Source organism: Chenopodium quinoa, unplaced genomic scaffold (assembly GCF_001683475.1).
Source record: "Chenopodium quinoa cultivar QQ74 unplaced genomic scaffold, ASM168347v1, whole genome shotgun sequence".
NCBI lineage: Eukaryota > Viridiplantae > Streptophyta > Magnoliopsida > Caryophyllales > Amaranthaceae > Chenopodium > Chenopodium quinoa.
The window spans coordinates 689123-757665 of record NW_018742899.1 but is presented as its reverse complement, the minus strand read 5'-3'; the positions used below and the strand labels follow the sequence as shown (position 1 = coordinate 757665).

Here is a 68543-nt window from a genome sequence, read left to right as displayed (position 1 = left end):
TTATGTGGATGATCTTATCATTTATGGGAATGATTCCGCTGCACTAAAGGTTTTCAAGGCCTATCTTAGTGATTGTTTAAGATGAAAGATCTAGGAACTCTTAAATATTTTCTAGGGATAGAGGTTGCTCGTAGTTCCTTAGGGTTATTTTTATGTCAACGAAAATATACTCTAGATATTATTTCTGAAGCAGGTTTACTAGGTGCAAAACCTAGTGGGTTTCCCGTCGAGCAGAATCATAAGCTCACCCTTGCAACTGGCGAGTTGATGCCGGATCCCGAGCCATATCGGCGCCTAGTTGGGCGCCTCATCTACCTTGCAGTGACTAGGCCGAATCTAGCTTATTCGGTACACATTTTATCTCAGTTCATGCAAGCACCGCGCGCAGAGCATTGGGAAGCAGCTTTGCGGGTAGTTCGTTACTTGAAGGGGACTCCCGGTCAAGGCATATACTTCGATCGGATAGCGACCTTACATTGGAAGGTTGGTGTGATTCGGATTGGGCGGCTTGTCCCCTCACTCGTCGCTCTCCACAGGTTGGTTAGTATTTTTGGGCAAATTGCCGATTTCTTGGAAAACAAAAAAGCAGGATACAGTTTCTAAATCCTCTGCAGAGGCAGAGTACAGGTCCATGTCAGGGGTCACTTGTGAGTTAAAGTGGCTTAAGGCATTATTATTGAGTCTAGGAGTGCAACATCCTAAGGCTATTAAGCTTTTTTGTGACAGTCAATCAACTTTGCATATTGCAAAGAACCCAATTTTTCATGAGCGAACTAAACACATAGAAGTCGACTGTCATTTTGTTCGAGATGCAATAACCGAGGGTTTAATTTCTCCACAATATGTGACAACTACTTCTCAATTGGCAGATATCTTCACAAAACCGCTCGGGAAAGCACAGTTTGATAATCTTCTTTCCAAGTTGGGCATTTTTGACTGTCATGCTCCAACTTGAGGGGGGTATTAAGATAATATTAGGATATTAAAATAATATTTAGGTATTTGGATAATATTAGGAATTATATTCCTAGTTAAACTAGTCTTTCCTAGAGTTTGAGATAGATTAAGAATCTCGTGATTGTATTATAAATAGTTTGATTGTGATTAATGAAAAGCCAAGCCAAAGTTTATTGGTAATTAATATTTCTACAAATACCCTCATACAAAAACCATTCAAAAGTCCCAAATTATTAATCTTCGGCTTCAGTTGTAATATTTTGCATTGATAGTAATGATATTCTGCAATTGCTAAACTCCTCAACATGCTTAATTGTTGTTTCACTCTTGTTTACGCCTTGTTAATCAGTTGTTCTACTAATGAAGACAAAAATGAAGACCCCAAATTTATTCTTTTTAATAGTGGGTGGTAAATTTTGTGGATGATTTTGACATCAGCTAATTAAATTAAAGCAAAGTAAGTTTGAATTGTCCCGTAAAAAAAAAAAGTAAGTTTGAATTATTATTATTATTTTTATTATTATCATTTTAAAAACAGATAAAGTCATACAACCTACAACAAATTAGTGGGAAGCCAGATACAATCTGGGCCCCCACTCCTCTGGCTATTCCAAAGCCTACCCTAGTGAAGATATGAGCTGCAGCACGAGCCCCAATGTCTTGCGTCGCCGAGAACTTCTGAACCCGCTTCAGCAACGCAATAGCCTCCTTCTCTAATTTCCCAAGCGAAGAAAAGGAGAAGGGAATGAAACCATATCCAATCAGCCGACAACTACCTTCATACTTCATTCGCTTTCGATGAGTCGCATCAACCACAACCCGTCCAGGAACAAAATCAGATAGCCCTGTATGTGTCAAAGAAGAAGACCCTGTTAAGTCCACACATACATCGCGACCACGATCCCAAGAATAAAGTAACACATCTGCAGGTCTAAGGGGCTCGTCATTTCCTCCAAACAACCCTATGTCAACCTCCTTTCTTGCCGAAATCCCAGACCTGTAGCAAATATCAACAAGGGTATCCCGAACAACATTATGCCGATGTTTAATACTCACAATACCAACACACGATACCGCGTGATCACCGAAAATATCCCCTGTAAAAACCTGAGAACAAGCAGACCACGGCGCCGAGATAGAGAACAATGGAACACCCATCCGGTAGCACAACACACATCGGTAGGTCTTTGCGTTCATCGTCTGACCTAACCCTGAAATAGGGACCGCCCGAAGCCAAGAGGAGGAGTGATCTCCTTGCTGCGATTTCCACAATGTCGATTGCCGAGGAGACAAAGAAAAGGTGGATTCTGCAGAAGCGGTAACCTTTGTGAAATATATATCTGTCAGTTTCTTCATAAGTTTAGGGCAGTGACCTCACTAGGATTACACATAAAGTCAGACTCCACCGTTCTATTGAACAAGCTCAACGCATCCTCAAAGGCTTGACCAAGGCCAACAACGCCAGCATGCCGTAGAAGCCGTGTCTGCAACCCAGCAGACTGTAACCGGGAAGCAAGAAAGCATAATGACGAACATCACATGTGGAATAAACACCAAGCCCGCCATACGCAAAAGGCAAGGTGGCAAGCCGCCACTGCCAATTGCCAAACCCAGGCCCGAAGCAGTAGCAATACGCTCCAAGGAAGATCTAAAAGCCCCATCGAATGTGCGCTGAGCTATCTCAAAAATAATAGGAGGACAAGTACGCAATGCAAAGTAGAGCTTAGAAACTCCGGTACAAGCCCTAAGCAACAACAGCTCGCACTGAAGATCATCAAGCTTAACAACCCTATCCATAAGCGCAATGGTCTGGTCACCCTCTGCATCACAAGTTCTCCTCCAAAATTGGAATCGGAACTAGCGAGACCACCAAGCAACTTAACACCACGCAAGGGTCGAGCAATGTTAGGTGGAAAGACACCCACAAGCCTGCTTCGAGGGTCTTCTGTAGGCCAAAAAACTAGTTTTTTCCACATTAAGATGTAACCCTAAACGAGGCCCTTCCTCCATAATCAACTGCAGAACCTTTCCCACCACCAACGTGTCACTAATAACAGTACCATCATCCAAATACCAAGCCTGAAGACATACATTAAAAGTGTCTCTAATTTTACACACCGGGGGCTGCAAAACCAAAGCAAAAAGCAGGGTACCAAGGGGATCACGCTGCTGCACCCCCTAAGACGACCATAAGATGTGATCCCCCTAATAAAATCTAGCTGTATTGAAGTAGCAAAATTCAACCCATCGCGAAAGGCCCGGATAACGACGACGAACTTCATGTAGCATGACCGCACAGTCAACTAGATTGAAGGCATTTTGAAAATCCACCAATAACATAGAAAGACCAACATCGTAACCACAATCCTCAATCAACCAATTCACAGCATGAAGAATCGCCTCACCTCCCGAAGAAACTCCAACACCAAATTGGATACCATCAAAGTAGCATCCTAAACACTGATCAACCATAACAGCACCGACCTTTGAAACCAGACGCCGCCAAACAGTACCCACAGCTATAGGACGAATACCACCACCAGGCTTGACAAGTGGTGTAAGAGGAGCATTAGCAATATACCCTCCTAGCTCCATAGGACACTTTCCAGCTAGAAAGAGATTAACCACCCCAGAAATATAGTCAACTAACTCATCTGATATAGCCACAGTAGCACCACTCAAGCAATCCATAAGGTGCTGAGCACGTAAATCGTACCTACCACATGATGTGCCACGTGGAAAACTCTTAATCCGATCTAAAACAACATTAGAAGTAGTAACGAGATGAAGGCCATCAACCGGTATATCAGGCACGGATGGAGCTGGAGAAGTAGGGTGTTTAGACTGTAAATCCGCGTGAGTGGCGTCATTATAAGGAGGAACACCCTGAAGAAGAAAGAACACAAACTGCAGCAGTGTAATGGCCGTCACAAATCTTACTACGACATTGCTTGATATTACGCTCCTCCAAATCAAGGTCCTCATTACCAATTACTGATAAAGTAGGAGAATCCTCTGCCAAAGTATCCCTCACAAGCTCCAAATTACCACCTTGTGCACTGCAAGAACAAATAGCACGGGAAATACTCTCTTCTTGATGCCGATGTTTTACTAAAGACCTAGACTTAGAGCTGCTCCGCAGACGAAAGGTTCTAAGGGTGCAAAGAGGTAACACAAACAAAGAGACCCAACTAGAAATGTCATCAGGCCTAGAGATCACCTTATCAAGGGCACCTTTCAGAACCCGAGAAAACCCCAAACGACACTTGGGAGGTATAAATTTCACAGTACGAAACCCCTTGGAGAACAAACAATCAAGGAGAACCACATCAAAACCACAATGTTGATCTTGCACCAAACTACCTATGCGTCCAAGCTGAGCCGGGGAAGAGGGAGCTTGGGCTTGGAGAAACCATGAAGCACAAAACAAACAATACCATCACCTGCATCCAGGGGTGACACAATCTCACTCAGACTATGACGACACTTAGTACGATGCGTATGCGTTTTGTAGCAAACCCTACATAACCAAATCCCCATACGCGAAAAAGTAACTTCAGCCTCAGTATAAACGCCTAAATTTGAAGAAAGAGAATGCCGTGTGATATCCAGCACACAAGTACAAAAATGACGATCACACAGATGCTTGATAAGAGAACTTTTAGTAAGACCATTGCCACTTCCATCTTGACAACCACTAAGACCCACAAAGGGGCAACGAAACTTCACCCGAGTAGCCAACATAGCTACACACAACCACCACCAAAAACCACTAGCGAAAACACCTTGAAACACCAACAAAAACCAATACAAAGCAACCCAAAATAGCAAGCAACAAATCACCCAAAACAACAAGCAACAAAGCACCCAAAACAACCCTTCAATAACGCCAAAACAACACCAAAACCAACCCCATAAACTGCAACAAAGCCGCCTGTAATTACACCCAAAAAACGGCAGAAATCCGCTGGTGTAACGGTAGAGAACAAAGGTCGTCGCCGGACCAAATAGCGTTGGAAAATCAGCCTGCAAGCTGCCACAAGAACGCCCAAAAACAGCCCCCTAACGTCGCTTGCAATGCGACCGGAAAAAGCCTGGAAATTGACCAGAAAACCGGTTGAAATGGTGGCTGAAAACAGCCTGCAAACAGCCGGAAAACGACCACAAAACGCCTGTAAAACAGCCCAAAACACGAACACAAAACACGTCCACAAAACGCCTGCAAATAGCCACAAAACATGACCACAAAACGCCTGCAAACAGTCGATAAAACGAAGGCAATCTGACCGTACAAACAGTCACCAGGAAACCATTGGAAAGTCGCCTGAAAACCGCCGATAAAAGCCTTAAAAACGCCCTTCAATACTAGACCTAAATGCACAACCACCGAGGTCTTGATCTCGCCGGAAAAGCACCCCTAATCGCCTAAAAATTAACGTCGTGGAACCCAACCCAACCCTACCCTAGTCGCCTAAACGAGAGGTATTATTATTATTATTATTATTATTATTATTATTATTATTATTATTATTATTATTATTATTATTATTATTATTATTTTATTATTATTATTTTTATTATTATAATATTATTATTATTATTATTTTATTATTATTATTATTATTATTATTATTATTATTATTATTATTATTATTATTATAGAAAAATAACAAAAACCTAAAAAGGTCAATAGAATTATAAGTAATTAGTGGGGAGCCGAGATACAATCTGGACCCCCACCCCTCTAGCTATAGCGAACCCGATCCTGTTGAAGATATGAGCAGTTGCACTAGCACCAATATCTTGAGTCCTCGCAAACGCCTGAACCCGCTTCAGCAACGCAACAACATCCTTCTCTAATTCCCCCAATGAAGAAAAGGAGAAAGGAATAAAACCATAGCCAATTGCCCTGCAACGCTCTCCATACTTGTCCCGCTTCCGTTGAGCTGCAGCCGACACAACACGACCAGGAACAAAGTCAGACAACCCAGATTGAGTCAAAGGAGAAGACCCCGTCAAGTCAACGCAGACATCAAGACCTCTATCCCAGGAATAAAGCAACACATCTACTGGTCGAAGAGCCCCATCGTTCCCTCCAGTCAACCCAACGTTAACCTACTTCCTTGCAGAAATCCCAGAGCGGAAACAAATGTCCACAAGAGTATCACGAACAACGTTGTGCCGATGTTTAATACCCACCATCCCAGCACAAGACACTGCATGATCCCCATATATATCCCCATCAAAAACCCTAGAGCAAGCAATTATTATTATTATTATTATTATTTATTTATTTATTTTTATTATTATTATTTTTATTATTATTATCTCAAAAACAGATAAAGTCATATAACCTACAATAAATTAGTGGGAAGCCGAGATACAATCTGGGCCCCCACTCCTCTGGCTATTGCAAAGCCTACCCTAGTGAAGATGTGAGCTGCAACACGAGCCCCAATGTCTTGCGTCGCCGAGAATTTCTGAACCCGCTTTAGCAACGCAATAGCCTCCTTCTCTAATTCCCCAAGCGAAGAAAAGGAGGAGGGAATGAAACCATATCCAATCAGCCGACAACTAGCTTCATACTTCATCCGCTTTCGACGAGTCGCATCAACCACAACCCGTACAAGAACAAAATTAGATAGCCCTGTCTGTGTCATTGGAGAAGACCCTGTTAAGTCCACACATACATCGCGACCACGATCCCAGGAATAAAGTAACACATCTGCAGGTTTGAGGGGCTCTTCATTTCCTCCATACAACCCTATGTCAACCTCCTTTCTTGCCGAAATCCCAGATCTGTAGCAAATATAAACAAGGGTATCCTGGACAACATTATGCCGATGTTTAATACCCACAATACCAGCACACGACACTGCGTGATCACAAAAAATATTACCAGTAAAAACCCGAGAATAAGCAGACCACGGCGCCGAGATAGAGAACAATGGAACACCCATCCGGTAGCACAACACACATCGGTAGGTCTTTGCGTTCATCGTCTGACCCAACCCAGAAATAGGGACTGCCTGAAGCCAAGCAGAGGTGTGATGTCCCTGCTACGATTTCCACAATGCTGATTGCCGAGGAGACAAAGAATAGGCGGATTCTGCAGAAGCGGTAACCTTTGTGAAATATATATCTGCCAATATCTTCATGAGTTTAGGGGCAGCAACCTCACTAGGATTACTCATAATGTCAGACCCCACTATTCCATTAAACAGACTCAACGCATCTTCAAAGGCTCGTCAAAGACCAACAATGCCAGCATGTCGTAAACGCTGTGTTTGCAACCTATCATACTGTAACCGAGAAGCAAGAAAAGCATAATGACGAACATCACATGCGGAATATACCCCAAGCCCTTCAAACGCTAATGGTAAGATAGTAATCCACCATTGCCAATCGCCAAACCCAGGCCCCAAAGCAGTAACAATACGCTCCAAGGAAGATCGAATAGCCCTGTCGAATGTACGCTCAGCCGTCTCAAAAGTAATAGGGGGACAAGTACGCAATGCAAAGTAGAGTTTAGAAACTCCGCTACAAGCCCTAAGAAACAATAGCTCACACTGAGAATCATCAAGCATGACAACCTTATTGATAGGGTCATAAAAGTATGATATTACATTTATTAAGCTCTTGATATTATAATTAAAATTTCATTGTTTAAGGGTGTTTTATTTAATATTCTTCCATAGACACGAGTTACTACTATTTTATTTAGTTGTTTATAGGAAAGAGAATTTTGACATCAAAATGGATTCAATTGCTGCTCGGGATTCAAGGAAACGAAACCCCACAAATTGGGATTACTCATATTTGTATCAAGCCCAAAGTTAATGATGTAAGTGAAGCCCATCAAGAGAGACTTGATGTCCAGCAGCCCTAAAAGAAGCAGAGAAACCCCAAAAGAGGAAAACACGTTCATCTTCTCTAGGAAGCTGCTATAGGAAATCTTGACCGATTCTCGCGGGTAACAGATCATCAAAAAATAGATGATAGGGATGAAATCAGTTAATTATGGGGGCGAAAAATTCGGATAGGTGGTTTTTTTGGGGGGTCTAAGTTTTGTGGGTGGCAGTACATCAGAGGAGACAACCAGTACCTACTGCAATTGAAGGACTGAAACAAGGGTGAAGAACAATTAATAGCACTAAATTTGTTCTCTTCGTGGAATTAGCTAAGTGAATCTAATTGTCACTTTGTCAGTACCTTGTCTACTTTTAGTGGTATTACAATTTTGCTTATTACTATTTATATGCACTAGTTTTGTAGTTGGTATTGGAGTTTGGATAATTAGTTTTGTTTGATAAGTTTCATTATTGATTAAGCTTTGTTAATTAGCTATATTATGTATTTCATGATTTCTCCTTTTCTATTCTATACTATTAGTATGTCAGGCTAGATTAAATAAGGGTAGGGAGATAAATTATGCATTGGATTATTGTATTGTGAGAATAGAATTGTTATAATTATTGGGTATTATGTTTATGTCTTGATTGAATTGATAATTTGGTTTATTGATATGAACTAGTCGAATTATATTTTAGACCGGCCATCTTTAGTATAATTTGTTAGTTTAATTGCTAGAGTACTACCGTGTGATACGTAATTGTCCGGGTTAGTATTCCTTAGTAGCACTTAGGTATTTGATAGGTGACTGAAACTTGTCCGATATCTAAGATTATCAACCCTTTGAGTTGCACAAGTCCGAGCTTGTGAGACTCGTGGCTTAAGTTAACTACTTCCTTGTTATTAATGCGGCTAATTAATCGAGTCTAGAGAGCTTGTTCTAGATTATTAGTTAGTTAGACAATATTCCGAGAGCTCGTTTGGTATATATGCAATTAAGGGAAGTTTTGAATGCTTGTTTGTGTTCCTTGGTTAACATTAAGATATAAATGTAATTCGTATAATTCGATGAGCAATAATTGATACTCCAATGCTATAATACATCTCCCGATTCCCTATTTCATTATTTTTGATTTTATCGTATTTTAATTTTTATTAGTTTACTTCTCCGTGCTTTATTTGTTATCTAGTTAGTAGTTTATTTATTAGATCATATCATTGTTTCTTCAAAACAGGGGTTTCTAACTTACACAAGTAATAATTTGATAATCCAATTCTCTGTGGGATCGACCCTAGCTTACCCTACTACATTTTAGGAAGTTTTAGTTAGGTTTATATTTGGTAGACACGCGACAGTCGTACCAAATTTTGGCGCCGTTGCCGGGGAATTGGCGCTTTATTTTATTATTTCTTGTGTTTTTCTAACTGTTCTTACTAACTTGTCACCTAGTTCCTTGTTCTTGTATGTGTGACAGAAATTTGAAACATCAAAGATTGAGAAATTTTGCGCCAAGGAACCAGGGACTTATAATTCATCCTTTTTCTACTCTTCCTGTAGCTAAAAGGACTCGTGCTCATATACTAGAGCAAGCTCGTCATATTCCGTTACCGCACAGTGAAAGTTCATCTTCGGACGAGGAGGGTGAATATATTTTTGAGATGGGTGATCAAACACTAAGCAGCTTGCAGCTCCAACGTTTGATCCAAATTTATTGTGCATAGTAGACGATGAGGCAGAAATTGAGATCAAGCCGGGGTTGATTAGAGCTCTTCCCACATTTTCAGGTTTCCGTAATACTAACTCCTTGGGTTCAGTTCACATGAATGAGGCTAGCAGATTTTTGAAGGAATTTCACATAGCATGTGCGGGGATGAAACCGGCTGGTGTCACCCTCGACCAGCTCAAGTTAAAGGCATTTCCTTTTGCCTTGTCTGATGCTGCCAAGGAGTGGTTATTTGAAGTACCTGCTGGAACCATCACAACATGGGATCAAATGCTAAAAGTATTCGCAGAAAGATATTTTCCAGCATCTTTGATAGCCAATATCAGGAAAGAAATATGTGGAATTCGACAAGACGATGCAGAGACACTTCATGAGTACTGGGAGCGTTTCAAGAAACTATGTGATAGTTGCCCAAACCATCAGATCAGTGAGCAATTATTAATACATTACTTTTACGAAGGACTCAGAGAGACAGACAGGAATCTAGTTGATGCAGCAAGTGGTGGAGCACTGGTTGACAAAACACCCGCAGAGGCAAAGAAACTGATTGCAAACATGGCTGCAAACTCTCAGTATCGAGGAGGTCGAAATATCACGTCCACCTCTATACGTCAAGTTAATGAAGTGGTGAGTTCTAACCTCGAGCAACAAGTAGCTAAACTCACTTCCTTAGTGGAGCGAGTAATGATCGAAAAAGGGCAAGAAAAAGTATGTGGCCTTTGTTCAATGGTAGGACACCCAACTGATATGTGTCCTACTCTGCAAGAAGAAGAAGTGAATTCGATTGGTGGTGGTCAGGGGCAGCAAAGACGTTATGATCCATTCTCTCAGACTTATAATCCGGGGTGGAGAGATCATACAAATCTGAGATATGGTAATGCTCAGTAGTAGGCAGTCAACTCTAACCTCAGACCACCAGCTTTCCAGCAACAGCAAGCTTCTAATCCTCCACCTGGGTTTCATCAGCAACCACAATATCAGCCGCGACCTCAAAATCAACAAGTTTCCCAGCCACAATCTGGTAGCATGTCTCTGGAAGATATTGTGAAGGCAATGGCTGACAACACTTTGCATTTCCAGCAAGAGACATGAAGTGGTCTAAAGAACTTGGAGAACCAAGTTTCTCAGTTAGCTAACACAGTGGGAAAGCTCCAAGCTCAGAACTCTAACAAGCTTCCGAGTCAGCCAGTGAGAAATCCAAAGGAGAATGCGAGTGCAATCTCCCTTAGAAGTGGCAAGCAATAAGAGGTTCCAGCGAAAAAGACTGAAAGGCTGGCAGCACACCAAGAGGAACAAGAGACTATTGTTCCAGAGCAAGATAAGCAGCCCACTAAGGTAAGAGATGTTATTTCTCCTAATACTGATCAGTTTAATTCTTCTGTTCCATTTCCTAGCAGGTTATCATCTAAGAATACGAAGAGAGAGCAAGAAAAGGAGAAAGAGACCCTGGACATTTTTCGCAAGGTTGAGGTAAACATACCTTTACTGGAAGCTATAAGACAAGTGTCGCGGTATGCAAAGTTTTTGAAGGAGTTATGCACTAACAAGAGGAGATTGAGTGGAGATGAAAAAGTCAGTGTAAGTGAGAATGTGTCTGCTGTTTTACAGAGGAAAGTTCCTCCAAAGTGCAAGGATCCAGGTATTTTTACTATACCATGTAAAATAGGTAACACGAGATACGATAAATACATGCTAGATTTAGGAGCTTCTATTAATGTCATGCCTTTATATATCTATAAAGCTCTGAACTTAGGACCTTTGAAAGACACTCGAGTGATTATTCATCTTGCTGACCGTTCTAATACATACCCTGTAGGAGTAGTTGAGGATGTTTTAGTGCAAGTGAATGAACTGGTATTTCCTGCTGATTTTTATGTTTTAGATATGCCAAATGATGAATCCCCTAGTGCAGCACCTATCTTATTAGGAAGACCTTTTCTGAAAACATCTAGAACTAAAATTGATGTTCACAGTGGGGTGTTGACCATGGAATTCGATGGGGAGGTTATCCGGTTTAATTTATTTGATGCCATGAGATATCCCTCTGATTGTGAATCTGTTTCTAGTATAGATGTCATTGATGCACTAACTGAGCAGGTATTCTTTCTCTCTGGTCATGATGGGTTAGATGTTGTTTTGACTGCGCCTATGGAAAAAGAAAAGTATACTGACTTGCAGGAACATTTTGAGCTTAAGGGGGAAGTTAAGGAAGCTTTTTCCTCTCTGGAAATACTTCCTGATAAGCAATTAAGGTATGACAAACGGTTTATGCAGTTACCTGTCACTTCTAACAGATTGTTACCTTCTATTGTACAAGCCCCTGAAGTGGAACTAAAGCCACTGCCAGACCATCTCAAGTATGCATTTTTGGGAGAAAATGACACTTTGCCAGTCATAATCGCGAGTAATCTAACTCCGAATCAAGAGCAAAAGCTGGTGCAAGTTCTGAAGGAACATAAAACAACTCTAGGGTGGACAGTTGCTGATATAAAAGGAATTAGCCCCTCTATGTGTCAGCATAGAATCTTATTAGAAGAGGGAGCTAAACCCGTGAGACAAGTGCAGCGACGACTTAATCCACCTATGATGGAAGTGGTGAAGAAAGAAGTAATGAAGCTTCTTGAAGTAGGGGTGATATACCCTATATCAGATAGCCCATGGGTCAGTCCCTTGCAAGTGGTCCCAAAAAAGTCAGGAGTCACAGTGGTGGAAAACGATAAGGGAGAAATGGTTCCCACCCGAGTACAGAATGGGTGGAGAGTTTGTGTAGATTACAGAAAACTCAATTCTTTGACTCGAAAAGATCATTTTCCCTTACCATTTATTGATCAAATGGTAGAACGTCTTGCTGGTCATGCTTATTACTGTTTTCTTGACGGTTTTTCAGGTTATGTGCAGGTCCCTATAACTCCGGAGGATGAAGAAAAAACGACGTTCACATGCCCGTACGGCACGTTTGCGTATCGTCGTATGCCATTTGGACTGTGCAATGCTCCAACGACTTTTCAGAGATGTATGGTAAGCATCTTTTCAGATTACTTTGAAAATTTCATAGAAGTTTTCATGGATGATTTCACTGTACATGGAGATTCTTTTGATAGATGCTTAGAACACCTCACTTTGGTCCTTAAACGTTGTCTTGAAACTAACCTTGTGCTTAATTCTGAAAAATGTCATTTCATGGTTCAACAAGGTATAGTTTTAGGCCATATTGTGTCGTCTGAAGGAATAAAGTTGATAAAGCTAAAATAGATCTTATTTCTTCTCTGCCTTACCCCACCTCTGTGCGGGAAGTTCGATCTTTTCTTGGCCATGCAGGGTTCTATCGCAGGTTTATCGAAGGATTCTCGAAGATTGCGCAACCACTATGCAAACTACTCCAAAAGGATGTGGAGTTCCACTTTGATGAGGCCTGTAAGCAGGCATTTGACAAGCTGAAAGACAAGTTGGTCACTGCCCCTGTTCTACAACCTCCTAACTGGGAGCTCCCATTCGAGCTGATGTGCGACGCTTCTAACTATGCTGTAGGGGCAGTGCTAGGCCAGCGAGTTGGAAAAGTTCCCCATGCCATCTACTATGCCTCAAGGACTTTGGATGCAGCTCAAGCTAATTATACTACAACCGAGAAAGAACTTTTAGCTGTAGTTTATGCTTTAGACAAATTCAGGTCTTATTTATTGGGTACTAAAATTATTGTGTTTACTGATCATGCAGCGCTGAAATATTTATGGTCAAAGGATGTATCCAAACCTAGGCTAATACGTTGGATTTTATTGCTTCAACAATTTAATGTTGAAATAAAAGATAAAAAAGGTTCTGACAATAGTGTTGCTGATCACTTGAGCAGGTTAGTTATTGAAGCTGATGAAGGTCACGCCCCAATCAATGAAGAGTTCCCCGATGAGCAACTTCATGCCTTGAACTCAGGAACTCCGTGGTATGCTGATTTGGTGAATTTTCTAGCATCTGGGAAGTTTCCAGCCAGCTACACCAAGGCACAAAAGGACCGGATGCGTAGTATAGCAAAATACTACATATGGGATGACCCATACCTCTGGAAATACTGTGCTGATCAACTAATCAGAAGGTGCGTACCCGATTCTTAAATTCTGTCTATACTAACTTTCTGCCATTCTTATGCATGTGGGGGACATTTTGGACCAAAGAGAACCGCACGCAAGGTTTTAGAGAGTGGATTCTACTGGCCATCCATATTTAAAGATGCATATGAAATCTGTAAGGCATGTGATAGTTGTCAAAGAACAGGTACACTAGGTCCTAGGAATGAAATGCCCCAAAATCCTATCTTAATATGTGAAATCTTCGACGTTTGGGGTATGGATTTTATGGGTCCCTTCCCCTCTTCTTTCGGTTTTCAATATATTTTGCTTGCTGCCGATTATGTCTCGAAATGGGTGGAAGATATAGCCACCCGTACTGATGATTCTAAAGTTGTTGCAGAATTTTTGAAATCAAATATTTTTGCTAGATACGGATTCCCAAGAGCCATCATCAATGACAAGGGGACACACTTTTGCAATAAGACAATAGGAGCTCTCTTGAAGAAGTATAATGTGTTTCATCGAGTGTCCACTGCATATCACCCACAAACAAATGGACAGGCAGAAGTCTCCAATCGAGAAATCAAGTCCATTCTAGAGAAGACTGTGAATCCAAACAGGAAAGATTGGAGTCTCCGCCTCAACGATGCTCTGTGGGCATACAGAACAGCGTATAAAACTCCGATCGGGATGTCTCCTTACAGGCTTGTGTTTGGTAAACCTTGCCATCTGCCAGTAGAATTGGAACACAAAGCCTTTTGGGCCGTGAAACAATGCAATATGGAAATGGATGCAGCGGGGGAGCACAGGAAACTTCAATTGCAAGAACTTGAGGAAATCCGAAATGATGCTTTCGAGAATGCGAGAATTTACAAGGAGAAGACCAAGGCATTCCATGATGAGCGCATAACACGAAAGACATTTACAGTGGGGCAGAAAGTTCTCTTGTACCATTCTCGGCTCAAACTATTTCCTGGTAAACTCCGTTCTCGATGGGTGGGACCATTTGTTGTCACAAAGGTGTATGAGCATGGTGCAGTGGAGATTCGCAGTGAAGATACGGGGAAGGAATTCAAGGTGAACGGCCATCGACTCAAGCCGTACTATGAGGGTCATCAGGTCCAAAACGTTGAAGTGATGGAGCTAGAAGTTCCAAATTATGACAACTAGGGCAATGTGTGACTTAAACTTGGGGGGGGGGGGAGTGAGTTATGTTTGGTATGGTATTGAGTCTGGCAGTCTGTGTCGACAGTGCTTTGCTTATGTTCTTAACAATATTCACTCTACTATGCTTAACTTTGGCTTATAGGCTTGTATATATGCAGATTTTTTTTTTTTTTTTTTTAAAAAAAAAAAAAACATGGCTCTTTGAACAATTACAAGCTGATGGAAGTCAACGTTGTAGTGTTGTAATAAGAATGAAATGATTTAGGCATAAAGGCATTTGCACCAAAATAGCCAAAAAGCTTACATGATCCACTAATCAAACAATTTGAGCCTTATTGACCTATTTTTCTGGTTATCTAATTCAAATACCATTGATCTGAAAAAATTAACCCAGATGTTTACCTTCTCTTGGATTAGTAGAGCAATGCATGTGTAAAGTGGATTATCAGTGTGGCAGTGTTTTATTCTAATTAATGTTTCATATTAAAGGCTCTGCGTACCAATGTATGGGATAAAAAAAAAAAAAGAAAAAAAAAAGATCAGAACCCATAAATGTACGTGTGGTGTTTAATGTATCGTAGTTGAGTAACTCGAGTTAGTAAATCAGTAGGGGTTTCTTCAAACCTAGTGCCTTGGGACAACTGGACCGGGAGTTATTGGTTGAAAGCTCGTTACATGGGTTTCTTGACAGATACATAGCATTTAGAGTCATGAAACAAAATAAAAGGAGGGAAAGTCATGAAGCTCCAAAAGTTATAAGAGGTGTGATTTTATAGTTTATGTATTAATTCTTGAGGCTCTACTAGTCATAGAGTTTTTTTTTTATCATCACATTCCTTAAAATATGACGCACCTTTATCTACCTTAACCCCTGCATCCTTTTATAAGTCCTAATAATCCTTCAAACTACTTCACCACATTGTTGATGCAAAGTAGGCTGTGATTGGTCTAAGAGCTGGTATTTGATTTCTAATCTCATAAATAAGTTTCCAGCAATATAGAGTACTTGTTACAACATGTTAGCCTGTTATATTATATATTGTTATATCAAGAGTTCTAACTCCTTTGTGATTTCATGTCTTTGCTTGAGGACAAGCAAAATTACTTATCCATAAGCGCAATGGTCTTGGTCACCCTATGCATCACAAGCTCACCACTAAAACCGGAATCGGAACTAGCAGGACCACCAAGCAACTTAACACCACTCAAAGGTCGAGCAATATTAGGTTGAAAGACACCCACAAGCTTGCTTCGAGGGTCTTCTGTAGCCTAGAAAACTTCAGTTTTTTCCACGTTAAGATGTAACCCAAAACGAGGTCCTTCCTCCATAAGCAACTACAGAACATTCCCCACCACCAACGTGTCATCAATAACAGTGCCGTCATCCAAATACCAGGCCTGAAGACATACATCAAAATTGTCCCTAATTTTACACACCAAGGGTTGTAAAACCAAAGCAAAAAGAAGAGGACCAAGGGGAACACCCTGCTGCACCCCCTGAGATGACCATAAGGTGTGGTCCCCATAATACAATCTAGCTGGATTAGAATAGCAGAATTCAACCCATCGCGAAAGGCCCAGAGAACGACGACGAACTTCACGTAACATGACCACACGATCAACTAGATTGAAGACATTTTGAAAATCCACCAACAACATAGAAAGACCAACATCCGAACCACGATCCTCAATGAACCGATTTACAGCATGAAGAATCGCCTCACCTCCCGAAGAAACCCCAACACCAAATTGGAGACCATCAAAGTAACTTCTTAAAGACTAGCTAACCATAACAGCACCGACCTTCGAAACCAGACGCTACCAAACAGTACCCACAACTATAGGACGAATACCACCACCAAGCTTGACCGGTGGAGTAAGAGGAGCACTAGCAATATACTCTCCTAGTTCCGGAGGACACTTTCTAGCTAGAAAGAGATTAACCACCCCGCAAATATAGTCAACTTACTCATCTAATACAGCCACAACAGCACCACTCAAACAATCTATAAGGTGCTGAGCACGTAAATCGTCCCTACCACAAGATGTGCAACGTGGAAAACTCTTAATCTGATCTAAAACAACATCAGAAGTAGGTAACGAGATGAAGGCCATCAACAGGTATATCAGGCACGGATGGAGCTGGAGAAGTAGGGTGTTTAGACTGTAAATCCGCGTGAGTGGCGTCATTATAAGGAGGAACACCCTGAAGAAGAAAGAACATGAACTGCAGTAGTAAAATGCCCTACACAAATCTTCCTAAGACACTGCTTGATATTACGCTCCTCCAAATCAAGGTCCTCATCACCAACCACTGATAAAGTAGGAGAATCCTCTGCCAAAGTATCCCTCACAAGCTCCAAATTACCACCTTGTGCACTGCAAGAACAAATAGCACGGGAAATACTCTCTTCTTGATGCCGATGTTTTACCGAAGACCTAGACTTAGAGCTGCTCCGCAAACGAAAGGTTCTAAGGGTGCAAAGAGGTAACACAAACAAAGAGACCCAACTATAAATGTCATCAAGCCTAGAGATCACCTTATCAAGGGCACCTTTCAGAACCCGAGAAAACCCCAAACGACACTTGGGAGGTATAAATTTCACAGTACGAAACCCCTTAGAGAACAAACAATCAAGGAGAACCACATCAAAACCACAATGTTGATCTTGCACCAAACTACCTATGCGTCCAAGCTGAGCCGGGGAAGAGGGAGCTTGGGCTTGGAGAAACCATGAAGCACAAAACAAACAATACCATCACCTGCATCCAGGGGTGACACAATCTCACTCAGACTATGACGACACTTAGTACGATGCGTATGCGTTTTGTAGCAAACCCTACATAACCAAATCCCCATACGCGAAAAAGTAACTTCAGCCTCAGTATAAACGCCTAAATTTGAAGAAAGAGAATGCCGTGTGATATCCAGCACACAAGTACAAAAATGACGATCACACAGATGCTTGATAAGAGAACTTTTAGTAAGACCATTGCCACTTCCATCTTGACAACCACTAAGACCCACAAAGGGGCAACGAAACTTCACCCGAGTAGCCAACATAGCTACACACAACCACCACCAAAAACCACTAGCAAAAACACCTTGAAACACCAACAAAAACCAATACAAAGCAACCCAAAATAGCAAGAAACAAATCACCCAAAACAACAAGCAACAAAGCACCCAAAACAACCGTTCAATAACGCCAAAACAACACCAAAACCAGCCCCATAAACTGCAACAAAGCCGCCTGTAATTACACCTAAAAAACGGCAGAAATCCGCTGGTGTAACGGTAGAGAACAAAGGTCGTCGCCGGACCAAATAGCGCTGGAAAATCAGCCTGCAAGCTGCCACAAGAACGCCCAAAAACAGCCCCCTAACGTCGCTTGCAATGCGACCTGAAAAAGCCTGGAAATTGACCAGAAAACCGGTTGAAACGGTGGCTAAAAACAGCCGGAAAACGACCACAAAACTCCTGTAAAACAGCCCAAAACACGAACACAGAACACGTCCACAAAACGCCTGCAAATAGCCACAAAACATGACCACAAAACGCCTACAAACAGTCGATAAAACGAAGGCAATATGACCGTACAAACAGTCACCAGGAAACCATTGGAAAGTCGCCTGAAAACCGCCGATAAAAGCCTTAAAAACGCCCTTCAATACTAGACCAAATAAGCCCGATTCCACTTGAATTTCGCTTAGAAATTGTACCTTAAAAATGCCGGACCTAAATGCATAACCACCGAGGTCTTGATCTCGCCGGAAAAGCACCCCTAATCGCCGGAAAAGGGAGCTTGCGGCTTAGAGAGACCATGAAGCATAAAACAAACAATACTATCTCCTTCATCTGGAGGTGACACAATCTCACTCGGGCTATGACGACACTTAGTACGATGCGTATGCGTTTTGTAGTAAACCCCACATAACCAAATCCCCATACGCGAAAAAGTAATTTCAGCCTCAGTATAAATAGCTAAATAAGAAGTAAGAGAATGCCGGGTGATATCTTGTGCACCAATACAAAAATGACGATCACAAAGATACTTGATAAGAGAACTTTTAGTAAGACCATTGCCACTTCCATCTTGACAACCACTAAGACCCATAAAGGGACAATGAAACTTCACCCGAGTAGCTGACATAACCACACACGTCAAATATACCACCTTAAATATTCCACCACACCAATCAAGCTGCCACCACACCAAACCAGAATAAGTAGCCAAAAACAAAACCAAAAATGAACCTTGAACCACACACGTCCAGACCCCACCTCAATTATGCTACCACACCAAACGCATTGCCACCACCAAAACGCCCAACCATCGCCTTAATAATGTCAGAAAACTGACCCAAACCGCCTGAAACCAGAAACACCGCCGGAACCTGCTGTAAACTGCCTCAAACCAGCAGTTAAACCTCCAACCGATCGCCTGCAAACAGCCCAAGTAAAGCCCGAAGAACGCAATACAAAAACCGTTGGATAACCACCTCGCCGAATTAAACGCTTGAAAATCGCCTAACTGCTATCTCAACACTAGATCCGACCAAACGCCGTTGAAAGACGCCCTAATTTATCTCGAAACCGCCAGAGAAAAACGTCCCAATAAAGCCTGAATTGAACCCCAAAAAATTTGATGATGCTGCCGGTAAATGGGTCGCTAGTCGTCGATAAAGCCGTTGGAAAATACGATGAAACTGCTGGAAAAGGGTCATGGTAACCACCATGCCGCCTAGCTCTAAACACCCCTATACGAGAGAAAAAACGACTATTATATTTAAAAAAAAACAAAGTTATAAAACTTATAGAAAATTAGTGGGAAGCCGAGACACAATCTGAGCCCTCACTCCTCTAGCTATAGTAAAGCCTATCCCAGTGAAAATAAGAGCAGCAGCACGTGCTCCAATGTCCTGAGTCGCTGAAATCTTCTGAACCCTCTTCAACAACACAACAACCTCCTTCTCTAATTCTCCAAGCGAAGAAAAAGAGAAGGGGAGGAAAACATATCCAATTGTCCGACAACTAGATTCGAACTTGACCCGCTTTCGATTAGCCGCATCATCCACAACCCGTCCAGGAACATAGTTAGATAGTCCAGTCTGTGTCAAGGATAAGACCCTGTCAACTCAACACGTACATCGCATCTATGGTCCTAGGAATAAAGCAACACATCTGCAGGTCTGAGAGCCCCGTCGTTTCCTCCAGACAACCCAATGTCAGCCTCCTTTCTAGCTGAAATCCCAGATCTATAGCAAACATCAACAAGGGTATCCTGAACAATATTATGCCGATTATAATACCCAATACCAGCACATGACACCGCGTGATCACCGACCCCAGGAAAAACCCTTGATAAACAGAACACGGCGTTGAGACAAAGAACAATGGAACACCCAACTGATAGCACAACACACATCGGTATGTCTTAGCGTTCATCGTCTGACTCAACCCCGAAGTAGGGACCACCCGAAGCCAAGTAGAGGTGTGATCTCTCTGCTGTGATTTCCACGATGCAGATTGCCCAGGAGATAAAGAATAAGTGGATTTTGCAGAAGCGGTAACCTTTGTGAATTATATACCTACCAATATATGAGTTTAGGGGCAACGACCACACTAGGATTACTCTAAAAGTCAGACTCCACCGTTCCATTAAACAAACTCAACGCATCTTCAAAGGCTCGTCCATGACCAACAATGCTAGTATGCCATAAAAGCTTTGTCTGCAACCTAGCAAACTGTAACCGAGAAGCAAGAAAAGCCTAATGACGAACATCACCTGCGGAATAATCACTAAGCCCTCCAAACGCAAATGGTAAGATGGCAAGCCGCCACTTCCAATCGCCATACCCAGACCGCGAAGCCGTAATGATACGCTCCAATGAAGATCGAAGAGCCCCGTCGAATGTGCGCTAAGCCGCCTCAAAAGTACTAGGAGGACAAGTACGCAATATAAAGTAGAGTTTATAAACTCCGATACATGCCCTAAGTAACAATAGCACACATTAAGGATCATTAAGCATAGCAACCTTATTCATAAGCGCAATGGTCTTGGTCACCTTCTGCATCACAAGCTCTCCACTAAAATCGGAATCAAAACTAGCGAGACCACCAAGCAACTTAACACCGTGCAAAGGTCGAGAAATATTGTGGGAAAAGACACCCACAAGCCTGCTTCGAGGGTCTTCTGTAGGCCAGAAAACTTCAGTTTTTTCCATGTTAAGATGTAACCCAAAATGAGTTCCTTCCTCCATAATCAACTGCAGAACCTTCCACCAATGTGTCACCAATAATAGTGTTGTCATCCTAATACCAAGCCTGAAGACATATATCAAAAGTGTCTCTGATTTTAAACATCAGGGGTTGTAAAACCAAAGCAAAAAGCAGAGGACCAAGAGGATCACCCTGCTGCACCCCTTGAGACGACCGTAAGGTGTGGTCCCCATAATACAATCTGGCTGGATTAGAGTAGCAGAATTCAACCCATCGCGAAATGTCCGGACAACGATGACGAACTTCACGTAACATGACCTCGCGATCAACTAGATTGAAGGCATTTTGAAAATCTACCAACAGCATTGAAAGACCAACATCAGAACCGCGATCCTCAATCAACCGATTCACATCATGAAGAATTGCCTCTCACCACCTGAAGAAACCCCAATATCAAATTGAAGACTATCAAAGTAATTTCCCAAAGACTGGCCAACCATAACTATAATACCCCGTATTTTTGAAAGGTATTTTAGTCTCGTATTTTGACGTATTTTTCTAAATTAATTATTTTTTTCTAAAGAGTATTTTAGTTTTGGAGCCAAAATGATATTTAAATTTTGGCGCCTAAATCATTTGTCTTATTATTTTACAAAACTAATTAAATTGGATAATCCAATAAATGAAACTATTTTATACTTATGTTATAAATAGTATTTTTTATTTCTCAAATTAAATAGCTAAACCGAAATTTTATCAATTCGGTAGATTAATTAAATTGTAGTTTCGATTTTCATAGAATAAAAATCTAAATTGTTTTAATATCTTTCCAAATTAATTATTTTCATGAAATATATATTTTAAATTTAATTTTCGGAATTTATATAATGAAAATTTGATTTAATAAATTATTATAAGTCAATATTTTCGGCCACCCCAATTATTTAATAAAAATCTGATTTTATTCTTTGAATTATTAATTTTCACAGAATAAATTTTATTGGATTATTAAAATTAGGCAAAAAATTATTTTACAAATCCATAAATTTAAAATAGAGGGACCGAAATTATTGAGCAATATTGAGCTCAATATTTTCGACCACTCATGAATTTTCTAAATGATTTAAATTTATTTTATTAAAAATAAAAATCCTTTAAAATTCCTTATTTCTACTCTTAAATCTAAAATTATTTGATCTTATTCTATACTTGCACTCCAAGCTCAAAACCTACTAAATAAAATTTCATGACCAAATAAAATCTAATATCCTTCCATACATTTAAAATCCTAATTTCTATTCTTTGAAATTTCCATAAATTATACAACCCTAAATTGCTATAAACCCATCACCTAAACACCTATAAATACCCCTCTTCCAAACACCCCAAGACACACATTAAAAAACCAAAAAATCTCTCTCTCCCTCACGGTTTTCCTTTTCTTTCTCCTCCCCATTTTCCGGCCACCACCATCACCGGCGACCACCCTCACCGGCGACCACCTGCTGCCGTCGGCGACCACAACAGCCACCACCTTACTGCCGGCCACCCTTGCTCCTCCCTTGCTTTGGTTCCACCACCATCCTTCAATTTCTCCTTTCTCCTAATCTTATTTTACATTACTAAACATTTTCATATATATTATTTCTTACATAAATTATAGTATAAAAACAGGAAAATTATTTAAATTATAAAAACAGAAAATTATTTTATTAAAATATAATGATACTTTATAATTAATTCATGCACATATGGGGTAGTTTGGTTAAGTTGTTGTGTTTATTTGATAGCCTTATATTAATTAAGGTTATAATAATGTGTAGGGTGTTCGTGATTAAGTGAAGTGATTGTGTGAATCGCTCGTGTTACGATCAAGATACGTTATGTGGTTTGATACCTTCGAAAGTTGACTATGAAATTATGTTTTAATATTAATACAACTCTTATGAAATTATGACTTGTTATGCTTCTTATTATGTTCCGTATGAAATTATATTTTAATATGTTCCGTATGAAATTATATCTTATTATGTTTCGTATGAAACTATATTTTATTATATTTCGTATGAAATTATATTTTATTATGTTCCGTATGAAATTATATTTTATTACGTTCCGTATAAAATTATACTTTATGTTCCGTATGAAATTATGATATCACGTTCCGTATGAAATTATGTTTTATGAAATTATGTTGTATGATGGATGTAAATTAATGATTTTGATTTAAAATAAAGGAGACTTTGAATCGTGATTGAAATTATTAAAAAGGATTGAACTAAAAACGATTTACAAGTTTATTGTTATTCAAGTGTAACGGATTTTAAAAGGTGCTTTTAAGCAAATCAATCGATATGTTATGAATCCCACTTAGGGAATTGATTAGTAGAGAAGGCTATGGACTTTGCATGACCTAGTCTTTCCTCAAGATTGGCCTTTGTTCATAAAGTAAACCACTTGGGGGGTGTGCACACTTAGTGAGGAATTGATTTTGAAATGTAATCGATTGAATTTTAAACTTGTCTTGAAGGAATTGAATTGGAAAAGCTTTTACTTGAGTATGGCATTGGAATTCTTATGAATTAAACTTAAACGATTTAAATTATGTTTTACTTATCTTACACATAATCTACTAAGCATAATTTGCTAATACGTGCTTTTGTTTTGGCTTTGCCCTGTTTACCATCTATGGTAAGCAGGTGAACTTTTCAGGTGGAAGTTAATTGATGCATACGGGAGTCCACGGGAATTTCGCCTAGCTTAGGAAAGTTTGGGTTGTTTTTGTGTCATAATTTATGAACAGTTTTATTGAAGTACTATTAATAATGAATAAAGATTTCCGCTGCAAAAGTATTTTGAAATATAAGCCTTGCGTTATTACGCGGCGATAATACGCCCAAGTCTATCTCTACGGTATTTATACGTATTTTCTACATATTCCGTAGAGGGAGATTTGGGGGTGTTACAATAACAACACCGACCTTCGAAACTAGACGCCGCCAAACAGTACAGTACCCACTGCTATAGGACGAATACCACCAATGGGCTTGACAAGTGGTGTGAGAGGAGCACTAGAAATATACTCTCCTAGTTCCATAGGACATCTTCCAGCTAAAAAGAGATTAACCACCTCAGTAATAGAGTCAACTAACACATTTGAGACAGCCACAGTAGCACCACTCAAGCAATCCATAAGGTGTTGAGCATGTAAACCATTCCTACCACATGATGTGGCATGTGGAAAACTCTTAATCCGATCTAAAACAATAGCAGAAGTAGCAATGAGATGAAGGTGATCAATAGGTGTATTGGGAAAGGATGGAAGTGGAGAAGAAGGGTGTATTGACTGTAAATCTGCAAGAGTGGCCTCATTATAAGGAGCTATGCTTAAAGAAGAAGAACCCGGACTGCAGCGGTGTAATGGCCATCACAAATCTTCCTACAACACTGCTTGATATTACGCTCTTCCAACTTAAGGTCCTCATCATCAAACCACCGACAAAGTAGGAGAATCCTCTACCAAAGTTTCCCTCACAAGTTGTAAACTACCACCTGGTGCACTCTAAGAACAGATAGCACGAGAAATACCCTCTTCTTGATGTTGATGCTTTACCGAAGACCTAGACTCATGACTACTCCGCGGGCGAAAGGTTTTAAGTGTGCAAAGAGGTAACACCAACAAAGAGACCCAACTAGAAATGTCATTAGGCTTAGAGATGACCTTCTTAAGAGCACCTTTCAGAACCCGAGAAAACCTCAAACGACACTTGGGAGGGATAGACATCAAAATTCGAAACCCCTTAGAGAACAAACAATCGAGGAGAGCCATATCAAAACCACAATGTTGATCTTGTATCAAACCACTCACGAGTCCAAGCTGAGCAGGAGAAGAAGGTGCTTGTGGCTTGAAGAAGTTTTGAAGCACAAAACGAATAATACCATCTCCTTCATCAAGGGGTGACACATCCTCACTCCTATCATGACGACACTTAGAACGAAGCATATGCGTTTTGTAGCAAACCCCACATAACCAAATCACCATACACGTAAAAGTAACTTCCGCGTCCATATAAACTTCCAAATTAAAAGTAAGTGTAATTATACATAATTATATACATATATAATTATAAGTATTTTATTTTCCTAATGCAAATACCTATGTTCATGATTAATATTTTATGACTAATATTTCCAGCTACTATATTTTAATCAACTCACGTTACTTCCTAGGTTCCTATATAATTGGTGATTTTAATTTGATTCCTTTAACAAATTTAAAAGTGATAGTCATCTTCATCTAATTCCTAGAGTAAACCGATTTTCCAAGAATTTTTGAAACCGACTCTATCCATCGCCATTGTCAATCTAAGTTCCTAAATTTTCGGATAACTAACTAGTCAAAACCTTAACTCATTATCTTCACTACCACCATGTACAAGACTAGATTCATGAGCTACCTCAATTTCGATTTTAAAATACTAACAACCGATCAAGATAAAGTTTATCTACTCTTTCAAATTCAAACTTCCGTCCTGTATTAACCAATTTGATCTATATATAACCTCATTGATACTCATTTTCAACACTTTACAAGCAATTCACACACTCTGCTAAACATCATCACACTCTACGCAAGAAAGTCGACCACCGAAACAATTCCAACCCAGTTTCGACATAGCAAAAGCACCCCTAAGTAGCACCAAAAACTACCACAAAACACACCATCTCGTAGCCCACATCATCCTCTTTACACTAAGCTTTAAAAATCTGATAACCGATCAATATCGAAGGTATACGGCTAACCTAAAGTCACTAATTCCCCTTAACTTCTTTCGTCATCTCACGGTGATGTTTTTTTAAAATGATTGATGATGATGATTTCAATTTAACTTATACGATTTTAATTTCTATTTTCCTTTATCATTTTATCAAGCCATCATTTTATTATTGTACAACTAGTTTTGATTTATATATTTGACCACTCACTTAAAGGGTTAGATTTTATATACAGGAATACGTAGATTTATATCCGTACACGTGTTAAGATAAATATTTATACGTACACTTATAATATAAACAGTTATTAATATATATTCGGTCTATTTTTATTTGTAGAGCACGTAGCGGAGGAAAGTAATTACTAGATAAAACCTTTGTGTCGTGTTTGAGCTTGATAAAGTAAGTTACTATGTTTATTACTTTTATAAACCCTGTGAAAACAAGGTTTTTTAATGTGACAACGTGTGTTTTTATTCATTATATGCTTCTGGGAATTTATTTAATTACGATCTTAATTGCTTTATTCATTAAAAAAAAAAGCTCATCTTTTATGACTGATTTAATACTTTATCATACGGTGATTAAATATTCGTATGTTCACAACTATGTAATTAATTTATTAATCACTTAAATTAAAGAATTCTTGGAAGGTGTGTTACAGATTGGTGTGTGGGTTGACCTAAACAATGTATCAAAATTTTAGGTCAGAGCTATATAGCACGACCCTAGGCTTAGTCTACTCCCTCGAGTTAAAAACACTCAATGAAGGGTGTGTACACTTAGGATTAAGACCTATTTGCTGGTTACACTCGTTTCGGGTGGTAGACTCGAATCTATAATTTGGTGGTGGCATTATATTATTGTATATTCCTTCCAAGAAATTAAATATTTGTACTTATTAATTAATATTGAAAATGTGCTTAGGTTGTTTGTGTACAAGTTCTTAAACAATATGTATTCTTCCATGATAAAGAAAGATTTATTTTAAAATATGTTACAGGGTGAAGTAATACTTACTCAGTTGTCACTGACTTTATTATTTCTTCCTTGTATATGTTTCTTGAATTTCAGGTTATGTGATTCAATGTGAGAGATCGATCAACCGAGACTATATGGGTCATATTAGTAATAATGTAATAGAATTGAGAGTTTATTTAATGATTAGCTTGAGACATTATTGTAGCTCCTTTAAAGGTTATGACTTAAATATGACAATTATTTAGTTTTGGAATAAATCTAGTTAAGTCATCGTTTAATTTGGCCTAATCAATCTCCTATTTTTATGTCTATACTAACGTTCTTAAAAGAGTTGGAAATTGGGGGTGTGCCGTGTGATATCCCGCGCATCAATACAATATTGACGATCACAAAGATACTTGATTAGGGAACTTCTAGTAAGGCTATTTCCACCCACATCTTGACAACCACTACACAAAGGGACAATGAAACCTCACTACGGTAGCCGACGTAACTACACACAGCCACCACCAAAAACTACGGCACAACCCACCTTAAACCACCAACAAAAACCGATACCAAAAACAACCAAAAACATCAAACAAACTGACGCTGCAAGTTACACCAAAAACTAACACCGAAAGAAAGAGTATCGTACTAGAAATTGCACCATAATCAGAAGACGCAAACACGCACCAGAACGTACCCAAAACCGCCTAGAAACTGCAGTAAAAAACGCACCGAAACGCAACTGAAACTGCAGCAAAATAGCCCTTCAATACTGCCTGAAAACAGCCCACAGAAAATGCCCAGAAGCCGCAACCGTAACTGCAGCAAAACAGCCCTTAAAACAGCCTGAAAAACTGCACCGAAAAATCCCTTAACACCGCCTGGAAAACTGCACCAAAACAGCCCAGAAAACGAAGCCAAATTGTCCAAGAAAAAGCCTGAAAACCGCTCTAAAACAGACCCAAAAAACAGTCGCCGAAAACCACCTTAAAGCTGCCTGAAAACCGTCTACAAGACTGCACCAAAGAAGCCCGATTCCACCTAATTTTCACCCAAAAACTGTACCAAAATAGCGATGAAAGGATCTGAATTTCGCTTGATGAGATTGCGCACCCACCAAGATGTTGAAGGCGTTGACTTCCCCTGCCCTAATTGCCCTAAACGAGAGAATTTGACGTGGAACTTTTTTTTTTTTTTTTTTTAATTTTTATTATTATTATTATTATTAATCAAAAACCTAAAAAAAAAAAAATTAGTGGGAAGCCGAGATATATACAATCTGGGCCCCCACTCCTCTAGGTATAGCAAATCCTATTCTAGTGAAGATATGAGGAGCAACACGTGCCCCAATGTCTCGAGTCTTTGAGGATTTCTGGACTCGCTTCAGTAACGCAATCACCTCCTTCTCTAATTCCCCAAGAGAAGATAAAGAGAAAGGAAGGAAACTGTACCCACCTGCAACTAGCTTCATAGTTGACCCGCTTACGATAAGCCGCATCAATCACAACTCGCCTAGGTACGAAGTCAGACAACCCAGTCTAAGTTAAAGGAGAAGACCCAGTCAAGTCAACACACACATCGCGACCTCGTTCCCAAGAGTAAAGCAACACGTCCGAGGTCCCCGACGTTCACTGAGACAATCCAATGTCAACCTCCTTTCTTGCTGAAATCCCAGACCGATAACATATATCAAGAAGGGTATTCCGAACAACATTATGGCGATTTTTAATACCCACCATACCAGCACATGACATCGCATGATCCCCAAACATATCCCCAACAAATACCCTAGAGCAAGTAGAGCACGGTGTCGAAATAAAAAACAAAGGAACACCCAATTGATAACATAGCACACATCGATAAGTCTTAGCGTTCATCGTCTGACTCAGCCTAGAAAAAGGGACCGCACGAAGCCAAGCCGAGGTGTGTTCTCCCTGCTGAGACTTCCACAAAGCAGACTAGCGAGGAGATAAAGAAAATGTGGATTTTGCGGAAGCAGTAACCTTTGTGAAATATATATCTGCTAATTCTTTCATAAGATTTGGGGCAGCGACCTCACTAGGATTACTAAAAATGTCACACTCCACAATTCTATTAAATAGACTCAACGCATCATCAAAGGCACGACCAGGACCAACAATACCAGCACGTCGTAGAAGCTGAGTCTGCAAGCTAGTAGACTGCAAACGAGAAGCGAGAAAAGCATAATGTCAAACATCACTCGTAGAATAAACACCAAGCCCTCAAAAAGCAAAAGGCAAGGTAGCAAGACGCCCCTACCAATCGCCAAATCCCGACCCCCAAGCAGTAACAATACACTCCAAAGAAGAATGAAGAGACCCATCAAAAGAGCGTTGATCCACCTCAAAAACACAAGGAGGACAAGTACGCAAAGCAAAGTAGAGCTTTGAAATGCCCGTACATGCCCCTAAGCAACAACAACTCATACTGAGGACCATCAAGCTTAGCAACCTTATCCATTAGCGCAATGATCTTGGTCACTCTCTGCATCACAATCTCCCCACTAAAAATAGAGACGGAACTAGCGGGAACCCCAAGAAATTGAACACCATGAAGAGGTCGAGCAATGCTAGACGAGGGATCTTCAATAGGCCAGAAAACCTCAGTTTTTCCTACGTTGAAGTGTAGGCCAAAACGAGGCCTCCTCCATAATTTACTCCAGTGGCTTTCCCACTACCAAAGTATCACCAATAATAGTGCCATCATCCAAATACCAAGCCTAAAGACGCACGTCAAAAGAGTCCCTGATTTTACAAACCAAGGGATGTAAAACCAAAGCAAAAAGCCTTAGGAGCTACCATCGATTTTTATAGATGGTAAGTCCCAAATTCTTCTTTAATTAATGTCTTTAGCCAATAAAAATCACCAACAATATGGTGATTACAGTAAGTCCCTCCATGTAGGGTTTAGTCGATTCCCTTATTGATATAACTATGGAAAGAGGGGAATATCAACTAACAACAACTATTCAAATGCAACAACACAAGATAAACCTATCTCAAAAAAATCACCAAGATCTATGAAATAGGAGTTCTTAATCTATCAAAGCCAACACCAAGTAAAACTAAAATTAAGGTGTAATCACAAAGATTACAAAATAGCAATCACAAAGATAGCAAATTATCACCAATTAAGATGAAGGAGAGAGAAAATCTCATTGATTTTAAAGTTAAGCAAAAGATCCTTCAAAACCACAAGTTTAACCCTATATATAGCCAATATAGGGCATTACAAACAACCTAAGTTCTTAAATTACAGTGCACCCCTAGGATTACAAGATGAAAGACCAAGATTAAACAATGAAAGTAAGAGGAAAAGTAAAGTAATCATCCGCGTGAATACAGGGCCTCTAGAGCGGCCGCTCCAAGGGGTAGGAGCGGGTGCTCCTTATTTCTACCAAGATAGCTAAAAAAAAAATGCTAATAACTTCTTTGTTTCTTGCTCAAATTGGAAATATAACCTGTCGCCGAAAAGCTCTTGAACTCTACTTTAATCTTCAACTTAAATCGCTTTAAAATTTCTTCTAGTGAAGAAGATATAGCTGATTGAATTTGAGCGAGTAATGCATTTTCGATCATGTAGTATACATACGTACAAGATGAAGCCTTTCTTTCTAATCCTTGTTTTCATTCTTACATCTTCAATTATCAATTGTGAAATCAAGAAACAAGGTTCAAATCACTCCTATTCACTTAACCATATTACAAGATAGCTAGGGTATTTATCCAAAAAGTAATTTGAGTCATAAATGCCACTAAAGGATCATATAGCCATACAATCCTTAGTTTCAAGGATGCTCCTACATCACTTATGGTGGGAATTTCACTACTATTGTTTGTTAGTTTATTTTGTTCATTAAATAAAAATAAATAAATAAAATGTTTGTATGAAGACTTGAACATAATACGTTTTACACAAACTCAATGCATTACCACTATGACAAAGATAATTTTATGTTATTTATGCATTAAAATCGTATTTAACCTATAAAACACCTTTACCTAAATCAAAAATGAAAAAAATATTTTTTGGTAGGGTCGGTGCCACCCAAGCCCCTTAATAGATCCACCCCTGTGTATAGGGATTTGTAAATTTGTGAAATTGCGTGTCTATTGGTATAGGGTTGTAGATCTTGAAGATTCGTCTTGCAAGTTTGTCGATCTTGATTGATGACCAATCAACTTTTATCACTTTTGCGACTATACATCAATGGAGCTCTGTAAGAATTATGTAAAGACATCTAAAAGTATTCAAGAGCAATTTAGAAGCAATGTCATTAGTTTCAGGGTGTTTAATTAATACTTGTATTGAGGATTTAGATCTCTTAAGGGATGATTGTAAGTGTCGAATGACTATTAATTATTATTTAATGAAATCACCCCTCCCTAATCCATTAAAGGGGGGGGGGGAAGATTATTCAATCAAGAATTACATGAATTAAATTAAAAAATTAAATAAATTACATATTTATTTATTGACTTGTACAATCAATAAATTAGTACACAACACTAAACTTTCAATCAATCAAATAATTTATGCAACCAAAATCATCTTCCATAAATTATTAACTTAATTTATGATTATATATTAATAAATTTGATATTGTTTTATACTCCACATTAGTATTTTTTGTTAGAATTGTAAAATTAATCAATTAATAAAAAGTCATACAATATCTGCAAAGGGGATTCGATTTTAACAAATACATATATTGAATCAAATAAAAATTCCCTTCATAAAAACAATGATTGTTGATTAGATCTTGCACTATATGGAAAATCACCTGCTTATATTGCTAGATAGTATAACCTCGTCGAAAAGGCAACCTAATGATCATTTGTAGTCGTGAGGATGTTCTCCATTTGATCATCGTATTGTATTCGAAAAGTGGATAACTTTTGCGATCTCGCATAATTTTTCACTAATAATAATAATAATTTGTAGAAAATTATAATAATAATTTGTGTAGTAAAAATATTTTATTAAATTCATTTTTTTTTTAAATATTGAGTTTTATTGAGTTTTGTGCTAAAATTTTCCTCAACTAAGGTTTTGGGAGTCATTTTGATCCTTTTGAATCCGATTTGAGGTCAAAATGACAAAAAAAAAAAAGGAAAATGTCTCATTTGTGCTTGTGTCACTCAAATTGAGATATTCGTAAAATAATTTTTTATTTTTGAATGAATTTTTATTCATAAATCATAAAATATATCCAAATTATTTCATTTTAAACATATGGCTATATAAGTAGTAACTGAACGGGCCAAACTTTCACAAATCTAATCTAATCTAATATATATAAATAAAGTAGGCATTTTGGAGAGCATTCGGAGCGCCACGTAAGAAATATACTTATTTCGACCAATAAGAAGAAAGATTTGTATTTTATTTTTGAATTATAAAATTACGTCGTCACCTAGATAAAAGTAACAAATTAGATTTGATATATCTAAAATTTTAATGTCACGAAGATTATAATCCACGGATTAAATTATTTTAATGAAAAAAATAAAGTAAAAATATAGGAAAAGATAAATTTATAAATTCAATACTACGAGTATAAGAAATCCAAAAAAATTATACTAAAAAATATTTAAATGATAAACGCTTATAATAAAGTTTGATACCTATCATTATAAGATAAATTTTGATAGTTTTTATGATAAGAAATACAAATTGTTCGTTAATTATAATTAAATTAAAATTTGTGATATGTATCATTATAAATTGGCACATCATACGACACAAACAAAATTTCGTATCAATAAAAAAAAAAAACCCCATTAAGCAAATTTTGTGTTAGTAATTTTGTGTTAATTTTTGGTCGTCAATGGCCAGGTAATTTTTAGCTTAATTTTTAAAATCCTATGTTTAAATTAGTATTTCTAATTATTACTTACATTGTATTTATTTGGGATATTCAACGATTATATGTTTATGTTTTATTTACTAAATGTTTTTTTACATGCAAATCTAACATATCATACGACACAAATAAATTTCGTATCAGTATAAAACCCATCAAGCGAATTTTGTGTTAGTAACTTTGTGTTAGTTTTAGGTCATCAATATTCGGGTAATTTTTAAAATCTTATGTTTAAATTTATATTTGTAATTATTAGTTACATAATATTTATTTAGGATACTTAACGATTATTTGTTTATGTAATGACATATGATTAGATGTTGTATACTTAATATATGGATGGCTTTGGTTATTTTTGGAGATGGTGAAAAAAATTTAATGCATAGATTTGATTTATATCGCAATACGGTTCAATTTATCCATTGATGTAGTAGTTGGTTGTGGACGAGGTTGGTGATTCTATCGAAATAAAAGATATGGTAAAACAATGAATAATGATTTAGGATTTAAATTATTAAAAATTTATCATTTAACATTAAAGATTTTATATAATGGAAAAAATATCATATTTACAATTTATTTATATTTAATAAATTCATTATAAATTATAGTTAAAAAAAATATTAAACTTTTGTAATTTTGTCTGAAATTATTAAATACAATAAATCAAATAATTAAAAATCTTAGATGAAAAAACCGTGCATTGCACGGGCTTCCATCTAGTATATATATATATAAAGGGGAGTTTTTTCTCAAGATTTTAGAGAGCCACCTAGGATTTTCAATTTTAAAAAATTATTAGATCGCCAAGTAGGATTAGTATTTTTAGAGCATTACGTATAAGATTATGCCACGTAGGATAGTTATTTTAAAGCGCCACGTAAGATTAAAATAAAAATTTAAATTTATTATAAAAATAAAATACTATCTTTTTAAATTGGAAATTTTATCTAAAAGAAAAGAAACAATTTGTTTTATTTTGTATATATAAAAAAATACTATTAAATTGAAAAAATGAAATTCACGTTCAATTGATATTTAAAAAAAAAAAATTGGATTAGATTAAAAAATAATGAAAATATGAAAGTGATTATAATAAAATATTTTATAAAAATATGCTAATAAAAAAATAAAATCACGTTCAAATATGTAAAGGGGATTTTTTTTTCCAAGATTTTAGAGAGCCACCTCGGATTTTAATTTTTTAAAAAAATTATTAGAGCGCCATGTAGGATTACAATTTTAAGAGCGTTATGTATAGGATTATTCCACGTGGATTGTTATTTTAAAGCGCTACGTAAGATTAAAATTAAAAATTTAAATTTATTATAAAAATAAAATGCAAAATTGAAAATTTTATCTAAGAGAAAAGAATTTAAAAATATATATATAAATATACTATTAAACTTACAAAAAAAAATAAAATTAATGTTCAACTGATATTTAAAAAAAAAAATTGGATTAGATAATAATAATAATAATAATAATAATAATAATAATAATAATAATAATAATAATAATAATAATAATAAATTGACAAGTGATTATAAAAATATAATTTATTCGTTTTAAAGACTAACTTCTGCGTTAACAAAATTTATCATATCTAATAATAAACTTTTGTTATGAATTGATTTCATCTTATAATTTGTTATTATTTTAAATAGGCATTAATTCCAATTAAATAAGATATTTGTAATTTCTTTTACACTTAAATAATTCAAATGTTATAAGTAAAATTGGCGAATGAGATTTTAAAGTTTAAATTAATTAAATATAAAATATTATCTTTTGATACAAGAAAATTCATCTTAATATTTAATGAATGGGAGAAAATTCACAAATTATTTTAAAATAAATAAAACAAAAATATTACCCCAATAGTAAAGAATTAAACTATCTTCCAAGTTTGAGGTTAAGGATCCAATTCTCTGTACTCGTATAAGGATTAGGAGTACTTCGAGCTTGGAGATATCCTTCCTCTCCCCATTTGATTCTCAAATTGTTTAACTTGTTACAGAGTAATTTACATTGAATCTACCCGTAGATTAACGGGAGTGAAATTGGAAAATATCCAAAGTATAAAGTGGACCTGGAAAATTCAATGTCTATCCAAAATTTAAAGTCATTGACTTAACATTATTTCAAAGAATAATAATTACCTGGTGTTGCAACCACATTTCCTTGAAATTTCCCAGGAAAATGACTAATAACTGCAATTAATTAGTACATTAACAAATATAGAAACTTAAAAACAAGTTGCTTCAGAATATTGTAACAATAGTGGAAAATTCGACAAAATAACATCATTGACTCCAATTTTAAAACTCGTTAAAAAAGTCACTAAGTTTTGCTGACAAGAAATATAAAAAGGGATTTAGTTTGGTGAATATCTTTGCGATTTCTCGGCCATTTTCGCCAAACAGCTATCTTCACTTTGTCTTCTTCTCCTTCATCTTTCTCTCTCAATATGTAAGAATTTTTTTTCTCAAAATTAATTTTCTTCATTCTTTCTTTATAATTTTGATTTTGTATCTTGATTAAATTATTCAATTTATCATATGATTGTTTTATGTTATGTAATACCTCTATTGGTGTTTTAAAAAGAAAATTTACGTAGTAGATGATTTTTTTTTTTTTATTATTATTATTTTTTTTTAATTCTACGAATTGTGAGATATTGTTTTAGGAAGGGTTGTATGTTTGTATCGCGTGAAAAATACTGACATACGAAAAACTTGGTCAACTCGACTAGTTGTCTAGTGGTAAGAAATCTTCCTTTTAGTCATAAGAGTAAACCCCACAAGGGGCTCTTGATGTATGGGTGAGGAATTTTTTTTTTTTTTTTTTTGGTCACATTTCCTTTGCACTCACAACAATGTTAATCTAGAAGTATTTTCTTACCCATAAAAAAGAAAAAGGTAATGCTATATGTAGCCCAAAGGGTTATATATAAGCGTTAAATACTCTCTTGTATAAAATTAGGAATTCATGATAAAAACACGCGTAAATCAATGTAATTAGTGTTTATATTTTTATGATTTCTTAACTTTACACGATTTTTTAGTTTGTATTTAATGCATATATGTAGTCCTAAGAGCTATGTATAGCATTTTCCAAAAAAAAAATTTAAAACAAAAACTTGTTCAAGCCATGATTTTGTGTATATTATTTTATGTATTTAATGTAAATTATTATTATTATTATTATTTATAAATGAGGTAGGAATGAGGTATATTATCATACAGTAATTACAAACATGGGTTTCAAAATACTTATAATAATCTAATGACACGAGAGAAAATGATTTTGAATACGCCAAAAAAAATTGATGTGTAAATAATTTAAATGGTTAATGATGGTTATAGTCAGTTGGAATCATCATTATTCACACCTAAGATGTTTTCAATCATGAAGAAATTTATCACCGGTATTTTAGAATTTTAAATTTGATAATCAAATTTATATTGAGCTAAATTTGGCTTGTGAAATTGTGTTGAATTGGCCAGAACTGAGTTTAACCTATCTAATTGGACTTTATATAATCTTAATTTGATAAAGCTGTTCTTGAACGTGCATAAGAGTTGTATTGTCCTAATTTTTCCTGGTGAAAAGCTGTTCCACTATGTTGTTCTTTTTATTATTGTGTTATTGAGTAATAATTTGTTAACCCCTTACATTGTTGAAATTTTCTTATGGTTATAACCTTTAGAAGAATTACATAGACCATAAAATGGGGAACTTGTTGTGCTGTGTTCAAGTTGACCAATCGACGGTTGCTATTAAGGAGAGCTTCGGAAAATATAATGATGTGCTCGAGCCAGGGTGCCATTGTGTTCCTTGGTTTATCGGTCAACAGATAGCAGGCAAGCTTAGTCTTCGTGTACAACAGTTGGATGTGCGCTGTGAGACCAAGACCAAGGTCAGTCTTCTTATATGTCCAGCTATGGTTCCTTTATTGCTTGTTGGTTTTGCCTTTCTGAATCGATTTGTTTTTTTGTTATGCAGGACAATGTGTTTGTCACTGTTGTTGCTTCCATTCAATACCGAGCCCTTTCTGACAAGGCAAATGATGCATTTTACAAGCTCACCAACACTCGATCCCAAATTCAGGCCTATGTTTTCGATGGTAAGTAAATATGACAAAGTTCTATATTTTGGCATTTTCAAACTTCAATAGCTGTAGAAGTCTGAATGTTTTTTATCCTTCTGATTTTATAGTGATCAGAGGCACTGTTCCAAGGCTAGATGTTGATAATGTGTTCGAGCAGAAGAGTGATATTGCCAAAGCAGTAGCAGATGAACTTGAAAAAGTAAGTTTATGCATGTAGCATGAATAATTCGAAAGTCCTGTATATATTTGATCAGATTCTGAAGCTCAAAATTGTTATTCTTTTCAGGCAATGTCTCATTATGGGTTTGAAATTGTTCAAACGCTCATTACTGATATTGAACCTGATGAACATGTCAAGCGCGCTATGAATGAAATCAATGCTGGTAAGACATTCATCAACCTCAATGTGTTGATACCTCTGGCGTCCCTAGGATTGGAAGTATTGTTTTTCATGTAAAAAATCAGACCGCGTTTTATTTGGTATGGAAGTAAGGAACATTAATTGTGTCTTTGGCACACATGGGAAATACTCTTCCTATAACATGCTATCAGAGAGTTTACATAAGAATTACATTGGATTATAATAATTTTGGTTAGAATTGTCTTTGAATCATCCATTACATTTCAAGAACTAAGTCTGACAATGGCTTTAACTTCTGTCAGCTTCAAGAATGAGGGTGGCAGCAAATGACAAAGCCGAGGCAGAGAAGATCATACAGATTAAAAAAGCTGAAGGAGAAGCAGAGTCAAAGTACCTTTCAGGACTGGGTATCGCTAGGCAGAGACAGGCAATCGTTGATGGTCTTAGAGACAGTGTACTAGGCTTTTCAGGCAACGTTCCTGGGACTAGTGCCAAGGATGTTATGGACATGATCCTTGTCACACAATACTTCGATACAATGAAAGAAATCGGTGCAGCCTCCAAGACATCAGCTGTGTTTATCCCTCATGGACCTGGTGCTGTACGTGACGTTGCAACACAAATCAGAGATGGACTGCTTCAAGGACAGGCATCATCATCTCACTAATAACCCCCACCACGTTGTGATGCAGATATGGTTATTTGGTTGTTAGGGAAACTTAATGATGATTGTTAATTTCATTCGACTTTAAATTCTGTGTTTGCTTGTGTGAAATCAAGATTTTCTTCCAGGAGTGTTTGTTTATTAGCTTTCAGGGTAAAACAAGTACAGATGTGTTTATGAATGTACTGTAATTTGCTTATTTATTTGGTGTGACTTAAATTCCTCGCCAATATAATTATGAACAAAATTGTATTTTGTGTTTGTATATAAAGTCGTTACCATGGTTATGCAAGTCTAATTAAAAACTCCTTAAAAGCTTAATTATATAGGCTAGATACAATTATGAAGCACAAACTGTTTGAGCTTTGAAACCTTCTTCTTCTGCTTGAACGCCTTAATCCCATAAATAGGGTTGGCTACATAAACCAACATAAGGACTTCCCAGGAGCTTTGCAACCTTGAACGTCACAATTTAGACGATGGATAGGACATAGGAGTGCATAGTGATTACAGTGCAACAAAAAATTCAAAACAAAACATTCTTGAATGTTGCTCTCATAAACATAAGTCAAGGTCAGCTATACAACATTAAGAAAATTCCCATTATATGAATTTATCTATACTAGTATACTATTAAAAAGTAAATTCCAAAATTATGAAACTATACTACGGAGTAATATACTTTTAATTTAAACTTTTAACCATCAAACCATGAAATTTTTGGATGTAAGATATTTTGACTCGGGACAAGGCCTAAAAACTAGTTAAAGGTCTTGATTGATCTAGAGATATAGACAACTTAAGCTGATGGTTAAAGCCCAAGATCGCTTTATATACTTTATCACGCCTTTTAAATGAGAGCCCAAGGAACTGATGGTTGAGGCTCATGGGCTTAAAGTGTAGATGCAGGATGGGCAGCACCATACCCAAGGCTTAATAAGGGGTGGATAAGATTCGAACGCATGACCGTTGTGTCACGTTAGCTCTGATACCATGACCAACTCAATTAAAAATTTAAGCTAATGGTTGAAGTTTAAGGTCAGTTTATATACTTTATCACCCAAATCAAAGAATGTTGAATATGTAGACAAGCTAGATGATAAACATGCTTGCCATTTTATGATTCATACATCTTTTTCATAATCTCTCAAGTATTGTGATCGTGTAAGCGTGTAAGACCCGTAAAATAATTGATTAGGACTCCATATAAAAATTAGTATAAAAAGAATAAGGATATTCAAAATAAATTATTGTAAAATAATATTAAACCTAGTACTTCATATGGTCAACAGTCAACTTTTGTGTGTTGTATTAATATTAAATTATTAATTAGTCTAATTTTAAAATAAATACTTGTAGTATATAGCTGGGTCATACTTCATACTTGTATAGGGTAAAATAATGTTGATCAAATAAATAAGGTTTGGACGTTTGGTTAGCGTAATTTCAATCATTGTTTAAAAAAAAAATGTAATTTCAATCATTTTCAGGTTGAGAATTTTCAACCTGTACATTATCGACACAAATTGTTCTAGGCAACATCTTCATATAGGAGACGGATTTACAATAACTTCTTTAGCGTTAATACTTGAAGCCTTGAAGGAGTCAAATAAAGATTAAGAACTTGTTGTAGAAGCTGAAAGGCAGTTATTATATATCAATAGATAAAAAGAAATCACTTTGTTGAGTATCCTAGCGATTGCTTGGTGCTTGGCCATTTTCACCAACAGCGACGCTCTCATTGATCTTCATCGCCAGCATTGTCACCACGTTCGTCCATCTTTCTATATGTAAGTAAATAAGTAATGTCCTCATATCGTATTTTCAATTCGTCTTTCGTTCATCATAAAGATTGTTGAAGAAAAGTATAAAGAAATTATTTATATCATTAGTTATGGTTATGTTAGCTTAACTTTTCTAGTGATGAATTTGCAAACTTTTTGCTTGTATTGTGTAGTACAAAAATAAAAGTAAAATGATTGGCTCTCAATACAAAGTGTTTTTTTAAAGGTTGAGGAGGTAAAGTAGAGGCATCGCTTTGCACATCATATCCTTGAGGTTTAGGGATCAAACCCTATGGGATAGGGATTTCCCTATCTCTCTTGTGAATCCTTAAGAAAAAAAATCAAGTAATAAATAATTATAATACAAAGTGAACTATTTCATGTTTTGGTAATGAGAAATAATCACTTAACCCTTTATATTGTGCAAGTTTTCCTGTGGTTGGGTGAATTACATAGACCACAACTATGGGGAATCTGTTCTGCTGTGTTCAAGTTGACCAATCCACTGTTGCTATTAAGGGGAACTTCGGTAAATTTGATGATGTATTGGGCCCAGGGTGCCACTGTGTCCCCTGGTTCATCGGTGATCAGATCGCAGGGAAGCTTAGTCTACGTGTACAACAGCTAGATGTACGCTGTGAGACCAAGACCAAGGTCAGTCTCTCTAGTCTCTATGTCTTACCATATGTGTTTCAGTATTTTATGTACTCAAATTAACTAAGCTGTCAGTTTTATTAATTTGGCCGATATGAGTTGCTTCACAGGGAAAAAAGCTTGATCATAACGAATTAGAATTAGAATTTTTATCATGAAGTATATTAATTTAGACTCTGCTCGATCTGTACCTTGCATAGGAATATTGAAGAATGAGTATAGAGTGATCTATGCAGGACAATGTGTTTGTCAATGTTATTGCATCTATTCAATATCGTGTCCTAGCTGAGAAGGCAAATGATGCATTTTACAAGCTCAGTGACTCTCGCTCTCAAATTCAAGCCTATGTTTTTGATGGTAAATTGAACACTGCAGTTTTTTTTTTTTTTTAATTGTAAAAGCTAACAGAAGAGTAATTTTCTCATAACCTTTCTGATTTTATAGTGATCAGAGCCAGTGTTCCAAGGTTAAATCTAGATGATGTGTTTGATCAGAAGAATGAAATAGCCAAAGCAGTTGCTGATGAACTCGAAAAAGTAAGTTTATACAAATATCATGCATCAGTAAGAAAGTAATCCTGTACATACAGAACCTGACTCTCAAAACTGAGGAATTTCTTCAGGCAATGTCTCATTAGGCTTTGAGATTGTTCAAACACTCATTATTGATATTGAACCTGATGAAGGTGTCAAGCGGGCAATGAATGAAATCAATGCTGGTAAGACATTCGTTGTCCTCTTTTTTTCGTTTCCTCTACCATCCTTTGCATTAATAGATTCGTTTCATGTGAAAATCCAGCCTTGTAACTATCAATGTATAAGCAATATAAAACGTCTGTACATCATGACTTAATGAAAATTGGTGTTTACATAAAATGGTATATTAAATGATGATAGCAGAACCATAAGATTTTTTGTTGAATTGTTTCATGAATCACCCATTTCATTTGTGTCTCACTCTGGTAAGGGTTTAACTTTGTCAGCTACAAGATTAAGAGTGGCAGCAAATGACAAAGCTGAGGCAGAGAAGATCTTACAGATAAAAGAGGCAGAAGGAGAGGCAGAATCCACGTACCTTTCAGGGCTGGGTATCGCCAGGCAACGACAGGCAATCGTTGATGGTCTTAGGGATAGTGTACTAGGCTTCTCTGCTAATGTTCCTGGGACAAGTGCTAAGGATGTTATAGACATGATCCTTGTCACTCAATACTTTGACACCATGAAGGATATCGGTGCAGCTTCCAAGACATCAGCTGTGTTTATCCCACACGGGCCTGGTGTTGTGCGTGATACTGCCACGCAGATTAGAGGTGGACTGCTTCCAGCATCATCATCTTAATCTAAATGCTAAACCCCTACCACATTTTAAAATTAATACCTTGTCTACCAGAAATCTTAATGCTTTTATTTCTCCTGTAATACTATGTAGTTTTTGTGGAAAAGACTTTTTGTCGTAATCACCTTTCATTCATGTATAATATTGTCACTTGTGTATGTTTGCCGTGTTGACTGACCTCAGCTCATTGCAGATAGGTAGTTGTGAATGAATCTGTTTCATGCGCTTCTGTACAATAATATTCAGATGAGAAGGAAGCAGTGTAAGCGTAAGAACGAATCTGTTTCATATGCTGCTATACAATGCAGGCCTCTTAGGACCTGTTGCTAAATATTACGAAGTACTCAGATGAGAAGACACAAGGAGACAGGAAAAGCGTATATAGCAGGAGTATGTGGCTTCCAATGTGTAGAGTTTAAGAATTAAGACTAAATTATAAATCATCAGTGTAATTGTGTAAAGAGCGCGTCATTGAATTCAGATAGGTTTCAACTAATATACATACAGTATTCAGATAGGTTTCAACTAATATACATAATAATACATAAATACAGTAACATAAAAGTGATTCGAGCAATATATACTCGTACAAATAGTGAATCACCTTACTGTACAGTGAAAATGACATTTCTGATGTACAAGTAGAATAGATTTCTTTATATTTGTAGAAGGAAATGTCATATATAAGTCAAACAAGGTTAATCTATGTGGGAAACTAGAGGTTGATGGAATGATGGAGATGATATCAATTGGAAGATTATTCAAACATATAAAAAGTACGTAGTAATGCAATCTTAAGTTATTTTTATGAAAACAATAACATCAACAATATAATTGCTGAATGAGGAGAAGAGTTGAAGCTGGTGGGGCGTTCTTGAATTTTAAGAATGCAGGGGGCTAGATTCGAATTTCACCTGTCTCATCACGGGGAATTCTTCTTTAATGAGTTTAATCTCCCTACAGTTGGTACAATGGTACCTAAGTCGAGTTTGGCAGGCCTGCAGCTTGACCAATAGGGCCACCCTTCATGCCGTGTCCTACCAAAGCACAGCTCACCGGAGGCCTCTACTAGCCCATGTTCAATTATGCCACAGGGCCTAAAGGACACCCATCGTGCACTTCGAAGGATGGCAAGAATGCAACACATTAAAACAGCTACAAAACCTCAGATGATAAATTGTTAGAAAATTTATCACAACAAAGTAATTAAGGAAACCAGCTATCTTTTCTGATGTTTACTGACTCTGACCCTGATTCTACTCCCAAAATAAGTTCAACCTGTTCTCTGGTACTAAGAAAGGGTAGTCTGCAAATAAATCATTTCACAATGAAAATGGTAATAAAGTGGATAAAATTAATCAACAAGAACACAGCATCAAACATTTCAACCCAAAGGAGATGAAAGGGGTTAAGAGACAGCACGAGTGACAAAACAGCATTCTTGATTGAAATAGCTTGCGATCAAAATCTGATTTGAGTAATCTGTCCTCTAATATTAAAAAAAAAAACTGTCACCCACCAACACAATGGACGGGAAATGAACATATAAGGAAAACTGACAAGTGAAGGCACAAGTTTGTGAATCTTATATTATTTTTTACAGACCAAAATCACCTAATCCACCTGAAATAATGTCAGCACCGCTAAGAACACAGAACATTGTAAGTATAACGACAGCTCATGGCTTAAGAGCCAATGCCAATCCAACCTTTGCGCTTTTCTCAATGGCTTTGGTGTCAACCTCAGCAGAGACGGAGATTGTTGACTTTGCACGCCACTCATGCTGGATAAGTGCACTAGCCTTGCAAGAGTTGTTGAAGCGTGCCTTCAAAGTTGTTAATGGGTCTATAGCATGTTGGGCACCAAGGGTGAGTGTGTTTTCATTGGTTGAGAGGCTACGAGTCACCTCGGCACCAACAGCTGTGTTGGTTAGGGGGGTAACATAGTGGTAGTAGGATGCATTTAGACTGTCACCCTTATCATTCCTGCATTAAAAAGTGATTCCATAGCAATTGTTAACATCTAAGTAAACAAAAAGGAATTGATTTACTTTCACAATATTCCACATATAATTATTAAAAATACAAGCTTTGCAAAAACAGCAACCACTTGTCAGCACCCCAAAAAAAAAAGGGAGAACAAACTTTGGTTGAGATGCTGCGAGTCACCTTGGCACCAACAAGTTCAAATACATGTTGCTTATGCTACCAAGTCATTGGCAGTATACACAAAACGAAACACTATTATGTTGTCAAGCCTATTCATTCTCAATTCCATGCTAAAGTTGTCAAACAGATCTACAAATGCTTCTACAAAAGCCCATCTCACAAAGTAAAATTTTATGCTTAACATGATACAAAGCAGGTTATTCTTTCTGTGTATTATTATCATCAGAATGCTTTTTTTCTAGTACAGTACTCCGTATATGGAAAGCTTGAACAAGTATAACATAGCAAACTGCATTACTAACTACAGATATCTGACAAGATGTATATTATTTTTCCTTGTCCAGAATTCCAGATATTATTCTCTATTTTCTGCTAAGTGCGAACTGAACTCGATAAAGACAAGAATTACCCTTTACTTCAAAAAAATATGTTAATAATGTTGCATTACTTGCATTAAGAGTAATAGAAGGAAGCCACTCACAAAGTAACTGCAGCAATCAGATCTGCATTGGTGAAGCTCAATCCAGCATTGCATTTGGTAAAATTTCCGGTTTTGGTATCAAATGAAACATCGGAACCCAAGGCCAGTGTATTTGTCCCAATCACACCAGAGAAATTCACAATCGGGTTTGCAGTCAAACCAACACTGGTGCATATCCCCACATATTCATGCAAGTATTGAAGCTCAATCTGTCCATAAGACAAATATTAGCTTTCAAACCTCAAAAAAATGCTACATGCTAATTTCATACACAACTGTTATCTAATCGTGTACCTTGCCAGATCTCTGATCAGGGACTCTGAAGCTCAAGATTGTTTTCAATCCAGGTGCAGCCTCATTAACAGTGATGGTAGTCAGCAACTGGCAAATACAGAATACATGAGTGAGATACAGAGGCATAAACAGTAAATGCTTCCATTCTCTTTCAATTCTCCTTTTCTATATCTTCGATTTTCCTTTGGAGGAGGTTATATACTCGTGAGGTTCAGTTTACTCAATTATCACATGTTGTGTTACACAAAGCTAAATATCCAGTATAAAAAAAAATTGCCCCCTCCGTCCTAAGATAAATCTTACAATCTGATTGGTCATCCTGATTCGACTACTTTTGAATTTCGGCACATTAAGCTACAGCATGCATGAATTACACAAAGCTAAAGTCAGTTCAAAAATAAACTAAATCTTCCTTCCTAACGACAATGACAACATATAAGACTTATCATGGATATACTTCTTAAGTAGTCTTTCTAAAGAAGCGTCTAAGTAACAATCATTCAGTCAAGACTTTGACGCTGACTTTCGAGCTAGTGATGTGACAACTCGATCTGGACGAAGAAACTAATTTATCACTATGACAACTCATTCATAATTATACTCTTCATAATACAGTATAATTAACAACAATAATTATACTCCAGGATAAAAAAAACCAAATTAATATAATCTCAAGTCAAAAAAGATAGATCCCAGCTTAGAGTACTTCATGAATCAAATCATCATATTTAACAAATTGCAGCATCATTGTGACTCACATTAGAGCTCGTGTCCACTTTGATATCAGCTGTGACATTGTTGTTTTTCACCTGAGTACTCACATCACCAAAAAATAGTTCACCTTTCTTTGTTCCACTTGAAGTAATAGCCTGCAAAAAACACATAAAACATCAAATTTAGTAATGAAATGTTGTATTTCACTCTCTGTGAATAATGCGATAACATGCAGCACCAGCAGCAGCATCACAATTACTAAACTATTAGCATTATAGCTAGCAAATTAATCACAAATTGATCAAATCGCAGCATTAATTTCGTATTAACCCGTCTTATATGCTATTGAATTAATCGCAAAGCACATTCAATTGCAGAAATATACACAATGCAAGCAATTAGGGGAAGCACATCGGAATATATCACCAATAGAACTCTAGAAACTAGCAAAATAATCACGAAACTAGCAAATTAATACGAAATTATCAAATCCGACTAATATGCTATAACAATATTTATAAGCTAATTCGAAAATTACACCACAATCACAAAATTAAGGAACATTATAGCTTAAAATTGAGCAGTAATGACAAATTTCAGACAAAAAATGAAAAAAATCCGATCTAATCAGATGAAAAAAATTACTAAATATAACTAAATTAACAAATAAATTGTACTAAAAATTTGAAAACTAAAAATGAAGAACACTTACAACACCAGTAGGAGAGATAGTAGTGATGCTGAACTTCTGATCGGAATGATAATCTTTGTAAAGAAGATCTAATTCATTTCAAAAAAAAAACAAACCAAATCACAAAATTAAAAAGCCTGAAAAATCCAGAAAAAAAAAAATCAGAAAAAATAAGAGGAGAGAGAAAATGAAGACCTCGAGCTCGCTTTCCAATGTCGCTGTATAGTCCAGGACCTTTCGCCATTGTTAATGGAGAAGAAGAAGAAGTTCAGAGGAGAGAGAAAAATGGAGATTGAAGAGAGAGAAAATGAGGGTTTTGAGAATTAATGGAAATGAGTTGAGGGTTTATATAAATATATAAAAATAATTAAATTAAACAGCACCCTAATTTTCGACGTTTAATTTTTTTTTTGAAGCGGTGGGTTTTTATCACTTTCATGGAAGATCAGGAGCGTTAATCAGTAGGAGATTTTGAGGTGGCTTGATTTCTGACCGTTGATTTCATTAATTTATTTTTAAATTTTTATAATTTTTATTTTTCAATTTTAAAATTTGTGTTTCTTGATGAAAAAGTTAGGATGACGAGAATTTTCCTTTGGGACATGGTTACGGTGGGAAATTGGTAGTTTCTTTACCGAAAAGAAATTGAAGGCATAAATTGTGTGACCAATTATTTTATTTATCCACAAGATTATCTGTTTTTTGACAAAAATTTGTTTTATTATTCAAAAATAAAAATTAGTACGGAGTAATACTCTTAAGATAATTGTAAAGTGTTCATTGTTTAAGAAATAGATAGATATTCCTTCAAAAAAAAAAAGAAATAGATAGATATTGTAAGGCGGAATTTTAGGACCAAATAATATTGTTTTCAAAATGAGGTTTTATAAAGTGATTGTTGGCAAATTTTCCTACATAATATTACACATTGAAAGATAAGAAAATAATCAATGAATCAATTATAAAGAAATGCATTAAAAAAAAGGAATGGGTGATGTAGTGGTTAATGGTGTCCTAAGATTACTTAAATATCCTTATAGAATAGAAATATACATAAATTATTTAAAAGACAAAACATGAATCAATGCTAAAATTAGCCTCAACCATACAACTATGGCTTAAATGCAATTAGCAATACCTTGCCGCCACCACCAATGAGTAGTAGCTAGAATAGCATCGACTTTTGCAATGGGTGCAGCGAGTGTCTTAAATGACATTCACAACTTTATAAATAATCATTCTCAGTGCTTTTTAGACTATTAGAAATAAAATTTATGAAATACATTGCCCCCATTGCAAGATTTGGTGGTGCTCATGCTACTACTTATAGGTGGTGCTACTCATTGACCATGTTAATATAGTTTGGAAGGAAACCATTGTGTAATTGATTTCACAAGTTTGAGTAATTTGTCATGTTTATAATGTTCAACTGTATCAATCAAAATATTGTCATATTTCATTACAATACTACTCAAAAATAAAAGGATAATGCACAACCAAGCAAATATAATATGGCCTTTTGGAAATAGGTAATTCATTTCAACCTCCTTACTAAACCCTCTTTACAACTTGGATTTGTAAATTACTTATTTTACCCTATCATTTCAAATTTCACCTTCACCTTTCATCCGCTTCCCCAATTCTCTCTTTCCTAGGGCTTGGTCTCTCCTCCATTGAAGCAGCTTTGGTGGTTTCGTTCCTCCATTGAAGCAGCTTTGTGGTTTCGTTCCTCCATTGAAGCAACTTTGTGGTTTCGTTCTCTAGAATCTCCATTAAAGTGACTTTGGAGCTTTCTCTCCTCCATTGTAGTGTACTCTGAATTCTTACTGAAGCATCTTTCTCGCCAATTCATCAATTTCAAACCCGACGACAATCATCTCACCGAAAGCAATTCACTTTGAAGTTGCAACAAATTCAAGATCTCATATCAATTTGGTTAATTTTTTAGTTTAGGGATGAATTAGTTTTAAGATAATTTGTAAATTACCACCCAAAATTGTACCTGTTTTAAAAATAACCTCCCGTTTAATTTTTATTTTTATTTTACCACCTCTTAAATTAAATAACCGTTCAAATTACCACCCATTTCAAAATTCCGGTGAAGTTTCCGACAGTGAGCCCCATTTTTTTTTTTTTTCCTTCCTTTTTTTTTCTTCTATTCTCTCAATTTCCCTCTCTCTCCCCTCGATTTTTTCTCTCTCCATGTTCCTACCTTCTTCATTGAATCAAACAATTTTCTGCTTCAAACTAGCTAATTCAAATCAATTACATACTTATTTTACAAAACAATCACACAAAATTGCAAAAATTTGTTTATTCAATGGTTCAATTTTGAACCCATTTGTAATTTTCCCCAGTTTGTTTTTTTTTTACGGAATCATTGCTGTAAAACCCAGCAACCTACAAAATCATCATCATCATCACCATAGTCAGCCACCTCCGCCGCAAACTCTACCTCCTCGTACCTCGTTGCCTCCACCCTCTCCTCCGTCCTCCCACCGCGCTGACCATGCCATTCCCATTTCTTCCTTCCATCTGGATGTTTTTCTGGCGAGGGTTCGGGTTTCGGATATTGCCCCATATGATGGGGCGTCTTGTGGGACTTACCTGAAGGCTGTGGAGGCCCTTTCTGGGTCCCTAATGAGGCATAATGCCGCGGTTCTTGAGCTCGGAACAACAATGCCCTAGTTTTGAAAGCTCTTTGTGGAGAAGCTAGTTGGATTGTTGAAGAAGATGGTACTACTTATCGCAAGGTCAAATCACTTTTTGTTTTTTAGATCTGATTTTGATTTTGGTTGTTGTTTGATTGATTTTTGGTTGTTTTTTTGATTGATTTTGATGGGGGGATGTTGAATCGTGGTGATTTTAATAACCCTAAGTTGGGATTAATTTGTTGCTTGATTTGACTTGGATTGATTAGGGGTTTTTGTTGTTGTTGCTTTGAAGTTGACGAAATGCCCAGATTTGTGCTTTTTTGTTAGATTTTGATCTTTTTACCTTTGACCCAAATTTTTTCAATGAATTTGGTATGAAGAATTAGATGTTTAATTTTTGATTCAATGTTTTCTGGGTATTGTTTGATTCAATGAAGAAGGTAGGAAGATGGAGGGAGAAAAAATCGGGGTGAGAGAGAGGGAAATCGAGATAATAGAAGGGAAAAAAAAGGGAAGGAAATAAAAAATAAAAAAATAAAAAAAAAGTAGGGCCCACTATTGGTAACTTCGCCGAAATTTTGAAATGGGCGGTAATCTAAACGGTTATTTAATTTAAGGGGTGGTAAAATAAAAATAAAAATTAAACGGGAGGTTATTTTTAAAACAGGTACATTTTTGGGTGGTAATTTACAAATTATCCTTAGTTTTATAATGTTTTTATTAAGCTACTAAATTTACAATTCATAAATTGAGATTCTAGTTATTTCCAAACAAAGTAAATTTGAAGTGATGGATTTATAAATCTCAATATTTCCTAAACAGAAATTTTGGAATTGAATGTTAGTATTTGAAATTCTAAATTATCAAGCATGTGAAATGAAATCCTTGTATCCGAACACTACCTAACGTAATTTCCTTATGGTATTCACAAATTATAAAGAAACACATTCATTCTCGTTAGCTTTCTTCCTCATTCTAATTCTCATAATTTGTTAGAGCTTTGATTATTTATGGTGAGCAAATCTACTAACATCTTTGTCGCCTTCATGGCCTTTTGTCGCCACACCACCAATGGTTGGTCTTCTCGATCTCCTACCGAATAAAAAGGCAGAGATAGAACGGGGAGGAAAATGGATAGGGGTGGTGCAATTTGTGATTTTTTGGGTCTGATATCGATCTATTGATTGGAGGGAGGATTTAAGGATGACAATTGAATCAAATCCAATTCGACATTGGAAATTGTGAAAATTTGATTAAAAACCCGCTTAAATAAACTGGAATTCAAATTGGAGTTGCATTGAACTCGGATCCAACACAACCTCTAACTCAAGTTCGACCCAAAAACAACTATTCCTTCTCTAATATTTTGTATCACGTGATATTCTAATTCTACATTCCATGTGCCACTATAATGTTACCAATGTTTCTCTCTTCCCTCAAAGAATTTTCCCCTTCTAATAATTGTCAGATTCTAATAGCTAGCCTCTATTTTGAGCAAATCTACAAGAACAAGGAAATTTATAAACTTATGGTTATTTACAAATTTTGTGTCAAATTGAAACATAATTACGAAACTATTTTCTATGTTCAGCAGGAATTTCATTTGTTTTTCTAAGGCAAAATTGTTGTCTAACTACGGAGTATCTAAGATAGGGGTTTATCAAGGAAAACCGATACTGCTATTTAAGGGCCTGCTCGTCATTGTTATTTTTTCTTCCAATTTTCAGTCTTTTTGGAAACAAAATACCAAAAACAGAAATATCAGAGTTGTCAGCTTTCTAAATGTTTCGGATGAAAACAATAGGTCTTTCAACAGGCCCTTCTTGATGGGAGAAGATGAATCTCGGTCCGAGTGATGACTGGGCCGAGGGGATCCTGCACAGCAAACACACGTAAACTGGTCCCGGGGGTTGTGCCGAGGAAGGCCCCTCCGATGCCGAAGTTAGTACAGTGTAGAGAGAAAGAGTTATGCTAGAGAATTTAATGCTTGAGGCTGATTGTGAATGAATGTAAAATGATGTGAGTAGGCTTTTATACCTTTGCTCAATTAGAGGACTTGTGCCCTTGAAGTTAAGTGGGCTTGCCACGTTGACCAGACCAATGACTGACTTGGCACTTGGGCTGGAAGGTTGAACCTTGTTTTTGGGCTTTGAATTATATCATTTGTGAACCAGGCCCAATAAAGGAGAAATTGGACCCAAACAACTTGCCCCCCAGACCTGATTTGGAAGAATGACGGGTCGGGTTTTGACTTGCAAAATTAGAGAGAAGTAAATGATGATAATTTGAACTTAGAGAAGTTGGGGGGTTATTGGTGCTAATAACCGTTTAATCATGGAGTAATGGGGAAGTGGAGAGGACTTAGCAGGTAATTAATTTAGAGAGGGATATGAATAGCCAGTAATTAAAGTGGGATTAGTGGGGTTATTAGTGGCGTTAACTCCCAAAATTCTGGAAGATACTTAAGCCACTCGCACCACAATCCTTGCTCACTTCAATCATTTCTCGCGCATGCAAACCCATTTTCTCTCTAAATCTTTCCTTTAACCCGAATTCGTTTCTCACTTATTCCCAGCAATCCGAAGCTTTAAAGTGAAATTCGTTGCCTCGAACTTAGAGATCGGCGAATTCCGGACTTAATAGAGGTAATTTTCTTTGAAACTTCTTCGGTTTTCTTTGCTTTTTGAACACCCCTCTTTTTTCGCTTTCTCGAACTTCCGTTGATTAAAAATGGCCGGTGATCGGGGAAAAAGGCCATTTGGGTCTGAATCGAGTGCTGGAGAAGAAGAGGAGGAAGTGTCGCAGCTGATTCCGAGGCGGAATCGGCCTTTGACAATGATGCCTTTCCTTAGCGGCAAGAACCCTAACGCTAGGACTAGGCCTGCTGCTATCCCGAGGGGAGCTGTGTTAAGGGATGTGCCCCTCACTAACGTACCCCCAGGCAATTGTGAAGAGGCCAGTACTTCTGGCCGAAGGGGGCCTTCGACGTCTAAGCCGCTGACTCCCGAATAAAGGGAGTGGACGGACATCCGTGAAAATGAGGGTATAATGACCATGGCGCCTTACTCGTGGTGGATTGAGAATGACCCCAAGTATTGCTTCGCCGAACAGCTTGAAATATTCTATGGGATAATGGAGGAGGACGGCTACAGGTGCCGAATGCCTTCTCCCGAGGACGAGATCCATCGTCCTCACCCCGGATACATTCGGGTCTATACTCGGCAGTTGCAGTATGGGCTTCAGTTTTCCATGCATCCCTTTATAGTGAAGTTTCTGAACGGATACAACATTTCTTTGGCCCAATTGACCCCCGTAAGCATCTGAAGGATTATGACTTACCTATGGGATTGCTTGTTCTACGGGCTGGAGCCGAGTGTGCATTGCTTTCGCTGTACTCACAAGTTAATGTCGAACACCCAGTCCAACAAGTGGCATGAACCTGGTTGGTGGCAAATTGAGGATGAAAGGGGGTATCTTTCGACTTATCCGAACGATACCTCAGATAAAGATTGGAGAGGGTAGTGGATCTGGATCCTGGCGCCATTAGACGAAGATCACCTGAATTACTTCGGCGGCCCCCATTACTTAAGGAAACCGGACCATAAATTATCCAGTATCGGCCCTGATGCGTTCGCCGATGCTGATCATAAGCAGATGGAGCTATTTGGCCAAAGTCATATGCCTGGGGCTACTGGCCGAATGGCGAATGTGCCAACCATCTGGCTGCCTTGCTGCCATTATATCTTCCAAGAGAAGATTCTTGCTGTTATCGGCCTCAGTCGAAGATACCAAGGCAATAAGGGATTCGGCTGCGGCCGAAACTTTTTATTCTTCGTTGCTTTCTGATTTCTAAGGCTTAACTCTTTCAGCTAAGCTAATCTTTACTTTTTTGAATTTTTCAAAGCTGTGTGAAGAAAATTCTGGCATTGATTACGAAGTGCTCGGGATCAGCCAGGAGAGGAATCCGATCACAAATACCCCGAAGATCACTGATTCGAAGGATCGAGCCCTTTCTCTGCATCCGAGAAGACGTCAAATAGTCAGCGTCTTTGAGTACTAGAGGCAGAAGCCTTGGTTCGAGAAGATTGACCCTTTTTTCCTTCACTCTGTTGAAAAAGACGCTACTGCTACTATTGCTGTTGCAGTTTCTCAAAGCGAAGCCGAGCCTTCTACCTCAACTGCTCGGCCGAGGGAAGAAGTAGGTGAAGAAGGAGAGGATTCTGAAGACGAGCGTCTATTGGAGACTTAGGTGAGTTTTTGATGCTTTTTCAACTTGTGAAAATTTTCTAAGTATAGAATTTTCTAAGTATAGACTTCGGCTGCTTTTTTAAGTAAGTACTAAACTTCAGCTTGAAGTCTTCTTCTCTTCTCTCTCTCTCTTTTTTTTTACTTACACTGGTCCTTGCCCCCCCCTGTTCCTTCTGCTACAGTCTGAAGAAGGAGAAGAGAACGGAAAAGACCTAGCTGAAGCATATCCCGCCCCAGAACACTCTTTAGACGAGGGAATGGCGGGTCAGAAAAGGAGGAGACAACTTGTCCAGCCTGAACAGTTCCGCGCTCCAGCCCTTCCAAAAAAAAGGCTTCGGCTTGAGGAGAAAAGGCCTGAAGAAGTAAAGGAGAAGACTCCTCCTCCTCAAGAAGTTCTACCGAGGAGGCTGCCTTGCCGAAAACTCCTCCATTAGCCCCAAGCATGTGGCAAAAGCTTTCTCCGAGGAGGTTCGGAGGGAAATAAATGCGTTGTTCGTCAATGCTGGAGACGACGTGCTAGTTTTGAGTGAGGAAGGTCCGAAGGAGGCCGAGGTAGAGAAGGGAGCTGAAGAAGCTAAAAATGTTGAAGGACCTTCTACCTCGGCTGCTGGCTCCTTCAAGACTTTTCAGTCTGCTGAGATGGGGTTTGGCTTAGCCCCATTGGTTCCTGTTCATGAGCATGCTCGGAACCTTTTTGAGTCCAAGTGAAGCTCGGAGACCGAGTTCTTTGTCGATCTTTCAAACTTGCCGGAGCTAGACAGGGTTCGAGCTTGGATTGCAGGCGCAGCATCCGGGGCGTCTGAGCCACTTGCTAAAGTGCCAGACCCATTTTTGGAAAACCAGAGGCTACTGATGCAGGTGAACTCTTTGGACTTGAGCTTCTTTTTAAGTTTTTCTTTCATCATTGCATTGAGCATCTGATTTTTGCATAAATCTTCTAAGTATTGGACTTCAGCTGAATTCTTCTTATTTTATCTTTTGCAGGTCGTTCATAACCACTTTTTTGCTGTGGAAATGAACGACGAACAGAATGCGAAGGCTGAAGGTGCTGAAGAGGCTAAGTGCCAAACTCGGATTGTTGAGCTGAAGAGGCTGGATGCCGAGGACGCTACTTCGGCCATTAAGGCAGAAATGGAGTCCATGAGTGCCAACTTCCTTAGCTTCTGCCAAGGCTTGGAGCAGACCGTTTTTCCTTGGCTGGACAAAGGTCATGCTCCGATCCAAGAGTATGGGGCAGAAAGCATTTCTGATTTCAAAGCCCGCATCGAGCAACGAGCGCAGAGGGAAGTTGAGACTTGGCGTCTCATGGTTGCAGATTTGGAGGGTCAGATTGTTCGTGCTGCAGACGAGTCCAAGAAAAAGAAATCTGAGCTGGAAACCGAAAACCAGAAGCTGAGGGACAAGCTAAAGGCCCAGAGAGAGGAAGTTGCCAAAAACAGAGCTGAACTTGAAGCCGCTCAAAAACTGTTAGGTTTTCAGTGAATTCAAACTAGAAAAGCACTTAATACTTGTGTGGGACAAAACCTAAATAATATGATTAGAATAACAAAGTAATGTAATTACAACAAACACAAAAAAGGTGTTACAATCAAGTATTAATTTGTCTAAGAAATTACAGATAGTTTCTAAACAAAACACTAATGTGAAGACTATGAAACTTGCCTCAACTCCAAGCCGATCAAAGCACACATGAACATGAGAATTGCAATGCCCCTTTAGACTACGACCTTGATACACTGTCGAAGGCGTATGAATACTTTCCTAAAGGGATTAATTCCCCCCACACGGTGCTTGGGTTATTCCGGAAATTCCCTTTGAGATACAATTGACAGCCCTTTTCGTTCTTAGCACAAAGAATCGAAACAAAGATGAATAAATTCACAAATTTGGAATGATTGCAAGAGTTTTCTCACAGAAGTTTGCAAGGTTTTTGAGAGAAAATTGTAGAGAATTCACCAGGAGAGAAGAACAGAGATTTTCTGTCTATACGAATCTGAAAACAAGCCTTTTAATTAAAGACTTAACCGTCAGAATTTCGCGAAAAATAGACTGGCGCGGGCGCGCCTCAAAGTGGAGCGGGCGCTCCTCATCTATTTCGAGAAATTTCCAAAGGAAAGCAGAGTGGTACGCAGTTTAGGCGCGACCCGCGCCACCAGACGCGCGGCCGCGCCAACTTTCTCCTTCCAAACATCCAAATTCCAGTGAGGTCCGCGGTTTAGGCGCGACCTCAGCGCGCCCGCGCGTACCAAGCGCGGGCGCTACTCATGGTTCGAGAGCGCGCAACCATTAACGCTCTAAATATTTCAACAATCCTCCCCCATTTAGAGTGTTAATTTAAAACATTCTCCACTTCTTACAATTAAACCACATCTCATGCATCAATTTCAATGTCCCTTTGGATTGAATTGACACCTAGTACAACACACTTAACGATGATCATATCCCATGATTTCCATACGGATTGAATCACACGAATATATCTTCGAAGGTGAAGTACATACAAGACAAATCGAATTTATCATCACTTGACACCTTAAAACAACCATGTGTCCGTATCTTTCATAAGTTCATCGAAGTTTATATGTCCAATTAGACTTCTTGAAGCGGCTAAACTTCGAATTTATATAGGTAGGTTCTCATATACATGTATGTGCCCTTGTGACAAGACACTTACATTTAGAGCTTCTCAACTCTAAATCTTTGAGAACTTTAAATGACTCTACCTTACACATCACAAGTACCATAGCAATATGGGTCATCAAATATTGCTAGCAAACATCAAAAATGCAATTCAACCACATTGAATCTAAGACTTGATGTCTTTTCAAGCGTTAGATTGGGTTTCACAAATTTGAGTTTTTAGACATAAACCCATTCCATTCATTGCAAATATAATGGAATTCTTTGGCATTGCCTTTGTAAAGTAATCCGCCAAATTCAACTTTGTTGGAACATAGTCAAGACTTATGGCCCCATCATTGATAAGCTCTTTCACTAGGCTATGCCTTAGTGAAATATGCCGAGACTTACCATTATACACTTGACTATAAGCCTTTATCAACGCCGAATTGGAATCACAATGGATTGCCACCGGTGGCATTGGCTTTGACAATAAAGGCAACTCTATCATGAGATTCCTCAACCACTCAGCTTCCTTACTAGCTGAAGCAAGAGCAATAAAATCCGCTGCCATAGTGGAATCAGCGATGCAAGTTTGTTTCTTGGAAGACCATGAAATGGCACCTCCCCCAAACATGAATACCCAACCACTTACAAAAGAATCATCCTCTTTGTAAGTGATCCAACTAGCATCCGAAAATCCTTCTAAAACCGAAGGAAATCCACTATAAGATAGACCATAGTCTAACGTACCCTTAAGGTACCTCAAGACTCTTCTAATTGCAAACCAATGCTGTGCACCCGGGTTACTAGTGAATCTACTTAGTTTTCCCACAGCCAATGCAATATCTAGTCATGGCATACATCAAGGATCCAATTATCCTTGAATATTCCAATTGAGAAATCGTTTTCCCCGAATTCTTAACCAATTTAATATTAGGTTCCATGGGGGTGTTCACAGGACACTTATCAAACATATTGAATCGTTTGATCATTTTCTCAACATAGTGAGATTGACTTAAAATAAGTCTTCCATTGTCTCGAATTATCTTGATGCCCAAAATGACATCTGCCTCCCCCAAATCCTTCATCTGAAAAGATGAGGATAAGAATTCCTTGGTCAATTCTACTTGTTGTAAACTTGTACTAAAAATAAGCATATCATCAACATATAGACAAATGATGACACCATGACCTTTGTCATCAAATTTTCTATATATACACTTATCAGCTTGATTCACTTTAAATCCAAAAGACAAAATTGTGTCATCAAATTTTCGATGCCACTACTTTGGTGCTTGTTTAAGTCCATACAAAGACTTAACCAATTCGCACACCTTATTTTCTTGTCCTTCCAAAACAAACCCTTCGGGTTGTTTCATATACACTTCTTCCTCTAGATCTCCATAAAGGAATGTCGTTTTAACATCCATTTGATGAATCACTAGATTGTATACCGAAGCTATTGCAATCAATAACCTTATCGAGGTAATTCTTGGAACCGGTGCATAGGTATCGAAATAATCAACACCATGCTTTTGCCTAAAGCCTTGGATAACCAATCTGGCTTTAAATTTCACTATGGAGCCATCCAGTCTCCTTTTCCTAGTGAAAATCCACTTGCAACCAAGAGGTTTGCAACCGGGAGGTAAATCCTCTAAGACCCAAGTGTTATTTCCCATGATGGAATCCATCTCATCATTTATAGCCTCTTTCCAAAATGCACTATCTTGGGAAGATATTGCTTCACTATAAGTCTTTGGGTCACTATCTACATTGAAACAATATGGAGTAGTAGAACTAAGGACATCCCTAGATCCTTCAACCAAATAAATTATGAAGTCATCTAGAGGATTCCTAATTTTCCTTTCCCTAGTACTTCTCCTCACTTGAGGAGTTTCAACATTCTCATCATCGAATATTTCTTCATGAGCTTCAAGTTGATCATTCAACTCAACTATCTCCCTATCATTGGCACTTATTTGTAGATCTTTAGGTCTACTCATTGATGAAAATCGGTTTTCATAAAAAATTGCATCTCTTGACTCTATAACTGAATGAACGGATATGTAGTCAATTTGTTCTATTACATAGAACCTATAGGTTTTTCTATGCTCATCATAACCTATAAATATGCAATCCAAGCCCCTTTCATCGAGCTTTCTCTTCTTGTTGCCGGGCACTCTCACGACTGCCCTACAACACCAAACCTTGAGATACTTTAAGTTTGGCTTTCTTTTGTACCAAAGTTCATAAGGAGTAGATTCTTTTCCCTTTGTGGGAACCCGGTTAAGAATGTGACATGCTGTCAACATTGCTTCACCCCAGAACCCTTCACTCAAACCTGAGTAAGAAAGCATGGAATTTACCATCTCTTCAAGGGTTTTATTTTTCCTTTCAGCTACACCATTTGATTGTGGTGCATAACCAGATGTTGTCTCTTGAATTATTGATATACGTGTTTTATACAATGGTTTTCCCCGGTTTTATTGCATGATTTTGTATGGTTTTGAGCTCTACGGAGCTATTTCTTGCTAACAATCTCTTCTTTAGTGTATTCGATTGTTTTAGTAAGCTTTTCAGGAATATGAAGCGTTTCTAGGCAATTGGACGTGTTTTTAGTAGATTCGGAAGAGTTGATAGCCAAGAACTGAAATTTATGTGGAATGCCCGATCGGGCAGGCTTCGCCCGGTCAGACCGGGCGATGAAGAAGTCAAGTTATGAAGATGCAATTCTGGAAAACTGTCGTATTTTACGCAGCCTTCCTCCGCCCGACCGGGCGAGGTTCGCCCGGTCTGACCGGGCAAAGAAGGAAAACTGTCGTATTTTACGCAGCCTTCCTCCGCCCGATCGGGCGAGGTCCGCCCGGTCAGACCGGGCAAAGCTCAAGAACGCGTATTTTCTTATTTTTCCGAAATATTATCTTATGAGGGTATAAATACCCATTTGTAATTAACTTTTAGAGAGAGTTTTTCATTAGTTTTCTCCTTAAGCCCTAGAAAACTCTCAAGAACCCTAGTTTTATTTTCTTAAGCAATTTCAATCTTTAATCCTAGTTTTATTAATTGTTCCTCAAGAATTCAAGATCATCAATTGAAGTATTTGGTATTTCTTACTTTCCATCTCTTTTATTTATTTTATAGTTCTTTAATTATGTGTTCTCTATTAGATCTTGTTTTTGATTTAATTATGATTTGTGAGTAGTTTCCTTAATCCGGGATCTTGCTAAGCCCGATTATGATTGATGTATAAAGTAGATCTTTAAATTCCCCAATAATAATCCCAATTGACATGCTTAATTGATTGTGTTTATGCCAATACTAGATTAGGGATAATTAGTATTGTTATCATCCCTTTGTTCTTATTGCAACGGAAGTTGGGTATTAACGGGATTAGGTTATTTCAATTAAGGGTTTGAAGATCATCACGGAAGTAGATGATTGAATAATTAGGAATCTAGGCATGGTGTTTAATGTCCCTTATTCGCTTGATTCCACGGAAGTAGGCTTGATAGTTAATTTGGGAAGCCATTGATAACTCGGAAGAGACCTTTGGTATTATTATTAGGGATTGCTTTTCTTCTTGTCAATTGATTTATATATTGGGGGTAGATTTATTAGTTTATCAATCATAATCGTGGTGATGCTTGATCTTGGATGCTTTAGTTTATTGATTAATATTTCCTCTAGTTAATTGTGTTATTTAATAAATTAGTTGATTATTATCATCCATTATTGATTGGTCACGTGCTTAGTGATTAATTGAGTCTGATTAATTGAATGAACCATAGTCTCTTGGGATTCGATCCTTACTTGCCCTACTACACAGTTAGAAGGAATAGTTAGGTTATTTTTGTTAGGTACGCGATAAGCCTATCAAATTTTGGCGCCGTTGCCGGGGACTAACGGTTTTCATCTAATTATTTGTGATTCGTTTTTTTTGCTAAGCTTTTGGTTTGTTGCTTTGGCTATTATTAACTTCTTTTTATCTTATGAGTTGATGATATACATGCCTTGGAGATGGATGATTTATTGTCACGTCTTGCATCTGGCCATTGTTCTTGTTATTATCTTTATCATGAAAACCCTGATTGCCCTTATAGTGAGTATTTTGTTCGAGCTCCGGATGATTTTAGAATCTTTCCATTCGTATATGATTATTCTGAAAAACAGTTTGTTCTAAATGAAATTTATTGGAGGATTCATGATGAATATTATCATAATTTGTATAATACGTCGGAGGAAGAATCATTTGTTGAAAAACCGATGGTTAAAGAGTCATTGGTTATAGAATCAGTGGTTGAGGTATCATTGGTTCCAATAGAAGAAGAATCATTAGTTGTAGAACCATTGGTTGAAAAGTCATTGGTTGTAGAACCAATGGTTGAAAATTCTTTTTCCTTTGGTAATGAACTTATTCGTGAGCGTAAAATAATAGAGTCGTTATTGGGTGATGATACAGAACAAGACTACCTCCATGTTCGTTCTATTAATTCTAAATTTTTAGCGGAGGAAGCAGAAGGTTGTGGTGTATCTTCATCTTTTTCTTTTGATTTTTCTTTTTACCTTGAGTTTTCTTTGTGTGCTCCTAATCTTTTCTATGTAAGGATTACTGTGCTTGCAATTGAGCCCTATATAGTGCTTAATGAAATGTTTGCAGGAGCGTATGATAAGTTACTCAAGGCGTTAAGTTCTTCTGATGGAAGGAGAATGGTCAAGCTTAAGACCTTGATAAACTAGCGCTTTACGGGAGGCAACCCGTATTTCATTATTTTTATTTTAGTCTTTTCTAATTTTTGTGTTTTCGTTTGTTTTATTTTAGAGAGGTAAGGAGAGGATATTTTATTCTTGTGGGAGTTTCTATATGTGTAGGTTTTGATCTAGAAAGGTTTCGATTTTAAAGGAGAAGAAAGCTGGATTGTACTCGGGTTCGCTCGGGCAGAGCTCGCCCGATCGGGCGCGCGTACGGATCAGCAAAACTGCTCAAGTTCAACAGGCCGTAACTTTTACGTTTCTTATCGGATTTTTGCGTGTGACCTATCGTTGGAAAGCTCTTCAAGTCTACTTTCCAACACAATTAGAATCACTGCATTATAATTTATACAAAAAAAGTTATGATCAGAATAGTACGCATAACTCAATTTTTATATTTTTCCCACTAACACTTTGTTTCATTCTTGCCCAAATTTGTTCCAAAGAGATGCATTGAAATCCTCGAGGCTTTGGTGACATTGTTGTGGTGATGATGATAAGTAGTAGTCGCCTTGACTACTAGCTTCCCTTTAAGACAATGAGGACATTGTCTGATTTTGGCTTGGGGGAGATTTTTGGATTAAGGTATCTTTCTTTTCTCTCTCTTTTTGTTTTTTGACGTATTCAGTTTAGTTTTATTTCTTTCATAGTCTAGATTTTATTGCTTTCTAGGTTAGATTTTATTGCTTTGAAAAAGAAAAAAAACATACAAAAAATACGATCCAATGAATAATAAATCATGCTTCCCTGTGCCCCATTCATGAAAATTGTTTTAATTCTTGGTATATGATGACGAGTATTGTGGATAGGTTAGCCATGATTTGATGTTTGATTACTTGGATGTCTTAACATGAGTCAATTTTGCCCAACTACTTGTAAATATAGTGCTTGACTAGTTGATTTGGTTAGGAATGTGTGTTAGTTCCTGGTATGTCAATGAAGTTGAGTATTGGTTTATAACTTTGAGTAATGTTTGCATGACTCATTAATATGCACATTGAGGAGGACGAAGGCATTTGTTCCTCTAGGTGGCCTTCAGACGATATTAGATACATTTGTTCCCTTCTTGCTACCCATGTTGTTGCTTGTGCCCTTTTATTGTTTATTTTGCCACATTACAAGCCTATTTAAGCCCCATTGGTTACTAGTCCCAAGCTTAGCTTGGGGGAGCTAATAGTGAGTGAGGCGAGGGAGTTGTAGTGTGCATGTAATTTGCACAATTTTGGGTGGATTTGAGAAGTTTCTTATTTGTTCTTATTGTTGTGGATTGAAAAAAAGAAAAAAAATTGAAAATTTATTGTGCAAAGAAAAAAAAAATTCCAATGTGAGAGAAAAGAAAAAGAAAGAGCAAAAGAAAAAATTGTTTCAATGTTCAAGTGTTCTAATTGAAGGCTGCTCAAGAAAAAAAAGGAGAGTTCAAAGTTTGTTTGTTCACTCAAGTTCTATAATTTTATATTTTGTATATATGAGTGAAATTTTAAGTGTTGGAAATTTTTAATATAATTGGGATGTTTGGTGAATTTTTGGTAGAGCTGAGTTGTGTTGGAGATGATTTGGTCATTAATTTGTTTTGACCTTGGTTTTATTTATTAGGATTTTGGCTCCCTTAAGCATAGCTTTACTCTTACATTTTCCCAAATATTTCCCACCTTTTACCCTAGCCTTACATTACAAGCTTTGAAGACCTTCTGACCTTTGTGCATAGAGTTGTGTGAATGTGAAATTAGTTGTTTTCCAATGCAAAGAATGATTTGATATATTTCGAGTCGACTGCTAGGTTGAGTGCTTGTTTTCTTAAAACACACGAGTGCGTGAGCTTGGGAGGGCATTGTTCACATTTAAAGGAGTTGGATGGAGAGCGACCGAGTATATCTTTTACTCGCCACATAAATGAGAGTTGAGTGTGTGAACACTAGTCTTGAATTCTATATGCTCTTGTGGTTTGCTCTATTTGACCATTGTCAGACAGGATGAGTAGTTAGATGGATTTGATTGGTTGACTTTGATGCATAACTGTCGAGTTTACCTTTAATCGTATTTATTGATTTGAATTGCTTTTGGGGTGAAGTATTGATTTATTTATTCATTGCTTTGCTTAGGGACAAGCAAAGGTTTAGCTTGGGGGAATTTGATATACGTGTTTTATACAATGGTTTTCCCCGGTTTTATTGCATGATTTTGTATGGTTTTGAGCTCTACGGAGCTATTTCTTGCTAACAATCTCTTCTTTAGTGTATTCGATTGTTTTAGTAAGCTTTTCAGGAATATGAAGCGTTTCTAGGCAATTGGACGTGTTTTTAGTAGATTCGGAAGAGTTGATAGCCAAGAACTGAAATTTATGTGGAATGCCCGATCGGGCAGGCTTCGCCCGGTCAGACCGGGCGATGAAGAAGTCAAGTTATGAAGATGCAATTCTGGAAAACTGTCGTATTTTACGCAGCCTTCCTCCGCCCGACCGGGCGAGGTTCGCCCGGTCTGACCGGGCAAAGAAGGAAAACTGTCGTATTTTACGCAGCCTTCCTCCGCCCGATCGGGCGAGGTCCGCCCGGTCAGACCGGGCAAAGCTCAAGAACGCGTATTTTCTTATTTTTCCGAAATATTATCTTATGAGGGTATAAATACCCATTTGTAATTAACTTTTAGAGAGAGTTTTTCATTAGTTTTCTCCTTAAGCCCTAGAAAACTCTCAAGAACCCTAGTTTTATTTTCTTAAGCAATTTCAATCTTTAATCCTAGTTTTATTAATTGTTCCTCAAGAATTCAAGATCATCAATTGAAGTATTTGGTATTTCTTACTTTCCATCTCTTTTATTTATTTTATAGTTCTTTAATTATGTGTTCTCTATTAGATCTTGTTTTTGATTTAATTATGATTTGTGAGTAGTTTCCTTAATCCGGGATCTTGCTAAGCCCGATTATGATTGATGTATAAAGTAGATCTTTAAATTCCCCAATAATAATCCCAATTGACATGCTTAATTGATTGTGTTTATGCCAATACTAGATTAGGGATAATTAGTATTGTTATCATCCCTTTGTTCTTATTGCAACGGAAGTTGGGTATTAACGGGATTAGGTTATTTCAATTAAGGGTTTGAAGATCATCACGGAAGTAGATGATTGAATAATTAGGAATCTAGGCATGGTGTTTAATGTCCCTTATTCGCTTGATTCCACGGAAGTAGGCTTGATAGTTAATTTGGGAAGCCATTGATAACTCGGAAGAGACCTTTGGTATTATTATTAGGGATTGCTTTTCTTCTTGTCAATTGATTTATATATTGGGGGTAGATTTATTAGTTTATCAATCATAATCGTGGTGATGCTTGATCTTGGATGCTTTAGTTTATTGATTAATATTTCCTCTAGTTAATTGTGTTATTTAATAAATTAGTTGATTATTATCATCCATTATTGATTGGTCACGTGCTTAGTGATTAATTGAGTCTGATTAATTGAATGAACCATAGTCTCTTGGGATTCGATCCTTACTTGCCCTACTACACAGTTAGAAGGAATAGTTAGGTTATTTTTGTTAGGTACGCGATAAGCCTATCAATTATACCCAAAGATTGGAAATAAGCTGGATCATAATATTCCCCTCCCTTATCAGTTCTCATTCTCTTAATAAATGAATCTACTTGCATTCTACTTCCTTTTTATAAATATCAAACTTGGTTAAAGCCTCATCTTAGGAATGCAAAAGATACACGTAACAAAACCTAGAATAATCATCAATGAAAGTAACCATGTATCTTTTGTTCCCCAAAGAAGGAGTATTATGAAAATCACACAAGTCACTATGGATTAGTTCTAAAATGTTAGAACTTCTCTCAACTCTCTTAAATGGAGTTCTAGTGATCTTGTTCAACATGCAAGTAGAACACTTATTAAGAGAAATATCACAACATGGAATCAATTCTTGTTTGGACATAAAAGACATTTTATTGTAATTCACACGTCCTAATCTAGAATGCCACAAGTCAAGTAAACTTTAAATCAACATGATTATTATTGACATCAACATTCAAACATAAATCATCATTACAAACATACTTGTCCTTTAAAGAAAGTTTAAACAAACCATTATCCAAGTAGCAACGACCTATAAACATTACACCCCTAGTTATAATGCATCTATTAGCTTCAAATACAAGCTTATAGCCAAGACTATTCAGAGTAGGCCCGGATACAAGATTTCTACTAATTTCCGGAGCATACAAAACATTCCTAAGAACAATTGCAGTCCTCGAACTAAACACTAGCTCAACTTGCCCTCTTCCAAGGACCTTGATGGTAGAGTTGTTCCCCATGTAGAGGTCTTCTCCATCAACAACCTTTTGAAAGGTTTTGAACCAATGCTTACTCTTGCACACGTGCCTCGAAGCCCCCGAATCAATCCACCATGAGTCATCATCCTGCACCATAAAAATGTTAGGATCCGTTGCATTTAAATCCAAACCGGAATTAAATTCAACCTCATGAATTGGATTACCTTTGGTGGGTGGAACCTTGCTTTCATTAGCACAACCCTCCTTAGCTTTCTCCACCCTTTTCTTAAAAGAAAAGCAGTCCTTCTTGCGGTGACCAACCTTACCGCATTCCCAACAAGCAAACTTGTTATTGTTTGCTTGCCTTTTGGACTTTCCTTTGGAAGAATTATTATTCTTCCTCTTTCCACTAGTAGATGCACTAGCTCTCCCTTCATCTACCATATTCACGGTAGATGTGCTAGGATTTCCATCCTTAGCTCCTTCTTTGGCTCGAATCCCCTCTTCAATTTGAAGGTGGGTGGCCAAACCGGACAATGTCATGTCCTCTTTCTTATGTTTCAAGTCATGCTTCACATTTTTCCAACTAGGGGGCAATTTATGAATTATGCTAGAAACAACAAACAACTCATTCATAGCAATACCATGTTGTTCTAAGCTACCATAGATGTGTTGCAACTCATGAAATTGATCCATTATGGATCGACCATCAACAAACTTATAATTATTAAAATTGCTAACTAAGAATTTCTTACTTGATGCATCTTCAGCCATATACTTGCTTTCCAAAGACTCCCAAAGCTCCTTGGCCGACTCAATGTTTTGATAGACATCAAAAAAGTCATCTTCCATACCATTCAATATATGACCACGACAAATAAAGTCATCGTTGTCCCATTTCGATCTTTCCCGAACTGTAGGGTTTCGTAGTGACCCGACACTACGCGGAAGGAAACCCCTCAAGACCCGCCCCTTAATTAAAGCAATTAAAAAGCATAATAAACTTAATCAAACAAGACTAAGAACAAGAATTATACCTTTGTTGCGTGCTTCGCTCCCGAAGAGCTCTTACTTCAAAATCCCGAAATCACGAGATCTCCGACGGATCGTACCCTCGACCCGACCCGAGCGTCCTAAGTCTTGAAGGTTAGTCAAGACCCGGACAAAACAAAACTATGAGTTTTACGAATCAAAGGTTTACTCTTAATTAGAGTTGCCTTATTAATTCCACTCAAGGTTGTTCATTTCCCAATACCCAAGCTTGGTATTTATAGGGAAATGAACCCTTGATTTTTCATCCTCCACCAATGTGGGAGTGTTGAATATCAATGATTTATTTAATTTCCAAATTAAATAAATAATCAAGTAAATCACATTGCGACAAGTGGCATGATCACATGCAAAAGAGTGGTGGCCAAGGTTAGGTGGGGGACCATATGCCTTGCTCCCCAAGGCCTTGATTTGGTCCCCACATCCATGCACAAAACCGGGTCAAGGAAGGCTAGCTGGCTGCCATCTAGCGTGCTAGCTAGGGTTTCCAGCTAGCACTGCCTTGCTGCCCAGCACCCCAGCCAGCCAGTGCGTGCTGGTGCTGGGCTGTGCTGGTGCTGTGTGCTGGCGCTGGTGCTATGCCTCGCATCTCTCGCAGCATCTCTCGCACCATTGCTAGCATGGACAGCATGCATGCTGCTAGCGAGCCACGCATGCTGGCCCCCTTTGCCTCGCATCATGCGCACTGGCCTTGCACCACGCATCACGCACTGTCCTCGCATCAGCCTCGCACCACTCGTATGCTGCTATGCCTTCCTCGCACACGCACACGCACATAGGGCCTACCATGGTGATGTGTTTGTGCGAGGGGCCTGCGATGGTGCCTAGCACCCAGGCACGCATGCTGCGATGCAGTGCCATGCAAAGGCACGCATTTGCGCAGCCATGCTTGCTGTGTTGATGAGATAGGATAAGGCACAAGCACGCACACGCGCACTGGTCTAGCCATGCGATGATGCTGTGCTTGTGTTGTGATGATGCGATGGGCTGCCTAGTGCTTACGATGGTCAGTGATGGTGCCTAGGAATCATGCTAGGGGTGCGATAGCGCCTAGGCATGATGCTAGGGCTGCGATGGTGCGCCTAGCACACCTAGTTTGCTTAGGCATGCGCCTAGCCATGCTAGGTGCATGCTAGCTCGAACTAGCCTAGCATCCACATGGTTAGACCATTGTGGTGCTACGATTACACTCGTACTTGTCGCTTGTGATTTTGCGACGCTCGGTCTCGACGCCCTAGGCTCGATATCCGACGTCTGTATTCGTAAAACTCTGTCGACTCATTAAATCCTTTCGAATTAATTCGTTGTCTCGGATCGGTGATTCGATTGGGTTCGACCCAAAGGGTTCAGTTAAGATTAAGCTGTAATATCAATTGTACCTCGATATTACTGATCGGAAGCGGCCTCCACCTAGGGATTATGATCACTTGATCTTACTGAAGAATTAACTCTGTAATAATTCTGAACCCTCTACCGGAAGAATACACTTGTTGGAAGGACACCATTCCTTTCACGAACACTTTCCAAGGTCTCATTCTCATGTTCATCCGGCCTTGGAGTACTTATAACATAGGCAACATTAAGAGATTTAAGAAGAAAATACATTTTCTTCTTCCACCTCCTAAATTCAACACCGTCAACTTCTTGAGTTTGACAAAGTTTGTTGTTAATTCCTTCACACTAGACATACTTGACAAATTCTTTTTAATCCCTTTAGATTGTTAGGTTTTCAGTGAATTCAAACTAGAAAAGCACTTAATACTTGTGTGGGACAAAACCTAAATAATATGATTACAATAACAAAGTAATGTTATTACAACAAACACAACAAAGGTGTTAAAATCAAGTATTAATTTGTCTAAGAAATTGCATATAGTTTCTAAACAAAATACTAATGTGAAGACTATGAAACTTGCCTCAACTCCAAGCCAATCAAAGCACACATGAACATGAGAATTGCAATGCCCCTTGAGACTACGACCTTGATACACTGTCAAAGGCGTATGAATACTTTCCTAAAGGGATTAATTTCCCCTACACGGTGCTTGGGTTATTTCGGAAATTCCCTTTGAGATACAATTGACAGCCCTTTTCGTTCTTAGCACAAAGAATCGAAACAAAGATGAATAAATTCACAAATTTGAAATGATTGCAAGAGTTTTACAGAAGTTTGGAAGGTTTTTGAGAGAAAATTGTAGAGAATTCACCAGGAGAGAAGAACAGAGATTTTCTGTCTATATGAATATGAAAACAAGCCTTTTAATTAAAGACTTAACCGTCAAAATTTCGCGAAAAACAGACTGGCGCGGGCGCTTCACCAGGAGGCGTGGGCGCGCCTCAAAGTGGAGCGGGCGCTCCTCATCTATTTCGAGAAATTTCTAAAGGAAGGTAGAGTAGTACGCAGTTTAGGCGCGACCATAGGCGCGGGCGCGCCATCTATGACGCGCGGCCGCGCCAACTTTCTCCTTCCAAAAATCCAAATTCCAGTGAGGTCCGCGGTTTAGGCGTGACCTCAGCGCGCCCGCGCGTACCAAGCACGGGCGCTACTCATGGTTCGCGAGCGCGCAACCATCAACACTCTAAATATTCCAATAAAAACTGCTAGAGACTCGGGTATATACCGAGGAGGAGTATGCTGAAGAATTTGAGAATGGCTTCAAGACTGCACGTCGGCTGGCTTTTCATGTTGATCCTTTGATTAACTGGGATTTAGCCGAGGCTTGGTCCATGGTTCCTGATGACGCCCATATGACCGAGGCCAGCTCAGCAGAAGTGGCTTTCCTTGTTCGCCAAGCTGCAGTCGAGGCTCAAGAAGAAGAAGCGGCTGCGAGGAAGGCACAAGATACTTCTCTGCCTGCTTCATCTTCTGCTGACGCTGGGGCTTCCCAGACCCCGAGTACCGATCCTGGTGATGCTAAAGCATAGGAACTCGGGCAGCCGTCTTCAGAATCCTGCGGTTTGACTTGTGCTTAATCGATAAAAGCCGCATCTGCTTTTGCCTTTGTTTTTTGCTTTCAGCTTGCCTTTAATTTGTACAAACTTGTCCTTTTTTATTTGCTTTGTACTCGGTTCG

The 68543-nt window shown here is 37.8% G+C and overlaps 3 protein-coding genes and 1 pseudogene across 3 annotated transcripts; 3 read left to right on the top strand and 1 right to left on the bottom strand.

The window, feature by feature from the left end:
- The first annotated feature begins 9629 nt into the window (after positions 1-9629).
- On the top strand, positions 9630-10421 carry LOC110727011. Its single transcript, XM_021906547.1, has one exon. It carries the CDS (start codon positions 9630-9632, stop codon positions 10419-10421), a length of 792 nt encoding a protein of 263 aa, XP_021762239.1.
- A 24529-nt stretch (positions 10422-34950) lies between these two features.
- Positions 34951-38053, top strand: LOC110727060 (hypersensitive-induced response protein-like protein 1). Its single transcript, XM_021906598.1, has 6 exons — positions 34951-35088; positions 36329-36538; positions 36625-36745; positions 36838-36929; positions 37017-37113; positions 37394-38053. The coding sequence occupies exons 2-6, from the start codon at positions 36350-36352 to the stop codon at positions 37756-37758; spliced, it is 864 nt and encodes a 287-aa protein (XP_021762290.1). The 5' UTR covers positions 34951-35088; positions 36329-36349; the 3' UTR covers positions 37759-38053.
- Positions 38054-39160: 1107 nt separating this feature from the next.
- On the top strand, positions 39161-41686 carry LOC110727058 (annotated as a pseudogene).
- A 1267-nt stretch (positions 41687-42953) lies between these two features.
- Positions 42954-46225, bottom strand: LOC110727059 (mitochondrial outer membrane protein porin of 34 kDa-like). The gene is made up of 6 exons (XM_021906596.1): positions 46072-46225; positions 45898-45965; positions 45230-45340; positions 44472-44558; positions 44178-44386; positions 42954-43513 (listed from the first exon to the last, which is right to left on the bottom strand). Exons 1-6 carry the CDS (start codon positions 46118-46120, stop codon positions 43207-43209), a joined length of 831 nt encoding a protein of 276 aa, XP_021762288.1. The 5' UTR covers positions 46121-46225; the 3' UTR covers positions 42954-43206.
- Between the last annotated feature and the right edge of the window lie 22318 nt (positions 46226-68543).

Bases quoted from the DNA above. Each gene is read 5' to 3' on its own strand.
- LOC110727011 (XM_021906547.1), top strand. From the start codon at position 9,630: ATGAATGAGGCTAGCAGATTTTTGAAGGAATTTCACATAGCATGTGCG.
- LOC110727060 (XM_021906598.1), top strand. From the start codon at position 36,350: ATGGGGAACTTGTTGTGCTGTGTTCAAGTTGACCAATCGACGGTTGCT. The intron at 36,930-37,016 runs GTAAGTTTATGC...TATTCTTTTCAG, and splicing joins TAGCAGATGAACTTGAAAAA to GCAATGTCTCATTATGGGTT. The intron at 37,114-37,393 runs GTAAGACATTCA...AACTTCTGTCAG, and splicing joins TATGAATGAAATCAATGCTG to CTTCAAGAATGAGGGTGGCA.
- LOC110727059 (XM_021906596.1), bottom strand. From the start codon at position 46,120: ATGGCGAAAGGTCCTGGACTATACAGCGACATTGGAAAGCGAGCTCGA. The intron at 45,966-46,071 runs GTCTTCATTTTC...GAAATGAATTAG, and splicing joins CATTGGAAAGCGAGCTCGAG to ATCTTCTTTACAAAGATTAT. The intron at 45,341-45,897 runs GTAAGTGTTCTT...TGTTTTTTGCAG, and splicing joins CTATCTCTCCTACTGGTGTT to GCTATTACTTCAAGTGGAAC.